Genomic DNA, 72089 nt, shown 5'->3' with positions numbered 1-72089 from the left:
AGCTATGCAGGAAGTATAAATAGGAAGACTATGATCCAGGTCAGTGTGGGCATAAACATGAGAACCTTCCCCAAAATAACGAAACCAAAAATGGCTGGGAGTGTGGTGCAAGTGGTAGAGTGTGAGGGCCTCACAAGTGTGAGGGCCTGAGTTCAAACCCTATTACTACCCCTCTCCCCCGCAAAAAAAAAAAGAAAACAAAAGAAAGGAAAAATGCGCTCTAATACTTGAAACGTTTTGAGTATCATGTCAGTGCTCAAAAGTCGAGGCTTTCAGAGCATCTGAGATTGCAGGTGTTCAGGTCAAGCTTACCCTCTGCCCGGTCCCCGGGATGCTGCAGGGATCAGTCATCGTGCTGGGATCTGGATACGAGGCTTGGACACCTTGGGCTCAGAAGTGGTTTACTAATATTATCTGACTAATTGAGACACAGGACAGACCTAGCAGAGGGTCTTTGTGCTGAAGTCAGTTGCAAACTTGGGTCTCTGTGTCCAGGGCCTGTGTTGCAATGGCCCTGTGGTGTGGGCCAGACTCTAAGGCACAGCCTGGGCACATTCATTATTCAACATCCAGGTATCCATTGAGTTCAGGACTGGAGTTTTCTCTTTATGGAACTCTCATTATTTGAATATTATGATTTGTTATTATTATTTTGGTCTTAGGAATTGAACTCAGGGATTTGAGCTTGCTAGGCAAAGGCCCTACCACTTGAGCCTCACTCCTAGTCTGTTTGCTGTTAATTTTTTTTTTCTGATAAGGTTTGTGCTTTTGCCCTGGCTGGACTCAGAATGTGATCCACGATAGCTGGGATTATCAAATATTAAAATTTTTGACTAGCTCACTTGGAATCACCCTTGGTTTTGATTGTTTGCTTGTTTTTGTTTTCTGGGGTATTTTCTTCTAGTTCTACTAGTATCTGGGAGATTTTATCAATTATAATTTTCTTGATTTTATATTTCTAGTAACTTATTTTAGTTGCTAAGATCCCTTTTTTGTTTTTTTGAGTGTTTGTGGCTTACAAATATTCTTTTAAAGATTGTATGGTATGGCAATTTGACATCTTTAAGATTTTAAAAACCTGTCTTGGTGGAGAGAGGCCGCCCTAGGGAAGGCCAATTGTTAAGAGTGAGCAACTGGCTCAGTCAGAAGTCTTTGATGTACAATATAACCAGCCTAGGGCAAGGCCTTTGTCTGTACACCTCCAGAGACAGCCCGCCTCTCTCTAATCTTCCTAGAGCCAGATACCAGGCAAATAGGATCACCCCTGCAGTTTGGAGCCCCTCAAAATCATTCCAGCTGGCTCATTCTACTCTGTTCACCCCAACCTTTTCTAGGGAAAACTCAGTGAAGATTGTGATCTTATCCTCCTTGGCTGCTGTCCTCTCCCTCCTGAACGCCTAGTGTCTGTGGAAGTCACTGAGGGGCAGCCATGCATCCTGTCTCTAGGACCTGTGAGTTTACCACACTTTACCTTTCCCTGGTCCTCTCCTCCATCTCTTGTTATAGCCACAGCTGACTGACCTCAGAAAAGAACACAAAGCAGTTAATTTTCATAAAAAGAACATCGTTTTCCAATTTCATGCACTTGAATAAAAATATTAATGAGATTTTCTTAAAGATTTCTTATGCCTACCTGGTCTCTTTTCTTTCAGATTCTTTTTTGGATTCTTCTCTTTAATCTCTGTCTTTCCTTTTGACTCTGCTGTCCATTCAGGTTTGAAGTGGATGCACTGAAATCTGACCAGGGTCTCAGTGGGGCTGGAAAGGCCATGGACTCCTTGAAACTCACCAGTGTCATTGCATTGGGGGTTCAAGACAGACTCACCCATCTTGGTATTTAGTTTGTTCCTTTTTCCAGGCACGATAGTCTACCCAGAGTGGCATCCTTGGGTCAGCAAGGTGGAGTGCAGGGGATGGTCGATTCAGCTGCTTGCGTTGTGGTGCTGGGTGGTGAGGAGTCTGGGAGACCCTCACTCTTCAGTCAGTAGACTTGTGCACAAACCTTATCTCCTCCCCTTTAACTGGACCAGGAGTCTGACTCCAGGGACTTCTCTAGTTTTTATTCCCTCTAGAGTAAGATCCACTTGGCAATGGGCAAGAAGGAAAAGTTTCTGGCTTCCCATGCAACAAGAAGGAATGAGAACAGGGTTCTTGCTTTTAGGAAACACTCCCCTTTCTGGCTCAGCCCATTGCCTTACTGAGACCTTTGACCATGAAACCTGTGAGGGCTCCTTAGTGTGATGGACTTGCTACTGGTTGCCCCAGGGTAAAACTGGGATTCAACTTTCTTAGGCCATTAATTCAGTCGCCATTTTTATCCACCCATTTTCCACTTCCCCTAAGTTTATGCTTTCACTTCCTCTTTCTTCCTCTCCCTTCCCATTTAATTCCTTTACAGCTGACATTTGTGGGGAGGGATATCTTTTTTTTCAGTGCTGGGGATAGAAACTATAAGATCTTGCCCATGATAGGCAGGTACTTTACCACTGAGCCACACCCCCAGTTCTTTTTGGGATTTCAGAAAGGAGTGGAGTAAGGTGAGCACATGTGTTCAGCTGCATGCTTTGTACTGCATTATATTGAAGAGTGTTGAGTTGATAATTGTTTCATGTTGTGCATTCAGGTTCCTCCTCTCCATGGCTCTTTCCCCATGGGAAGGTTGCGCCAAACAGCCACTCAACAGGCAGCCCTGGTGCAGTGCTTGGAAGGTGTCATCTTTGGCACTTGGATGGTCAGCTCCAGGTTGCACCCCACTCTTCCCTTGGCCAGTGATCTTGGGAAAAATTTTTAACCTTTTCTGTGTGTCTGTTTCTCATCTATAAAAGATGAGTGATGGTTACTTACTGATTCACAGGATTTTCTGAGAATTAAAATGGGAAACATGTCACACAGGACTGGACACTGAGATTTCAGGGTTATTACTCATGTCTGCCTTCAGGTGGGAGGATGGGCTGTCACCCAAAGTTCTTAGGCACCTGTTCAAACATTTCTTACTAACCATGTACAAAGAGACACCCAGGAAGGCTGAGCTGGTCTATATTTTCCTAATTGCTGTTTCTTTTCTCCTCTGTTTATTTTGTCTCTCTAGTGACATAAGGTAGGCCCTGTTTTATGTACCTTTTTCCTTGGTTGATGTCACACTATTAAATCAGGCACATAGCTGGACTTTAATATCACTACAGATGGATGAAGGTGTGATCAGTCAGGAAATGGTTTGAGAGAGAGACCCCCCTTTCTGGCAGCTCAGGAAGACAGAGCACAGTCAAGGTTAATTGCCATCAGTCAAAAGGCCATTCACATTTCCTTTATTTCAGAAAGATTTCAGATGCCTTCATACTGTGCTGGGCATTTCATGGGTGGCTTCTTTTCAGGTCTTGCTCAATGGAGTGAAACCAGACCTTGGGACTGACTGTGAGACAGCCACACTGGAGCTGGAGTGAGCCGAGCTGCCAGATTGAATCAGAAGTTCATTTGATGACTAAGAAGCTCTGCGATCATGCCTTTCTCCAGGCTGTTGCAATGATGCAACTGAAGTTGTTCTTTTGCTAGCTTTTCAAAAAATTTTTTTCTTGAAATCAAATTCATCTGATTAAAGTCAGAAAGTATTTCTGACAACTTAACATGAATCTTTCTCATACCTCCATCTTTCTCATCTGTTTATCTGTATCACTCACTCTCTTTCTATTTTTTTCTCTCTCCCCCCCCAACTATCTCCTTCCCATTCTCTCCCTTTCTTTCATTCACTCTCTCATCATTACAATCACATTCAACTGTGTGTCTCTGCTTTTGTCTCCTCTTTCTGGGGTTCAATTTCTGAGTCTGGTTTGACTGCTGACAATGATGTAGTGGTTGGGTTCTCTAGGAGCTCAGAGTGTGTACAGACACAAGACCAGAAAATGGTCCCACTGAGCAAAAATCCCAAGGTCCCAGACCTTAATCAGAGAGGTGGGAGGGAGGAGATAACACTGGGAGAGGGAATTTCCTCTTCCAAGACAGTTAGAAGCATTTTATGAATGGCATTAGAGCAGGACCATGTGGAATGAGAGTTTTGATTGGTGGAGAAAGGAGGAGGGGACATTCATGATGAGGGAGAAGGAAGGAGATGTGAAAGGCAGGACTGTCTGGCAAAGAGCAAGGTGGTCCATGCAGATGAGTCCCAGGGACAAAGGCTGGGGAGGGATGATGGGGGATGTGCTGAAATGGATCTGAGGCAGACCAGGATATCAACCCAGTGATGTCTGGAACTCAGCTCAGCTGTTATCATAAAATATCTGTGGCCAGGGGGACACTAGAAAGTGTGAGGACTTCATTGGAAAAACGGTATGCTGACTCTGCATGACTATGCCATGTAGAGATGTATTTATGGTTGGGAAAACCAAACAAGTCCACTTGGCTACATATTTATGGCTCCTGTGGACTTTATCTTAGGTGCCAAAAGAAGAAAGAGAAAAGCCATAAGTAGAACATCATCTGCTCATTCTCTGTTTCTCATTTTGTCCGGAGCCAATGCCTTGGTCCTAAAATACACATCTGATCTTAAAGTGGCACAAAAGTCTTGCAACTGTCCATTTATCCTGAACTCTTAGAGAAGTGTCCAGGACTCTCTCCTATTCAGGACATCTCTTCACTGTAGGAAAAGGCTAACTTCCCAAATATCTGCCCCCTTCATTTCAGTGGTCATCAGAAGAATGTCCGACCAAAGATGTCCAGGTCTAAAACTGTAACCTTACTGGGCAAAAAGGACACTTTGCTGGTATCATTACAATGAAGAGCTTGGATTATCCAGGTGGGCGTACTACGACTACAAAACATAGTATGCGAGAGGGAGGCAGATTGGTGGTCCCTGGGGAGGAACCGTGAGATGCATGCATGGGATATAATGATGAGGGAGCAAGAACCAAGGAGGCAGTAACATCCAGAGCCTGCAATGGCCAAGGAATGGACAGTGCACAGCCATGGGGGAAGCTGCCTGCTGTCCCCCAATCTCAGGACTTCTGCCCTCCAGGGATATTAGATAATAAATCTGTCTTTGTTAAGCTGCAATGTCTGCGGTGATTTGTTACAGCAGGGAAAGGAAATGAATTCAAGACCTTTTGAGGGACCTGTGTGGACAGGGCCAGACCTTGGTAGATTCTACTGGCACATCCCTTCAAGGGAAAGAAATTGAGTGCCCATCATAACAGGCCCTGTTCACAGCAACACTGACAAACTTCAAGGACTTGCGGCTGTTTTTGAATTGTTACTTTTTAAAGAGGAGCCTGATGTTGATATAGATTCTGAATGAAACCCAGTTCACCTGTCCTGGTCCATTCATGGAGGGAATAAATGAGGGAGTCGAAGGGTCACTTGTAGCCACTTCAATTTCACCTGCTGAGCTGCACAGCAATGCACAGAGTGTCCCCAGGTTACTGCGCCAGACAGGAGTGAAGGGAGATGGAGGAGGAAAGGAAGACAGACAGAAGGACGATGGGAACAGAATGCAGCAGAATTTTGCCTTCCTGTTGCCTCAACTTACCAGTCCACCCAGCTATGCCAGAACCCCACATCCCTGGGAGGCTTTGGTTAGGTGTCCTGAAGGTGCTGTACTGTCCATGATGTAAGATGAAATTCCATTTACATTCGGGGTCTTGTAGGGTCCTGCGGGTGAGGTGCCAGTTACAACATGGATGCTGCAGTTGGATTCTTGAGGTGGAAACTTACAAACTGCATTTGCATGGTGTGAATTGGGGTGAGTTACTCATTCTGAGTCTCTGTCCTCCATTTCTCCACAGAAATCATTGTAGAGTCTCTTTGAACGTCACCTTAACAGTTCTGTCCTCTGTAAAACTGGGCCAGTATTAAAATGAGCCTCATGGGGTGGGGCTTTAATTAATTACCAATTACAAAGTACTTAGAAAGGGTCCAATAAGTAGTTAACGATGGTCCATCGGTTTCTTTTCAATACTAGCAATATTCTTCTGTAAGCAGGTGACTAGGGCAGAGCTGTGGCAGCACGGTGAGGAGAGTCTGTGATGTTTCAGAGATGTCATCCCTGAGCAAGAAACAGAGAAAGGGGAGACAGAACCATGGGTTAGGTGGGGCTTTGGCTGTGATTTTAGGAGTATATCACACTCCTAGCCCCAGATCCTAAGTTTTAGATTGCAGCATCAGAAATAAATGTATATTGGTAGACAAATTCTCCCTCAGGGACACTTGTTGTATGTGGGCTGCAGGTCCATAGGTACCAAGAAATAAATCAGTAGTACAAAAAACCCTGACTTCCTATGCAAATATATTTGAGCTGGTATGATACATGCACCAGGCAGCTCATTAAATCTTCAGAGGAGGCCATTGTGAGTTCATGGCCATGTTCTACATCTCTGCAATGTCATTTCCATGCTTCTGAAGAGTCTAGTTTTGAATTTTGAAACTTTTGATTCTCCTGGGAGGATTCCTCCAGGACATTGTAAAATGTCTATAATATTATTTCTGCAGCTCTCAGCTTCCTTTTCTATGAGAGAGGAGAAATTTTCCTACTTGTATGTCTCTTATGTCTCTTTCCAGATCCAAAAGACAGCTGGTGGGATGATCACCTCCACTGATCCTTCTACTGGGCCTTTGTGATTCTACTAAGGTGCTAAGACTTCCAATTTGCTTCTTGTTCCTTCAACTCTTGTTCAACCTTTTTGTTCCATGTGAGACCATTTCAGAGCTTCCACTGCTCATGTCTCCTTCAACACAGAGCCTTCCTCCCAACTCTGGTCAGCTGCATGTTTGCAGGTCCCAGGCCATCCATACTTATGTCCCCTTCTCTAAATATAACCACAGCTCTGGTTATAGTTAACTGGGGCTCGGCCTGTAGGTTGAACTTGGAGCAGAAAAGTGTCAAGCAGCATTTCTATCAGTAAGAGACTTTGGGGGATCAAATAAGACAGTAGCTGTGGAACTGAGCCTGGGGCCCTCTAGCACATCCCACACTCTTGGTCCACAGAGCCATTAGCAAATGTTAATGAGCTTTCCCTGAGTAACGTGCCCCTGAAGCAAACTCCACCACTAAGAGGAAGCAGAGGTATCTGTAGCTCTAAAAATTTGTCTTCATCTGCTGCATCTTCTTTGCTCCACGAGGCATGCATTAGTAGGGATGTGAGAAATGGGATGGAGAAATTTGCTTTCTTAACAGGCCGTGTGAAAATTCCTCATGAAACTTAGTGCGTCAGCTCAACCATGAAAGAAATGCAACCTTAACTTATTTTCATGTGACTCAATGTCTATTTTAAGCTCCTGCTGTTAGAATGGCAGAAAAACTTAATCTTCATCAATTTAGAGGTTTCCCATATTTTCTTTACATTAAATTGTATCTTACCTTCCCAGATATTTTCATAGTGGGAATGTGTGTATGTGTGTGTGTGTGTGTGTGTGTGTGTGTGTGTGTGCACACACATGTCCTCTGTCACCATCTAGCCATCAACATATTCCCTGAGCCCCCAATAATAATTTGTTACATCCTTGGTCATCATGACACGAGAGAGCTTATGTCCTTTCCCATTATCTTCAGGTTGTGTCACTTCCTTTGGTAATTTTGGCACTGTCCAGGAGCTACCAACTTTCCTGCCACTTATGGGTGCACTGGTTTTTCTGACCATGACCTACAATGCTCTGAGAAGTTGTCTCAGGATAGCTCTGGGAATCTGGTCTTCTTCCTGGGCTATGCTTGGAAAGAACACCACTTTCCCATGTGCTCCTATACCCTGCAATCAACTGGAAGTTGTCAGGATGCTCCCCGTTTAGCAGAAAGGAGGGGCAGGAACAGCACCCCTCTCTCTCATCCCTGCTCACTCTCAAAGTCATCTCCACTTCCTCTGCTTGGGAAATCTTCTGTCTCTAAGGAATCTTGTCTGAATCTCTGTGATCTTCCCCAAATCTGGGTTCCAAGTTGTTCCTCTGATAGCATTGTCACAGGCACTAATCCATCAGCGTTGATGTCCAAGTGATAAGAATGGATGCCGGCTGGTGTGCAATGCTTGAACACACCTGCTGCCGTTGCCTCTGCCCATGGACTTGGTTTTAACCTTCTTAATGCTCTTTTTGTGACATCACAGAAGGCAAATTAAGACCATGCAACAAAACTGCACAAATGTTGGAAAGGCTGAGAAGTAACAGAAAACATAGGACAAAGTTGACTGGCTTCTTTTACTGTTCTTGTAGAGGGAGAACATCATATGTTAGGTACCTTGAAAGGCTTTTTTGGGAGAGGACTTTTGGGCTTCCCTAGGCTGGGTATTATTTCACCTCAAACCCTGAAGAGACCTATGATTTTCACAGCTGGGAAACATCGAGAAACCCTTTTGAAGATTGACTTTGGAATTAAAAATGAAAGACAGAACTGTAAGATAAGTCCAGTGTGTGTGTGTGTGTGTGTGTGTGGGTACCTGTGGGAGGAAAGAGTGTGAATGGAGAGATGAAGGTGAGGGAATGTGGTTGATGGGCTTCCCATACATGTACAAAATAGAACAATGAAACCTATTGCAGTTGCTTTAAGTGGGACAGGTAGGGAGTTGTGTTGGGGGGAGTAGATGCTGGGGGCGATGTAACCAATGCACAATGTAAGGCTATTTAGAATTGTCATAATAACCCCTCCCGTACAATGAATGTACTCTAATAAAATGAAAAAAATCAAAGCTCTTTGAAACAATAACAATATGTGCTAGATATTTTTCTAAGAACCTTGCATGTATGAACTCATTTAATCTTTACAACAATACTGTGTCATAGGTCCTAACACTTTTCTGATGCTACATATAAGTAAACTGTAGAACAGAATTTTGGATAACTTTTCATGGGCATGTAGATGAAAAGCAGTAGAGATTTCTCTTCAACTGGTCTGACTTCATTGCCTAAGTTCTGTATCAGTCAAGGTAGGCTACATTCTGCTGCATAAGAAAACATCCCCTTTGCCTCAATCTCAATAGTTTATATTTTGAACATACTTTATGTCTGCTGCAGATCACAGGGGACTTTGGCCTTGTCCTGTTTCTCCTGTCCAGGCTGACACCACCTTGACATCACAGTCACTGAAGAAGAGGAAAAAGAACTCCAGAGAGTCTGAAATCCACAGTGCAATGATCCCTCTCAGAAGCATCATCGTCTTCCCTGGTCTGTCAACCCCTGGTTTGAAAGTAGTTGTGTGTGGCCTCCACTCAACCTCCAGGGGGCAGCACATGCCTGGGAGGGGATAGCTAGAAATGCCTGTCAGGGAGATCCAGTGGCCGCCATGCTGTGCTCTGCCCAGCTGCAATAAGAAGGGCTGAAAAAGAACTGGGAAGGGTGAGAAGAAGCAATTTTGTAAAGCAGCAGTCACAGTGGAGGACCTGCCCCATGACCCACCTGATTTTCAATCAATTAAAAAAGATTGACCACGATGAGTTAAGTCAACTTCCCATGGGAGGCAGTAAGGGAGCTGGACTTGGCATCCTGGTGGTGTGGTCCTCTCGGCAACATCAGTCCATATGGATACAGAGCTGACTGACTGACATCCTGGGTGGCTCCTTCTTCGCTGGGACCACCTTTGAACTGTGAAGGATCCCTTCCTTCAGTACCCAGTGGGCACGTGTTCCCAGGAATCTGGGGGATGCTCCATCATCTCCTCCAACTGTTGTCACAGCAGCTTCCTGAGCAGGTCACCACAGGCCACAAAGCTTGCACAGCAGCAGATCTCTGTACAGATTGCCAGGAAGAGAGTCCTTTATGGGATCCTCAGGTTCACAGAAGCATGCCAAAGGCAATCCTTATAGGTTTGTCCCACTCCAATCTATCCCCTTGATAGATACGGTCTGGTCAGTTTTTATGTACCAAGAGAAGCTGTGCTGACTGTTAGAGATGAGTGAACACCTCAGGAGGAAAAAAAGCACAGTTTTGCACAGGGCAGAGTGAAGACCACTGTCAGAGTCTCCTCTCTAGTCTGGGGTGGAAGGTCTCCTTCCCAGTAGCACAGTGCCTTCCACAGACAGCCCTGCTTCACTGTGGCTGGGGATACTGGGAGAAAAACACAATTTCATAAACCCCAAGCATTCATCAGAGAATGGTTTCCAGGACTTGGTGAAGTTTGAAAAAAATCAAATGAAAACCAACCTGCTGCAGTCAGTCCCTGTGTACAGGCAGACAGACTGAAATTCATGGAAGGGACTTGGTACAAGGACGTCATAGGCTTCAGGGAACTCAAGGGACTGGTATGTGTCTTTCTGAGGCACAAAGCAGCAGGGAGACTCTTAGGCTTGTATTGAGAAGGGAGAGGATGGAACAATCTCTTCCAGAGACCAATGTGCTTACTTGATGCCGAAAGTGTGCCTGTTCAAGGTGAGTTATGAGCGCTTGTCAGTTCCATTTCACTTTTACAAGAGTCTTCCAACATTTATTGGTCGCTAAGTCTGCAATTGTATAAAGAAAAATATGAGAGTAAGTGAGCAGACAGGTGTTAAAAAAAAGATTAATGGAGTTAGTTAAAGAGAAACAACGCAGGAAATGCTAATACTTGTCTAAAGGAAGTGAACTTGTGGACTCTGGGGTTTTCTTCCACAGACTGATCAGAACACAAGACCCCATTATGTCTGCATTTGTTGTTTATAAAATTCAGAAATTCAGATCAGGGTTTGTATTGTTTTATTGCAGTGACTGTTTCATAGTCTAATTGTTCACAGGAGGGAGAAAAGTGACCAACATCTGGAACCTTTGGTGGTAGACTGGATCATTAAAATGCCTGATTCATCAGCACAAGAAAGAAGGAAGAGGAAAGAGAACTCATGTTGTACATCCTGTGCACATAGCACAGGATGGTAGCTGCCACGTAAACTCTCAGCCTGTAAAGGCTCCTAGCAGGTGTACCCAGAGAGACCAGCGCCCATGCCCAGGGATGGAAACTCAGTTTTTAGAGGCTGGGGAGGTAAACAACTATGGGAAGTTTTGAGTAGTGAGTCTGTGTCAAATCTACAGCTGTTTAAAACCATCCATAGTCTTCTATATCCACAAATTCAACCAATGACAGACATTTTTTCTGGGAAAAAAATCCTGTATCTGTACTTAACATGTACAGAATTTTCCTTGTTGTTATCCATAAACTGTACAGTGTTGCAACAGTTTACAAAGCATTCATGTTGTATTACATATTATAGGTGCTCTAGATACGAGGTGAAGCATACAGGAGCATGTATGTAGATTATATGCACATGTTACCGTGTTTTGTATTAGGGACTTAAGCATCCAAGGATTTTGGTGTCTGTGGGGAGTCCTGCAATCCATCTCTCAAACACTGAGGGAGACTATAGTTTTATAATGTGTAGTAGTCCTATGAATACTATCAGACCACATTTAGCTACTGTTAATGTGTCAGTTTTGCCATATCTGAGGCTATGCCCAAGCAGCATGGAGAAACAATGGCTTTCTGACCCTCATTGGGCTTAAACAGCCCTCTTAAGTGCTTAGAGGCTGAAGTCCAAGCTTCTTCAGGATCTGTGCCTCCTTCAGACATGGACCCTGTCCCCAGTAATGATGGAACCACAGCTTGGAGGATACAGTGCAGGAGATAACAGGAAAAAGAATGAACAGAAGACATAAGGGCCCCTCTGTACAACCTAGACTAAAAGCCCAGGGAAGGGAAGGACCCAAGGGTCTGGAGAGTTGGACTCAGGCTTTATGGAGGAAGTGGAAGCTAAAATGGCTGGTGGGAATCATTCTTCTGCATCCCAAATCTTCACCGCCAACCTCCTCCTGGACATTTATGCTCATCTAAAACACAATGGGCCTGGTGAGTTTGACCTTCACAAGCTTCCGTATCTTCTTGGATGGTCATATTATAGCTCACCATCTTGGTTACTGGCCATCACCTTCACAGCCGAGAGGAGCAGTGGGAATCATCTTGATGGCTCCCTCCCACCTTTTGCCATGAGAGCCAGTCATTCAACTCTCCAATTCTTTATCACTGGTCTCCAGGGCTGTGGAAAAGTCTCCCTGTTACCTTATTGAACTATTAAAAGATGATCAGAGCTATGTCTCAAAAGTAAAATCTGATGTCGTTCATAGTAATGTATTGTATGTTTCAAAATTGACGAGAGTGAATTTCAGTGTTCTCACCATGCAAAAATAAGCACAAGAGGTGATGGATATGTTAATTAACTTGATTTATTTATTCCATAATATGCATATGTGCATACATACAAACACTATGTTCAGGTACAAAGTGATGTGTTTATATAAACACTTGTACCTGATACTATATACACTTATTTGTCAATTAAAAAAAACCTGATGATGTGGCTTTTTCCTGCTGAAGAGCCATGAAAGGCTCCCTATTACCTCCTAGAAAAGCCCCAGTTTCTCATGGTGTGCCCCACATCTACATCATCTCCCTCCTCTCTCCCCCATCCCATCCCCCTTCCCATTTCATTTTCCAGGTCCCTGTCAGAGCCACCCAAGGTTTCCTTACCACTCTGTATGTTATCTACATGGTTGCACCAACCCAGTGCTGGAGCAAAGCTGCCTGGGTGTGAGGCTGAACTGCTCAGCAGGCCAGTGAGCCATCTCTGGTGCTTTATAAATATCAAATATATTATGGTTATTATTAGGTGTGCATTGTGCCTGCACGTTCAGAGGCTCCCTGAATGTTGGCTTGTCTGTAGAACCTTCACTGATGTCTGAGCCCTAATCCCGCTCCTTCTCCCAGCTCCTGACTCAGTGTGCTGTACCGCACAGAGGTTCATCCCAGTCTCTCTGGTGTTACAATACCATGGGACCCGTCTGTCTCTGCCAGACTTCATCTGGTAATGTGGAGGCAGGCACTTTGTCTCCTGTGTTTTGTGTCCCTAGTGCTTGGGAAAGGATCTGGTAAGTGTAGGCTCTAGTAAGTGGGTGGTCATGAATGCAATGTAATTTGGTTTGGAGGGATATTTTGGGGAGTTTCTTGGGAATCAGGCCATACTTTCCAGGTCTCAGACAGAGGCCGAGTGAACCGAACTCCAGATGCTGAAGTAAAGTCAGATCCTAAAGACACAAGGGGAGATGGATGAGGATGCCCACGTTCCCAGAGCACCTGGGTCTTCTCCCCCTTGTCTTACGTCACACTTGGCTAAAGAGGTGTGTCACCATCATCTTCCCGTGGAGAACAGCAGAGCTCTGATTTGCAAAGAACCTGCTTCAACAGAGTGGTACGGAATATATGAGTATTGCCAACCTGTGTTTCATTTCAGGAAGTCGTTCTCAACTTCCACCTTTGGAGATTTACTTCCTTTTACGCACAGCATCTATGCCCATGTGGAAGCTTTGCTTTGCATTACTATGGGTTAGACCTTCTCTGGGACCACTTCCCCATGTCTTTGTAACTTTCCAGGGTGTAAGTCAAGGGAAACACATCTTGTGTGGATATAAAGTTAAGAAAGCCTGCATAGCATAGTAAGAATATTCAGGGGACATGTCAGCGTGAGTACATAGGGAACATTTTCTAAAGTACCTCACATACAACGTTTTATTTCTACTCAGTGGAATTTGTGTGTAGGATTAAATGCATCATAGGTTAATATACAGGTTGAATGAAAAATGGGTAAATCCAGGGTTTAGGTGATTTTCATTGAATGTACTGCCTCAACTTAGATAATTCTTGGTAAGAATAAAGTCAGTTCTTACTCTTAAAGTTTATGTTATCTTCAACTATAGCAAAGATATAAAAATAAAATATAACCTTTAAGATTGTTTTATCAAGAATCCCTCAATGAAATAGAGAGGAATAAAACAGGAACAGAAAGAGCAGAGTTCTCCCTGTTTGGTGAGGACAAGGGAGAAATCCAGCTGATTTGGCCAAAGGCTAATTCAGATCTTGGTGGTCTTGGGGGGCCGTATGTGAGCAGAGAGAATGAATCGTAAGCTTTTTCTCTGGGCTGGTACAATCACAGATTAACACTGTCCTTCCCTGTCCCCTTCACAGCTGATGAGTTTTCTCTCCCCATGGGAGGTGCATTTGAGGATGGCTTTGCATCTCCTAGAACATGGACATTGATGCAAATTTTGGCATGGTCCTTCCTGTGGAATCTCCTTCCAACTACATCCAACACATTCTATATTCCTTCTCTTCAGGATAGAGAACCTGTTGTGCTGTGTGAGGATGGAGCTCTTGCTGGGAGAGGAGTGAGCTGCTTGTTGCTCCCTAGGTTTTAGGGCCAGCATCCTGTCTTCTACATCACAAGAGGGTGACATGGAATTAGCTTTAGTTGTAGTCAGTGGTGATGCAATGGACTGATACACTTTTCTCTAGTGCTTTTTATTCAGCCTCAGGGCCCTTTCCTCAGTCAGTCACTTTGTTATTTAGGGGAACATGAGTCAGGACAAGGAAGGCAACAAACTGGGGTGCTGTTGCTGGTTCAGCAGTCTGAGAACCCATACCCACCACTTCACATAGTTTCTTCCTTCCTTCCCCCTTTCTTCCTTCTTTTCTTCCTCCCTTTCTCCCTTCTTCTCTTCCTTACTTCCTCCCCTCCTTTCTTCTTACCTCTTTTATTCCCCCCTTCCTTCTTACTATTCTTCCTTCCTTCTCTCTTTCTCTTCCTTCATTCCTTCCTCCTTTTCTCCCTTCTTCCCTCCCTTCCTTCCTCTCTCCTTACCATTCTTTCCTCCCTCCCTCCCTTCCTATCCAGGGAACTCAATCTTAAAACACTCCATAGCATCCTTAACAAAGAAACTACTCTGAAATTCTTTAAGAACTTGTTCCAGATTTAAAATGTTTAAATATGCTTATATAGCCTATGATTTCATGGTGAAACAGTAAGAAATCAGCTGTTGGCTCAGGTGCAGCCTTCCTAGATTGGCTCTAATGCCCTGAAGCTCTCTCTTCCACAGAGAGAGGGCAGGGATGCCACACAAATACCCATGTCTGTGCTCCACAGAAAGGAGCTGATAACGGGGCAGCTCCAGTGAGTGAGCTCCAGTGCTTGAGAGGAGCCCTGAGTCTCAGTGGGAAAGTTGAATCCTCATTGCAGTGGGCATTGTTGGGTGGACTCCGCTCTGTGAATGATGACTGGGTGAAACTCTTGCATTCCCTTGTCCTTCTTTGCTTGTTGGTCATCTGTCTAATCAAATCAGCCACTGGTCGATCTACTATTTAATTTTCTAGCACAATAATCACATCAGAAATATACTATAAATAGGTCTATAGACATATGAAGAATTACTTGTTGATTGAGCAAGTTAGAAAAAATCATGACTGTTGCTTTCAGCCAACTCTCATTAGCCTAGTTCCTGTAATTTCCATTAACAATCTCCCTTTAGCTCTTACCAGTGAGGCAATTTTCCTGTGTTGCTCAGGATAAATTGTCTCTGGGCATCACAGCCCAGATAAGCTGTCCAAAGCCCAGTGGTTAATCACAGAGCCTTGTTGTTTTTATCCTGACAGACTCAGACTGTCCCCTCAAGATGGTCTCACAGGGACTCACCAGACTAATGACAATGGGAACAGGGAACAGGAAACGAAAAGGAACAAACCTAATTTCTGCAGAGAGATAGGAAGAATATCAGTGAAACCCCTTAAGGTCAACCAACTGGAAAGTTTGTAGGATTTCCAGTTGGGCTGAACTGGATGGGCAGGTTTGCATTGTGCAGAGAAATCCTAGCAAGACGACTCTTCTCTCATTTTTCCAGCCCCTAGCTAAAGTTCAAAACTTAGGAAGCAGCAAAGTCTGTCTGCTTCATTTTCTCTCTTGTCTTGTCATCTAGCTGCTTCTTGATCCTTGGAACTAAGGGTACCTTCAGGTGGGATTTCTGCCCCCATAGGAAGGCAGTTAAAAATAAGAAAAACTTTCTACAAATAGCAACTGCTCTCTGGTAACTTTTTTTCTACATGAACCAAAGTGTTGTATAGTTTTTCATTATTCAGTAGGAATTAGGAAGTAATTAGGAAGAATCTGAATTATAAACTTTTTCTTCTAGAGAGGCCATTAGATACATTAAAACCTAGGCAACAGAGGAACTGGGAAGAGGCTCTCAGATAGACGTCCTCACATGGTAGAAATCTATAGATCTTCAGGCAAAGTTGGAGCTAGAGCTGCTTCCAAGAAGCTAGGTTTACATTTTTTGATTTAACATTTAATTGCTTTTATTTTAGAAAGGATCAACTCTATCCTTAGAACCATGTGAAAAAATAGAAAATATTATAGCTAATTAAAATGTTCATTGTGGCTTTTTGCCACATGTAAAATTCCTTCATGTAAAAATTTACGTGAAGGAGTACGTCTTCTAAACCTATTTTCCAAAAGGCCTCACTATCCAATCAGGACTTCATTAATCTAAGGTTTATGAAATAGGTAATATTTCAAAATTGTGAAACATAAAATAGGCTCAGACATCCAACATTTGCATATAAATAGAAAACTCAGATCCACACTGCTAGGAAAAAATGATTTTCTACATTTTTCATACAATTTTCACTAAATTAGCCTTTAAAAATGTCCTTGTCATGTAGATTGATTTTTTTACTTGCGATTTAAACAACGAAAATGAATTTTTTTCCCAAAGAAATAGCTGCATGCCACAGTTGAACCCAATGAAAACCTTTGTTACTAAGTGTTAGACAAATTGAGGGAAATCCACAAAACGACTATTTCCTTTTCTCTTTATTTCACTCTTTGGACCCACTGAGTCCCTCCTTTCTTCTCTATCTGAATCCAGTCATGCAACTGAGGGCTTCCAGAGCAAGTGGGACCTCCACTTCCTCCATAATAACTCTTTGGGGGCATTTTGTAGAGAGCCCAGGGTTACATGTCCTCAGGGCTGGGAGAACTTTGAGGCTGAGACATATTTCCTGGTTTATGAGAGTGAGGGACAAATCAGGAAAAAATGCCTATCACATTCTCCCCAAGAGCCCAACACATAAAGTCCTGCTCAAATGCCACATTTACTCATAGCTCTTAATGCAACCCAGGTGGCTCAGCTTCTCCAGTGGTGTCTGCTTGAGAAGTTTTGAGGGCTACCTCACTTTACTTTTGTGGGGCTCCCTGGTACTCTGGAATCACAATGTCCTGCTCAGTTCATCATGGCTGCAGTTCCTCGGTGCTCAATCCTAGGTGCACAGTCTGCAGACAGAGACATCAGCCAAAGGACCTGAAGCTGACCTACCTGTTCAGGTGACCATTCAATGTCTTTGGGTGTTAGGGACAGGCTTGGAGAAGCTACAGTCCATTCAGATTGGGTCACTCCCCAACTGAGCAACAAGAAGCTCCCTCTTTGGGAACCCTAATTTTTCTCCAAGAGTTCTTCAGAAACCTGTCTTCTTACTTATTTACTGAGGCAAAGAGAGTGGACAGAAAGTCAGCTAGGGCTTCTACATCAAGAGTGGGAATCCCCCGTATAGCTATCTTAAACAACAATATTACTTTTTTTTTCTGCAAAAATGGAGAACAAGAGTGCAGAACAGGTCCTGACTGAGGTGGTGGTTGGTACCAGAGGAGGGAGTAGGAGGTGGGAAAAGGATAGAGAAGGTAAATATAGTGCAAATACTGTGTACTCATATATGTACATGGAAATCTGAGTGAGACCTGCTGACACTATTCCAGGAATGGGGAAAGAGGGAATAAAGGAGAAAGATGGAGGGTGAATTCAACTATGATATATCACAAGAACTTTTGTAAATGTCACTATGTTCCCCCAATACAACAGTAATAAAAAAAAAGACTCCTCTTATCTGTAAACAAGGAAGTTATTTTCTTAGTCATATCATGCAAACACAGGATATTTCTTATTTGAAGTGGTTCTCTATCTCACCCCACAGGGCACACCATAATCCCAGAGAGGGCTTTTAGGACTTGCCTACTCAGCCTCCAGTCCTCTCTGAGTGACCTGGGGTCTCTGGAAGTAAGGCGTGGGTTTCAGAACAGTCTAAAGCCTTCCCTGGTGATGCTGAGAGTTGAGGACCGCTGACATATATTTCTGTAGCTCAAAGTAGATTCTCTGGACCTGGCCAAGAAATGTCACCCAGTGTTCAGGCCTGGGTTCCAGCCAAATCATAGTCTGGCACCTGTAAATATTTAAGGAACAGTGCAAAATAGAAGAGAACAAGTTAGAGGTGGTTCACTCAAAAGAGCTGTACTCTGTTTTGCTGATGTTAAAATGTGTGAAGGGGTGCAGAGAGTGATCAAGCAGTGCTTTGCTCTTTCTACTGCAAATGGGGGGGGGCAGGCTGAGAAAGAAGCTCATGGGGGAGCTGCCTGTCCCGAGAGGCTGACACCTAAATAGATGAGAACAGAGAGCCTCCCTCCCCGCCCCCGCCCTGCCCAGGGCAGGCTTGAATCCTGCCTCTTTGCCCACAAGCTGTGTGATTTTGGACAGGTGGCATAACGTCTCTGAGCTTCTGTTTCTCTGTCTGTGTAATAAGCTTAATGATCGTATCTTTATTGCTCTAAATGGCAAAATAGTTGACTTGGGAAGTGGTCAGAGCTATGCTTATAGGGTAAGAATTGTGTCTGTGTTTCTTTGCAACTGTATTTGTGATAGTTGTTATGAAAGACTGATTTTGGTTTATAATAGAAAAGGTCTACAGCTCTCAAAACTAACCTTATTATGGGATCAATTTGTAGAAAAATAACCTTTCTGTTTTGAGAATCAAACCCCCTTCCATCCTCATCCCCACTTTTCACGTTGAGCTGAGGCTTTGTTTTTCGCAGTGTGAGAACCACGGGGAAGTGTGCAAGGCCCATCTCAAGCCAGGGGGTACTTTTTGCTTTGGGACATAGGTGACACTAGGATCTTTGCTAGAAGATGTCTAAGTGAAAACTGGGCCACTGTCACACAAGCTAATATTCCAAAAATGTCACCTTGCTGCCTGTGGGTGTGGGTATAGGCAGACACTTGACTGGGTGGAGGACACTGAATATTGTCTTAAGTTCAATACTTGGCAGCTTTTCCCAAAGTAATTTCTAGGCCATGTTTACTTCCACTGAATGTACAAAAATAGAATCCCACAAATCACAATCTCAAAGATATTTTAATAGTGCAGAAAGTGCTTACAGTACACAATTTTAGTGAGACAGGAAGGGTATAGAATTCTATTGATAATATCCATTTGTGTATATAAACTGCTAGCAGCAAATAAGCCAGCATTCTGAGTTGTGGTTATTTCTGTCAGGTGGGCACTAAGAATGTTTGCCTCTTCTTCCTCACTATTTTCTACATCCCACCTCTAAACAATGGATGCATGTGTAATTAGCAAAAACATGTGCTCAGTTTTTAAAAATGGAGCGAGAACTTCACAGGTATAATTCAGCTCAGGTTTGCATGGAGGCCCCCACTGGGACCACAAAAATCACCACTTCCAGAAGCAGGTGTTTTTCTTCCTTTCCTTCCCCCACTAAGCCCACTTTTGTGGTCACTTTTCTGAGGACATAACTTTTCCTGTCAGCTGGGCAATAAGAATTAGGAAAGAAAAAGTATATGACAGTCCACAAAATGCAACATCCTTTTCCCCCTGAAAAAGGTAGTTAACCCAGTGCTACCCTAGCCTTAGTACCCAGCCTCTCCAAACACCATAAACTCAGCTGCCACCTGTGGGGTTGGGTAAACTTAACTTCTTGGAAGAGTTGTCCAGGACTCACTGACACAGGGTCAGGGTATTGGTGGGAGCCTTCCAAACTCTGGTTTTATTGAACATTTGAGGGCTTGGCTCTGTCATATGCTAGGTTACCCTGGAAGTAGAGAGCTGTCCATTGTACTGAAAAGGAAAACTTTCAAGCAGGATGGAGTACCCAGCTTTGAGGATGCAGGAGTCCCTGTCTGTGACTGGTTCAAGCACACCTGATATTCAGTTAGAAGAGGCCCTCAACACAGTAAGAGAACAATAATTGCTCTACATTTTATGTTATGAGTAGTAGAGAAACTTTAGTCCATGAGGAAGATATCCTGGCCCCATTTCTAGAACGTCCAGTACTGCTGATGTCTATCTTTGTGACTAATAAGTAATCCACAGAATCCAAGTCAAGGATCTCATACAATGGGAAAAATGGCTATTGTGAAATCTCTAGAAGCATCAAGATGAAATATTTCATCTGGTTTTACTGCGTTTTTACACACTTGTCACGAGTGGGTTTGAATTTGTGTGGGAAAGGGATAAACTAAATTAGTTTCTGTGGAGCCAATGACTCTGGCATGAATTATGCATCACCTGTGTAAGCAACAAAACTCCAAAGTACAAATAAGTAAATGTTACTTCTGAGTTTTCTCTAAAGTGTCCTGACATAAATTCTTCTAAATGTTAAGGAAAGCACAATACTTTCCACATAGAGCCTTCTTCCTCTCCTCACTTTCTCTGTCCTCTGACCCATATATATCTACAAAGATCAGCATGGACATTAAAAATTATTAGTTATTGAGCTTGAAAAAGTCAAATTTTTGTTCCATGACTTCTAAATGTGAATACTTAAGAAGTAAATTCCAACTGCCATCATCATAGAAAAAGGTAGTGTGTTCACTATATTGGTAATGGGTTATTTACTACCTGCAAAATAACCGCATTAAGCCCATCTTCATACATAGCAGGGATTAGAAGTGAATTTGAAGCTAGCTCATGGCTTTGCTAAGAATACTGACATGAAAAAAAATTTCAATATTTGAGAAATGTTTATTACCTTAGGCTAATGGCCAAAATGTCACACAATGGAGTCTCCTTTTCTTTTCTTCTAAGAATCTTGATTGATTTGAACTCCATTCCATTGGGAAAGTCATTAGAGAGAACACGCCTGGAAGGTAAACTTTGCTGGGGGTGTTTAACAAGGCGAATCCATTTTGAAAACAAGCGGCTGCCTTGCAGTGTTGCATACCCAAGGAATAAGATGATGATGACCAAAGAGGTCATGTAGCAGGGAAAGTCTGAACGAGAATCGTGCCTACCTCGACATGTGTGAGAACAGAGGACAGAGCCAAGACCAGCCCTAAGCACACCTCCAGCTACTGCCATATTTTGCCTTTCCATCCAGTGAGCCCTGTGTGTGCCACACTGGCAGAGGTCTCAGCTGCACATCTTGCTGGGCTGTGCCCAGGCACAAAGATGAATATAAGAGAGTTTCCTCAGATAGCCTGGTCTGTCTCTGTAATACTGAAATTTTGGTAGTTGAATTCATGCTTAGTGAAAGTCACCCATATCAGTGTTTGTTTCTGGGTTTTCACAAATGTATGTAAGTGTGAGATCATTTCCACCATCAAGACAAAGACATGTCACATTGCTGTCCCCACATTTTCTCATTTTGTACTAAACAATACTCCACTGTCAGACCCTGGCAAGTACTGATGTATTTCTGTACAATTTCCAGGATGTCATATCAATGGTTTACATAATAGGGGGCCTTTAGAATCTAAATGTTTTCACATACCAAAAAGTATTTTGAACTATGTTCTTATAAGTATCTGGTACCTTTGGTGGCTGTGTGGTTTTCCATAGTTTGCACCAACTGGAATTCTCTGGAATTGCTGAGCTCTGGAGTAAGTGCACGTTGGACTGTACGAGAAATTCCTAAATTGTTTTCCAAAGCACCTTGCAGGTTTGCATGCACACACTAGCAACGTGCGAGAGTTCCACTGGCTTTGCATGTCCCCAGCACTTGGTGTCACGTTGAACGATGGCTTCTCAAAGAGGTGCATTAGAAATTCTTTGTGGTTTTGATTTGTTTTTCTCTGAGGATGGTGAGCATTTTTCATCGCACACTTAACGTCTTTTTGATTAGCACGTCCAGTATTTTGCCAATTTTTATGAAGGATTTGTTGTCCCATTCTAGAGTTTGCAAAGTTCTTAATAGAGCCTGTATTGAAACCCCTTATGGATACTCTTTTGTAAACATTTTCTCCCAGCCTATGACTTGTGTTTTCAATTTCTTAACAATGTCATTCCTATAGGCAAACAAGTTTAATTGAGATGAAGTTAATTTATCGTGATTTTCTTTATATGAATCATGCTTTTAGCATCTTATCTACAAAATATTTACAAATTGAACATCACACATATCTCAGGGCATGGGTTTTATATTTAGCCAAGTAGGCATAGAGATTCTAAAATGCCAAATATAAAAAATTATGACACAAACAAGATCATTATGCATTGGGTATTCATCTTTATTTCCTGTGACCAGGGCTTGACAATGTGGGTTACCATCCTGATGGTGAGTTATTGTCTTCATTTAGGGTCCATAGAGCAAGTGTTCCCAATGACACCTATGTTACAGTCATCTCCTGGTTCAAGCACAATGTCCCTAGTGAATGCTCAGGGTGTCCCTACTCTCCTTAGCCAGCGATCCCTAGCACAGCCTCTCTTCTCCCCTTTAATATTAGCAGCTACCTGAGGCTAAAGTTCCTCCTCAGAAGCAATCAGTAAGAAACTAAAATTAGCAGAGCTCTTTTACTCCATATATTATCTAATTCAAAGGAAAGGAAAAAAGCAATTTCAAAATGCACTTTGCTATGGAATTAATTTTGTTCTCCCTTAAATCTGTAGGATGAAGCCTCACCCACACTGTGGCCATGTTTAGAACAAAGACTTTTAGAGAGGTGAATAAGGTTAAATGAGGGTATAGGGTGGTCCTGATCCAGCAGGGCTGCTGTCATTATAGGAATAGACAGAGGAGTCTGAGCTTTTTGTCCCCCAGTGCACAGAGAAGGGAGCATTGGACAAGGACATAGCAAGAGGAAGCCAGGAAGAGAGACCTCGCTAGGTACCAGCCCAGACACCACCTTGATCTCAAAATTACAGCCTCCAGAACTTGACCTCCAAGAAAACTGTGAGAAATATATGCTGTTAGTTGAGCCACTCAGTCTGTAGGGTTTTATTACGGCAGCCCAAGCAGGTCAATATATTCCTGATTTTCTTAGAAGACATAACAGCTGTCTTCTTTGATGACAACAGGAAGATGTATTTCCCAGGGCCTGTCAGTCACAAATGTCTGCAGATTTACACTAGAAAATACTGACACAGTCAAAAAAGTGAATATGGTTGATGTACTCTCTATACAAGAGTGAATGTAGAATTTTAAAACCATTTGAAACCACCATAACAAGGGACTAAGCTACAAAGAAGAAAAATAAAGGAGATGAACCAAATTGAGCTATAATACATTTATACATGGAAGTGCCACAAGGAAACTCCCTGTTTGGCTGTCTTAAACAAACAAAAATGTCATTTTCCTTCCTCCTCCTCTTCTTCTTCTTCTTCTTCTTCTTCTTCTTCTTCTTCTTCTTCTTCTTCTTCTTCTTCTTCTTCTTCTTCTTCTTCTTCTTCTTCTCTTATACAAAATTAGAGAACAGGAGGGCAGAAGAGGTCCTATCCAGGGTGTTGGTACCAGGAGGAGGGGAGAGAAGGTGGGGAAAGGTTGGAGGAGGTGAATATGGTGCAAAAACTGTGTACACATTGTATGTACATGGAAAAACGGTATCTGTTGAAACTATTCCAGGAATGGGGATGGGTGAAGGAGAATGGCTAAGGGGGTGAATTCAAGTTTGATATATTGTAACCCCGCCCAGCACAATAAAAAGAAGAAAAGAAAATATTGACCCAGAGTTACGACTTCTCTCTCAGACAGCGCTAGTAGTGCTGAGGGGAACCATCTCATACCAATCTTTAAACTCAGGTCCAAATACTACCTGGGCACACAGTAAATAACTTTTCCCAATATTTTGTTTATTTAATGATTTAAATATCTTTTACTATTATTTTAATCATGTCACAATTACATAGCACTTTATTCTTCTATCACAACAGTTAATTTGTTAAATATATACATTCAAACTGTGTCCCATGCTTTGCAAGCTTGTTTTGGCATTTCTTCCAATTTAAGATTCGAGGATCTTGGATAAAAGCCATTGGTTTGACACATTTGGCTATGGACATGTTTAAAAATAAATAGTCTTTCTCTTGCTTGTCATTTGTCCCAATATTTAGAGACATCCATCAGTAACAAAAAAAAATAGCCAAAACAAAGATCATCTTTAAGGAAAAAGCCATTCTGGTATACTGCTCTCAGGTGAGCCAATTAACTGGAAGTAATGAGAGTGACTTCTGGCTGTCTTCCTGTCTTGCTGCTCTGCCTCTCAGACACCTCTGTTCTCATCACTCCCTGCCTCAGAGTTGCTTGCAGAGAAGGCATAGATTTGCCAACACTGGTTGACAAGATGTAGTTTTTTGAGCAGTATTTATTTCTCTTTCTTTTTAACCTTATTATAACTACTTGTCCTGAGAAGGCACCATCTGTTATGATATAATGTGTGTAGTTTTGCAACTCAGCACCCACTACATTTTTCTGTGTTCTTGATACATGGAGCCCTGGTAAGAATACAGACCCCGGCCCTGCCTCAGCAAACTGGAGTTGAGTGTGCTGCAGTGAGGATGCCCAGGTGGGTTTATGGAGATCTCTTGATGTCCCAGTTGAACTGTAGCCAGTGAAAATTTAAGTTTTTTTTTACCTTAGAAAGACATGATGGAGGGCAGGGTGTGGCAGTACACACCTATAATCCCAACTATGCAGGAGGTATAGTAGAAGAATTGGGGTCTGAGGCTGGCTAAAGCAAAAAAGGGACACCCTATCTGAAAAATATCCAAAGCAAAAAGGGCTCAAGTGGTAAAACACCTGAGTGTGAGGCCCTGAGTTCAAATTCTAGCACTACCCAAAACAAAACCAAACAAACAAAAACACCAGAGGCACAATGGATATTGGCAGGTGCATTAGAGGATAACAACAGAATTTTAAAAACTTGCCAAAAGTCAAAGTTTAGAATTAGGGTTTAAAATCCAGTAGCTCCCAGGACCCAGCAGGGAAAGAGGAGTAGCTGTGAGAATAACTGGTGGTGTGGAGTGTAGAGAGCTGAATTTTGTTTCTGTTTAATATAACTGAGCCTCACTTGCTGGAGGCCACTCTCAAATCAAATCAAACAAGAAACAAAAGTGTGGATGGTGCTGAACTGGAGTCTTCAATGTTCATGTAATCATAGGCTCACAGCTCACATTTTCCTTTCAAATATTGTGTTCACAATTTTCTGATTTTATTGTGGTTTTAAGTTTTTCTTAAGAATTTAAAATCTGAAGCCTCCCCCCCCCAGTATAGTTTAGGTAACATTCTATCTCTTTCATTGCTGTACTAGGGGTTGAATTTGGAGCCTGGCACTTGCCCATTTTCTCTACCACTTGAGCCATGACTCCCAACTCTAGGTAACATTTTTTATTCAGGTCAACTGTTGCACACTCAAAGCATGCAATCAGGGAAGCTGGGTTATGGAAGGAGTTGAGGTGGCACTAAGAAGAACTGGGGTGTCCACATCCCAGGTGATGACATCCATGCCACACCACCCCAGCCTGTTGTTGGTGTGGGGACACAAGCCCAGTAAGAGACAAAAAATCCAATTGTCATCATAGTGATGCTATTTATTGTTGATGGTGGAATTGTGTGACCCCCCCCCAAAAAAAAACATGTGGCTGAGACACCTGAAGACCAGGTTTATTGCAGCATTTTTTACATCAACCAAGATTTGCATTGTGATGTTTCATCTTGATTGTCAGCTTGATTGGATGGAGAAGTACCTAGGATTTAGTGAAGCAAACCCCAGGGTATGCCTGTGAGGGTGTGTCCAGAGAGGATTGACTAGGGGAGGTAAGACAGACCCTGAATGTGGGTGACAATGATGGGACTAAAGGGAGATCTCTCTCTCTTTCTTCCTCTCTCCTCCCTCCCTCCCTCTTCTTCTCCCTTTCTCTCTCTCTCCCACTCCCTCCCCTGTCCATCCTTTCTCTCTTTCCTTCCCCCTCTCCCTCTCTCCCCCCTCCTTCTCTTTCCCCTCCCTTCCCTCTCTGTCCTCTCTGTCCTTCTCTTCTTCCTTCCCTCTCTCCCTCTCTTCTCCCTCCCTCTCTCTTCCCCTCCCTTTCTCTCTTTCTCCCCCTCCCTCCCCTCTCTGTCTTCTCTCTCTCTCTCTTTCTCTCTCTCTGTCTCCATGATTTCTTGGCTCCACCACGAGCTTCCTGCCATGATGGACTGAAACCTGCGAAACTATGTACAAAATAATCTTTTCTTCTTTAATTGTTTTGCTGAAGTATTGTGTCAAAACACAGTGACAAAAGTGTGACTAGCACTTGGTTTCAACTGAGACGTCCATTGGCGGCTGAACAACAGGTAAAGAAAATGTAGCCCATGGACACAGAGGAGTATTAGTCCGTCATAAGACAGAGTGAAGTTCCTGTCGTTTGCAGCAACATGGCTGGATCTGAAGGAGGTTGTTAGGAGATATGAGCCAGACACAGAGGGATGAACAACACATGTTCTCACTTATTGTGGCGGTAAAGAAGTTGATCTCACAGAGCGAAAAGAGGAATAGTGGTTACAAGGTTTTGGAATAGAAGAGTGGGCGAGGGAGGGTGGATAACAGGGAAGAAACACAGTTAGGATGGAGGAAAAGGCTCTGGTATTCTACAGCACAGTGGGTGACCAGTTCAGTGAATTACTATATATTTTATAAAGCACTAGGAGAAAGGAGTTTGAAGCCTCCCAACAAAAACAAAGGATGACTTAAATTTTTTTATTAGACTATATTTGCTGCACAAGGGGGATTTATTGTGACAATTCCAAATAGGCTTATATTGTACATTGGTTAGCTCACTTCCCCCTGGGCCCCCTCCCTGCCCCAGCTCAAGCAATTACAAGAGGTTTCATTGTTCTATTTCAGATATGAAGTCCATCAACCACATTCCTTCACCTTAATCTCCTTCGTTCACCCTCCCCCTCACACAAGTACCCTCCCTCAAACACTGTACCTATTTTATAGTCCTGTCTTTCATTATTAATTTCTAAATCCATGTTCAAAGGGGCTTCTTGATGGATTCCCACTGTGAGCCCACTCAACTCCTAAGAGTGAATATTTAAAGTGATGGAAGTGCTAGTGATCCTGATGTAATCATTGCACCTTGTATGTGTATACATACAAACTGTCACTCTGTCCCCAGGAATAGATTATAAAATATAAAATAGAAGAAGTGATGAAATATGGGGGCAGAGGAAGGGTGTGGGAGGATGGAGGAGAGGCTGGAGTAATGCAGCTGCCAGCCAAGGGGCATCAAGGATGGCTGGTGGCTCTGGGAGCTGGAGAGACCTGGAGCAGGGACCATTCCTGCTGACACCTGGACTTTAGAGTTCCAGCTTTCTGAGCTGTAAGACAGCACATTTCTTTTATTCTAAGCCACTGAGTTTGGGGTGGTTTGTAGCATAATCCCAGCAAATAAGATTGTCACCAGCATTCTTCCAATGTCACCACGTGATTCTGGGCAGCAAGCTTCAGTCCCTCCTCAGCTGGGAGAGCCCTCCCCACAGGGCATCCTTATAACTCCAATGTAGCTTAATGCTAATTTATCTTAAAATCACCCCAATTTCTGTTTGCACAGAAGGTAATTCCTTTCCCCCGATTCCCTGAATTCAGCCTTTGCCTTGTTCTTCCATTGACTACCAGAAACTGAGTTTGGAAATTATTTCTTGCAACTTACTAAATTTCTAAAGTGTTTTTATTTTTCTGCCGTTTCTCCCTAGGGGAGAACAAGAGCTGTGATTATGTTTTTGATCTGGACATACTTATTTAAAAATGACAGATACAAATAGATGACATTTCCTATATCAGGTCAGCAGACTCTGGTCCCCATGTTAAACACAGTGTCTGGCAGCTTCTGTAGCTAAAGTTTTCCTGGACACCTCCCTGAACCCTTGGTTGTTTCCCTTTCCAGCCACAGAACAGAGTAGGTACCATACAATAGTCTGCTTTGGAAAGCCTAAAATATTAACTCTTTGGCCCTTATAGGAAAAATTTGCAGAGCTTGGCCATAAGTTGGGGACCTCAGCATTCCTGGCTTGCTGACGTGGGTGTCCCCAAAGTGCTATCACTCATGTAACACAGGGGAGAAGCCTATAAGCTGAAATTCACGCATAGTGAGTCAACTGCTTTTGACTCATTCCATTTTAAATGTTCTCATTTCTTTGCCCTACATGGATGCTAAATGTAAAATCCAAGTGCTGCATAGACTGAGCACTATTTTATTGAGAGAGAGAGGGAGAAAGAGAGAGAGAGAAAGAGAGAGAGAGAGAGGGAGAGAGACCTTCTCCTGCTCCTCCCTCTCCCTTAACTCATTTATGTTCACATCATCTAAATTAATATTTTTCAATTCCACTGATCTCATCCCATCAGCTTGCTAAGCAAACAATGCTTTTCCTCTCCAAGGGCTTCTCAGAACTGTACTTGGTGGCATCAGCTCCCAGCAGCGCAGAGAAAGAGGCACATTTACTCACTAATGTGCTGGTAACTGCTTTAAAATGATTACAACGGCCTCAATCTCAAACGCCACATGGCTGCATTATTTTCCCATATTTGTAATTGCTGGGAATGATTATTTTAGAGGACTTGCACTTTTATTAGGCCAGAAAAACAGTTGGCATGACCTACATTTTATGTGTCACCTTTCATATTTTTCTGTCCTGAATGCAAAATATTAGAGTAATTTCAGATTCTGCAGACTAGTGAAATTGAAAGAGCAAAATGGCAGGAGAGTTGCTTTTTTCTCTTTTGACTAAAGAGATTCAAGAAATTGGGGAAATTATAGGATACAAAACAAACTTGCAAGAAGAGCATGTGTTATTAAATAGCAAAGTAGGTGAGCTAGATGAAGACTACTCAAGGAGTTAACCCAATCAAGGTCTCTTTCAATTTGGCTGCGAACAAGATCAGATATCCAAAGAGAAGAGTCTTAGGGCAACAAGACCTCCGTTGGACACACTCATTCTGACTTTCTTCTTGTACAAGGGAGACGGGGGCTGGGCTGGTGTGAGATAGATCAGCCCCAGCCAGGGACCTTGGTGTCCTCCAGCAGCTCCAGAATAATGACTGGTATAGTCCTCACTTTGGCACACATGTGTAAACACACCCCCACGCACACAGACACACACAGATACATATCACATAAATGTGCACAATACCTGAATTGTCACACAGGCTCACACACAAGAATATAGCACATATGCATATGCATATTACATACACTTTTACACACTCACACACATACCACGCAAACACACTGACACACACTCATACAGAGAATCTCACACAGACGTGAACTTCCCCGTAAAGCACACCAATAGGCATCCCCAACTACATACATACTCCTAAAATGAAAATCCACTCTTCTAGGTATGTGATGACGTCATTCCCCTTCCCACTCCAAGACTTTGAGGATTGCTCCTATATTTAAAATCTCAAAGTTGCTATGGAACTAACTCAGCTATTCTTCACACCACTGTGGACTCTGACCCCTTACTTTCCTTTCAGGTTAAAGAAACTTATGTCCCCATGGGTTCCAGCAAGGCTCTGTCATCAAAGAAAAACAGAAGTGTCTATAAACACTGTTGATGCTTATGACCTCTCTTGGTATTTCCAGTGACAATTAGTAGTGATGAGGACGACGATGATGGTAGTGGTGGTGGATGGCGTGATGATGGAGACGATGGTCATGATAAAGGTGAAGATGATGAAAGATGATGGTGGTGATCATGAAGAAAATGATGAGGATGAAACAGTAATAAGCAAGAGGAACTGCCAGTTAGATCCCAGGCATAGGGCTAAGTTGTTCACGCACCTTGTTTTCCTCATTTCATTCCTCTTTCATTGATAGTAAATTAAGGAGAACAGACGTCAAATATTTGGCACAAGCCCAACAGCCAATAAGTAACAGAATCTGATTCACAAGCATACACAGTCACTTAAGACAGAGATGAGGGCAGGCAAGACTAGAAACTGACTAAGGCAACAGTGAGATGAGGTCCAAGACGGGACAAGACATAGTGACAAAATTTGCAGTTTGGTGCAAGGTGAAAAGTAGCTCTCTTTCAAGATGGTAACCGCAGGGCCTTGAGCCCTTTCTACATGAGGATCCCATTGTACCTAGATAGGCGGTATTTCACGAAGCCGGCGGCACCCACAGCACTCCTTCACAGACTGTAGCATGTTAGAGTAAAGGAGGGAATGCTGAGCTAGTCCTAGAGCTTGCATTGACTGAGATTGGAAGGGACATCAGAGGCACATGTTTGGCAGGGAGACTATAAATTAGAAATAGAAAATAAAGCAGAAAATCTCCTTCTGATTCCCCCAGAGCACAGGTAATTAAAAATGAGTAATTTTCAGTGCCTCTCAGCCTCACAGTCCTCACAGGCATTAGAAGTGGAGACAAGACAGTTTATTTTCAAGTGAAACACTGGTGCTAAGAATACCAGTAAAGAAAAGGGCTTTGGGTCTCTTTTGGCAGGTGTGATTTAAAAAAAATAAAACTTTAAAAGATTTGAATAAGTAAAACACTGTAAGTTGAAAGAAAGAGTTAACATTTTACAGACTTGAATAATGAGTGAACTGGAAAGGGACATTTTTCAACACAAACTTATTATCAATAGTAGGCGTTTAGGTAAAAGTTATATACAATGTCCTTTGCATTTAAAATGAGTTTTTAACATGAAGTCATTATTTTATGGGACGCTAGTGACTCCTACATTTTTGCGTCATCCTTATTCTTTAATTCTTTTATTGTTTTTATTCCTATATTTCAGTAGATTTCTATAATTATTTCTTACGAATAATTATACTGCCTGCAAAAGAATAATCTGTCTTCCTTTTAGCCAATGTTTATATCTTTTATTGTGTTTTGCAGGAAAGTATAATGGAGAAAGTATTTCCTTCCCTGTAGCATCACAAATCAGAAAATATGAAGGAGTAAATGAGCGGGAATAACTAAATGTCTGTGTGATCTGTGTGAAGAAAACCACAGAACTATCCTGAAGGGTCCCAGCGAAGTCCTGCCCGGCGAGACACATCTCCCCATGGTTTAAGTCAACTTCACGGGAAAGCCCTCTCTCTTGCATTACTCTATACACCCAGAGATGCTCTGGGAGATTCTCATTTATTGAATTTTGACAAAGAATTTCAAAGCTCATTTGGAATGGATAAGAAGTGAGAACATCCACTTTCCTCTGGGAAAAGCCCACCCCTGAGGTGCTTATCGGACCACATGTATACGGTGCTGAGATGACACTGTGGTCACAGAAGAATACCCAGAAATTCCAACTGCTATTACGGCTGGCAAGTTTCACACTTCTGAAAAATGACCATGCTTTCCAATGATTGGAGTTTTTAATTTGCTTAGTTTTTAATTTAGTGCTTGTATGGGTAATGATGTTTATGATAGAAAAAAAGCATGAAAAACTTCAATTTTAAATAAGAAACATAATTTGAGGAGTTGGTCTAATTTAGCCAATTAAATAAGTTAAAGTAATAGCTACAGAATTTTACACACACACACACACATGGACAGTCCTAGTAAAAATCTGGGAAAGTACATTGCTCTTCAACTGAACAGTCACAGAACCAAAACTAGCTCCTTAATCTCATCCAATTCACCAAGTACAGCGAAGACTGAGTAAATGTTTAAACGTTAGTGGACTTGTTAGTATAGAAAAGTTCACTGAACCAGTTTCTTAAACACAAGAGAACAACACTCCCGAGAGTAAAACCGTGGGAACAAACCAACTGGAAGTCCCAGCACCATGGCATCCCACGCCAGCATCTGAGATGTAAGAACTGGGTGGAAGAGGGCACAGCTTGGTGGGCAGTGCAGAGGGGCACAGAAGAATGACAGCCTAAGGGCCAGCTCTCATTTGTAGACTGGAGCTGAAGACCCACTCCATCTCTATAATGTCGCTTGCTGGCTGAGTATCCATAGACACCTTACGAAGCTTCCCTGAGACCTCCTTCCTCACTGGCATGATGGAGGGAGTTCTTCCTGCTGTGTCTACCATCCTCGTCTTTTCAGTCTGGCTTGCATTAGTGGATGTGAAAAATGCATGCAAACTGTAAAGAGCTGTAGGTTCCAGGACAAGAACCATCATTTTTTAGGAGGGATGTCTTCACCTCCAAAGGCAGGCATAGGCTGAGATTAATGAATTGTATCAGGCACTAATTTTCCATTCCTTTATCTTCAATGTGCTTTAATGAGCTGATTTAATTTAACTGAAAATTTATTCAACTTCATTGACTCCAAGTAAATATAAAAATGAATATTATAATACTAGTGAAGGAAGGGACTTGTTTAATTAAGTTTGGTCCATTCCCTTGGAGCAGTCTTGGCTTTCTCTAGGTAGGTGGACTCTTTATTCCTTAATAAGTGTTTCTTCTGCCCTGGGGAAGTGACCTGGGAACCAGCCAAGTCCAGGGCTTTCTGTGCTTGGCTTGGGGTGAGGGAGGATGGAAGAGGAGGGTGAGAAAATATCTTTCCATAAATAAGCTTGTAGTCTGTTTGCAGACACAAAATTTACTGCAGAATATTAAACAAGACATTCTGTTTTCTGGAATTTCTTGCAACTTTTGCCTAAACCAAACTCAACCAACCAGGACAATAATTGTAAAAGCAAGCAATCAATGCCAGGTTCAGATTAGATTCAGATTTGAATGCTGACACTCAGGCAGAACCCATGCTCTTGGGAGAATAAGTCTTTTTAGTAATAAGAAATTGAACCTCTTCAAATTTGATTTTAAGTTGTGATCTAGATAGTAGGTAAAAAGGATCAAGTTTTTCCAGGCTCACTCAGAATTGGCAAAGCTCCCATATGCTTTGAAAGGGTGGGGAACTTTCAGAAGGAAATGAGAGGGCTGTACTGGGTTGAACCCAGGCTCTCCAGCTTGCTAGGCAGGAGCTCCACCACTTGAGCTGTGTCCCCAGCCCTTAGAAGGTAGCTTTTGTCCAAGAGCTAAGCCTGCTCAGTGCGAAGTGGATCCTCAGCTCCTTCCCATCTGACTGTGTGTACAATAGAAAGTGCCTTAGGTTTTGACGCTGAAAAGTAAATATTACCCCTAATAAGGGAGCCAAGATTGTCCTTTGTGACTGAGAGTGACTGAGACATCAAACTGACAGCTGACTGTCAAGGGACTGGGTACCACATGCCCTGGAGTTGAACACCTTCTCAAGGGGAGCAATGACAGAGGTGACTCCATTTTGGATGGGAGAGGCACTTTACAAACAGACAGGTGAAAGGGGCATGGGAAACACCAGGTAGCTCACAAAAATAACAAGCCTCTAACCAAAATAACAAAATGCAGCTGCAAGATGAGGGCCCCAAGGCCAGGTTGAGTTGACCAGACCTTGTTAGAATGCTCAGTTTGATAAGGAGAAGGACAGACAGATGGCTGAGTTAAGTGAGAAGTTGACTTAGTGCCACCATATCACAAATATAGCCTCAAGGTAGAATAATTGGACCTAAAGCCAGTTAACGCCATATATCACCTCCTAGACTTCAACCAACCTCCTAGCTCTTTCACTAAGTCCCACCATCAGGGTGCTTTTCTATCCTTTCAATAAACTTTGTGCTTGCTTTACTCTTAACTCCTGGTCTGTGGTGTGAACTTGCCTTAACTCCTAACTGCTTGTCTGGCACCTTCAGTAATCAACTGCACCGGGACACGAACTCTGTGAACAACACTCCAGTATCTGGTATCAGCAGGGCTGGTGACTAGTTAGGACATTGCTTCTCTGTGGGTGCCAGAGCTGGTCAGGGAAGGGCTGGGGGCTAGAAGGGGCCTCCTACCACAGTCCTCTTTGAACCCTGAAAGTTAGAATCAAACTTGTGGAAAAGACGGAAAGAGAGAGACAATTCAGCCTGAATTGTGAGGTTGCCCAGAACTCATGAGATGAGACTATACCTCCTGCTGTCTGACTGAGTTGGACTGGAAAGAGGAATTAAACCTACGCATATTCAGGGATATAAATAAATAAATAAATATTTATATATAAATTTAACTCCAGATATTTATATATAATTTATAAATTTTATCATATATTTAATTATTATACGTTATATATAATGTATTTATGTATATATATATATGTATGTGTACATATATATATATAAATTCATTGAAACCTGATACCTGAGTCTCATCTTCATACAAAGAGTCAGCAATGAAAGTCTCTTTATAGGGTATTTTCTGTGTCTAGCATGATTAAACAGGAGAAGTAGGTCCAGTGGGATCTCTCTCTCTGTTTCTATGTTTTTATCCATACCATATCTACATCATAACCATATCCCTACCCATATCTTTATATGTCTCTCTAGTTCCTTAAGACAATGGAACTCGCTTGGACCATTGTGGGTCTGACCAGGCAAGGGCATGTGGGAAGCGCTCAGGCAAGTCTGACGCTGCAGTGGACGAGCAGAGTTGCTCTTCTTAGCTGTCCCCAGCTCTGTCCTTGAGCTATTTTAATTATGAGCATCAGCCCATGATATTGGCTAGGGAAGTTTCCTTTACTTGCAGTCCACATCTGGTTGCAGATGTGAATTACATCTGTGGAAAACCTTCACAGCAGCACTATAGGAAGAGATGAGGGTCTCTGTACCAGAGATGGCATCCTGGGCAAAGTGAGCATCCCATTTGCAGGAGTGCACAGCCTCAGCCATGATTTGTGAGTTCCTACCTGAGGCAGGGAGATCACACAGAGCCCAGGGTGTACAATTCTCCAACGTAAGAGTTTGCCTCCTTTGAAATGATGTCTTCCAAAGCAAAGAGCACAGCTGTCTTGGTCCTCACTATCACAGCAACAGCACAAATTGTGGCTTGTTTCTTAACAAGAGGAGTCCTTGTGGCTGGGGTCAAGGGAGAAGCAGAAGCAGACAGCTTCCAATCAACAGAATTATCTGTGAACAGGAGGTCGCAATTCCTTTGTCGTGAAAATCATCTTTTCTGTGGCTGCACATAAAGTCCTCTTCACCCTGTGACACATTACAGTGGAACTCACAAAGAACTTTTATCTTGCAGGAATGATGGCACCAGTTGATTTAATGGGGTGGAGACAAGGTGCTTAATTCAGCCTTAATTCCATCCATTTACAGTCACTTCTTCAGCTGTCTAGCAACTGTAAAAGGAAAAGATGGCTTTCTGAAGCTCTTAGCCATTAGCTCTTAGCCAACCTGAGAAGAGATTTTATGAAATATTTTGTACTGTGTTTTTCTTCTTAAACCATTTGCAGACATTCTGGAATGCACAGAGGCCACCAGTGTCATTTGTAGTCAATGGAGAGAAGGGGGAGGGGTAACTTCTAGGATGAGCTCAACAAATATTTGGATGAAAAGGAGCCAAGGAAATGGCTATGAGGTTTGAGTTAGAGCAGTGGGCAGTGGGGGTGCCAAGCAACTGGCTAGGCTGCCTCTGGTGCATTGCATGCTGGGTGCTTCAAGGCCTCCAGGGAGCAGGAGCTGGCCCTGGCAGAAAGGAGGGACCTCAGATATGGGCAGCATGTGGACAAGCAGTGGGAGCGGAGCTTGCCCATCTCCATGATTCGTGTACAAAGATTGAAATTTGTCAGGGAGTTATTACCAAAGGAAAATATACACACGGTCAGCTCAGTCGGAGTGAGGGAATTCTCCTGAATTAGAATCTTTGGTTTTGAAAACTGTTGTGATATTGCAAAGCAAATATCCCTAGGTTTGCATACACAAAGCAAAAGCAAAAAACATTGCAATGAATAGAAAATAATGATATTTCAATATGACATTTCAGATGAACCAGTAATTAACAAAAAGGCAATTTAAAATGAGGATTTTCTTTGAACTGAAGACAGAACTATAGAATATCTTTGGATCATAAACACAGCAGGAAAGCACCTACTTTCTAGTTCTTGTAAGACCTCCCTAAGGTACAGAAGTTCTCAAAGAAAACATTGAAATGCCTGCATGGAAATTGCCATTTCAAAATTAAATTCAGATTGCATAAAACTGATTTTGTACAAAAAGTTAAATATTTTTTAGAAAAATTATTCTACAAGAATCATCAGCTTATAATGTATGAACGCACATATTTCATAGTAATTTACCAGAAAATTCTGTAGCCTATAAAATATTCTAAATAGCTCCAGTAAGAATAGCATCAGCAGAAAGATCCTTCCCAAAATTAACAATTATCAAAAATCATTTGCCTTTGCCAAGAGCAATACATCATTTTCGTTTATACCTATTGAAATGAATTGCTAAAATATAGATTTTTATTATCCAATAATGAATTTGCAGAGAAGCCAGACACATAATGCAAGACCAATGAAGATATCACATTATAACATTGTATTATCAATGGCAGTATATAAAATTCTGACCCAAAACATTTTTATAGGTAATATCAAGTTTTTAAAGGAAAAACCTTTAGCTTTGTAGTATCTTTGACTTTGCTTTTCATCCTGTGTTTTACAGCAAGGGGTAGCTTCCCATTGCGATCTGTCCATCTAATATGTGCGAGGTAGAGAACACACAGTGAAGTCATAGCTGTCTTCAGAGCAGTTTAGAAGAGCTGTGTTATAAAAACAAGCAGAGTATGGCAAGTAGATCCTGAAATGCACACGTGTGGCAGAGTGTAAATCTGACAGGATGTCATGATGAAACAGGTGGAAAATCCACAAGGCGGTTCTCTTACTGCTCATTCACATACATTTTCTTTTGGGAGGAAACAGGGAGGGTTTCTGCCTCTTGCCTGTGAAACTTTACAACTCTCTTTCGGTTAAACTGGGATCCATGCTGCTCTGTCTGCATGGATTCTTAAAGACCATAGAAAGGTGGGATCCTTACTCCTGGAAACTTTTCCTCTCCTTCTCGGGTTGCATTTTACTCCCAGTCCCTTGCAGTTAGCTGCTTTCCAGTCAATGACAGAAGACCCACCCTGTCCTTCTATGGACCTCACATAACTGATCCTGTGTGTTTTCTCCTCTTTCACCAGCTCAGTGTCCAGCAGCAGGTCAGCCTTGGCAGGGGCAGGTCAGAGAGGGAGGAGCCACACATGGGAGGAGCCTGGGCTCCAACTCATGCCTGGGAGGGGAGTTTTGGAATTTATCAGGGCGAGACACCAGTGTTTAACCTGTTTGAACCACTACACATTTTGGCAGCTGTTTGTTACAGCACCTAGTTTTCCCTTAAGCATTTTAAAGACCAGAGAGTGTGGGAACCAGGCTTTGGTTTGTAACAGCGGAGAGACAGACAGAGTTCAGGTGCTGACTTTCAGCATTTGGCCAGCACAGCAATTGCTTCTTGACCTTTTCTCCTATTAGTTCCAGCAAACAATCCATGAAAGAGGTGGATTCCAGCAACTGTACTTCACTGATGAGCAAACAGGCAGAGGCTGTCGAAATGCATTTGGCTGTGTTCTGTCTTGAACTGCACTTGGGTTTCAGCCGGGGGTTTCAGGCACTGGACTGGGAACAGAGGAGGTACTTATGCAGTGCTGTGCTCATCAGAAACTCACCTGGCTTCTACATTGCACAAGAATTTCTAAGCACTTTGAAAGTAATTTTTGGTTTGATATTTCATAAAGTGGAAGTAAACGCTCTCTTCCTTGACTTCCCAGGGCTTCACTGGGACCAGCTGAAATGATTCTTTTTTTCAGCTAAAATTGCAAGGTGTAAATATACGAAGGAATGTGCAAATCAGGATGAAATGCAGGTTTGGGGAACCATCATGTTATCTGAGAGGAATACCTAGTATATTGTCAATGTGAACAGAGACTCCCTAGCCTGTCTCTGTGCTCAGAGTAGGGTGCAACCCCCACCCCACTCTCCTCCTCTCCAAAGAGCCAAAGTCGGGCTCCTTGAAAAATCCTGGCTCCTTTTCCATGACATTCCTCTGGACTTGCTTCATCTATTTCCAGTTTTGCTTTGCACAGAGGAGAGCAACACAATTTATCATCTCTTGGGCCAAAGCATCCATTTGGGGGAAATCTATTTTTGTACATACAGAGCAGTATCTTCAGCCTGGCTGGTTCTTGAGGAAAATCAAATCATAACAGCGAGACTCCCTAAAGCATCTCCCTCCCTCTCCACATACCCACCAGAAACGTGCTTTCCTTTTCCATATATAAAAGTGCCAGCCCTGAGAGTAACTAACATTCCTGTTAGGTCAGGTTCCATGGGTAGTGATATGCACACCGAGGGTAGAAATAGCTTCAGGCTTTTTTTCATGTATACGATTGAAATAATACAAGATGTTAACTTTTTTGTCTTATTTGCCATTTTCCTTTTCCACTTTCAAGGAGAAACCTAGTTCTCGTTCATTGCCTGGAGAGAGCAGGGAGAGAGAGAAAAACTGGTGCCTTGAGGATTCCCTAGCTGCTGTTGAAGTGTCTTGGGCTTAGGAGGTCCTAACGATACAGGTAGTTCATACAAAGTGCAAGGCACTGTGCCCTTTGTTTATTAAGTAATCAAATTCTTATAGCAGCATTATAAAGAAAGCACTATTACTGTGTGGAAGTAAATGAAGTCCACCCACTTGAGAACAAACACAGTTTATTTACCCAGAGTTTACTAAAACAAGGAAGTTTGCCACCATCTTTGGGTTTGACAGCCTCAGAAGGGGGCAGAGCAGTGGGGGGTAATGAGACATAGCACATTTTCTTGGGATTGGCTATCTCTGGTTGGTCCTAAGTAGCAAGATGGTAAAAACAGGGAGGTTGATAGTGGCTGACAAGTCCTGATTGTTCTGGGCCCATTGCTGCACAAGGTTCAGTTGGTTTTCTGGGCAGGTGGCTGCAGAGGTGGTGGGTTCAGGTTCCCAGGTCATTACATTCAGACCATTGTCCTTCTGTACATCCAGTTTTCCCCCTGCCATCTTCATACCACAGAAGATGAAAGAAACATGGAGAAAGAGAAAGAAACACGTTCCTGTTTGTACAGCCAGCAGCTACTAAGGTGGGGTGAGAGCACAGGCATTCAGGAGTCTATGTCTTAGTCCTTGGTGACTGCCCTGCCCAGTCTCTGGTCACCCTTGCTTATCCTACTGATAACCCCCAGACTCAGTTCACCTGGTGCTGTCATCATCATCTCTAGATTGCTAATTAATAATATCGCATGCACAAATAATAGCATGGATGGGCTACACTTTTTACAATAAACAAGGAGCTAATTGCAAGCTTCCCAATGGTCATTTGTCTTGAAGAAGCTGGTGTGTCCCAGTGGTTTGTCATTGCTCAATCTAGTCTGGTGACATGGGTTTGCATCTCTCCACTCTAATTGCATTCCAGCACTGTCTGTGCATTTATTAAGCATGCAGCCTCCATTCGTACTAAGCCCAGATTTCCATAGCTAAAAATTCCATGATGTCCATACATAAGCATGAGAAATCTCACAAAACACTCTTCAGCTCGGCCATATTTTGATACTGGAAACTTCAGTGAGAGATCCCAGTCTTATTTTAGCAGCCTGTTTTTAAGTTTGTTGACATCAAAGTAGTTTTAAAAGCAATTCTTCACATTCTTTGACTGTCTTTATTTTTTTTTTTCAACCAAATCTTCCCACTATATCAATAAACATCTCAACTGCTGACAAGGCCACTTAATTATCAGCCAAGCTCGATGGAAGGGCTCCGTTCTCACATAGAGCCTGAGTTCTTTGTGTGGCCAGCTGAGGGTCTCTAAAAAAGGTGGCTGCATGCTAATTGCTATTCAGAGCCAAGTTTAGAGTACACAATGATTCCGAAGCTTTGCCTGTCATTGTGAATGGATTATTTTGGATTTGAACTGCTGTTCCCTCAGTCTACCAATCCTCCAAAGAGATTGGACTGAGACTCAAGCGATAAGCAAATGAGTGACTTTCTGTATGTGCGTGATCATCTCCACCCATGCTCCTCAGATACACTGCCATCCTATGTGCTACTTACTCATCCCTCCAACAGTAATAGGGGCAGCCCTGTTGACCACCATGTAAACAGCACATTGCAATTTGCAGTTGCATTGTCTACCAAAGGCTCATGTGTTAGAGCCCTGGTCCCCAAATAGTTGCTATTGGGAAGTGGTGGGAACTTTAAGAGGTGGGGCCTAGCAAGAGGAAGTTAGGTCACTTGGAGTCGTGCCCTTGAAAGGGATTGTGAGACCCCAGTCCTTTTCTTGTTTACTCTTTCACTCTGGGCCCTGAAGTGAGCTGTTTTGCTCTGCCACGCTCTCCCACCACGATGTGCTGCCTAGTCACAGGTCCAAAAGCAATGAGGTCCATCAGCCATGAACTGGAAACGCCAAATTGATTGTCCCAGGTATCTGCTATAGTGAAGGAAAGCTGATGAATGCAAGGACCACACAGTCCAGACCCAAGAGAGGGCATGGAGTTGAGCCCTCCAGGTCTCTGACAGCTGATGATTTAGAAGTTGGAGAGCAGGCAAGATGAGAAACAAAGAGAGAGAGAGTAAACTAAGGTTGTTCCTGGCTTTCATGCAAAGGAAAATAAGAAGTACTTAATAAAGGAATCAGAGGGAACAAAGAAACACACAGTAATTGTGAGGTTACAGGGGATAGATTTCTTTGTATCTCATTTTCTTTTTACTGTTTTCTAATGGCTTGGCAGTTAATATGTATTATTCTCCAGTTAAAAAGGAAAATAAGGACAACATGCTATAATCATAGCCACTTGGGAGACAGGGATTGGGAGGATCATGTTCTGAGGCCAGCCCCAGGTGAAAAATGCAAGACCCTCTCTGAAAATAACTAAGGCAAACAAGGGCTGGGGTTTGGATCAAGTAGAAGAGTGCCTGCCTAGCAAGTAAACCCCCACTCTAGCCAGGAAAAGAAAAAGAGCATAGAAATAAATAAAATCCCACTTGCATCACACTTTTCTTCCCTCATGGAAAGTTTTTCTTTTTCATGGCCATTGCCTCATGGTCACAAGAGAGCTGAAGAGGCACCAAGCATCACATTTCACATTCTAATAACCGAGGAAAGAAATGAGTAGGAAATCACTGGGTTTCCTGTGATTTGGTGCTCTCTTCCAGAAATCACCCATCAGACTGTGTGGCTTGTCCCCTTAGATGCTGGGGACACCCAGTTTCAGAAAAAGCCAGGACACTGAGAGTCTGACAAGGGGAGGCTGTTTGTAGAGTGGCTGTCAGAATTCCTATGTGAATGTTGGGCGTGGGCTCAGGAGGGAAGGAGGGCTGACCAAGATTTAGACAGTGCACAAGTGTTGACCATCACTATAATTCTCCCCATGTCTCGAGTCCCTAGAAACCAGATCCCCACTGTTGGGGAGACTCTGTCCTTCTCGTCTGCCCATACCCACCGGAGTATCTATTTCTTCAGTAGCTGATGCCTCACAGGAAGGGTGGCATCTAAGCCCCACTGACTGTGTGGCATTCTAGTTGACTTCACTGTTTGTGTCACGCTGACTTCTTTTTCATGAGTCAACAAACAGCCTTCAAACGCCTTGGGTTTCAGGCAAGAATTTCTTATAAATTAAACTTGAGGACAACTTTCTTGGAGACGTTAACATTGACATTCACCAAGAGGACTGTGGTTACTCCAAAGACTGTGGAAAGGAGAGAAAGTTACCACTGATTGGCTCCAGGGCTGCCTGGACTGACCACATGAAGCGCAGGCTTACGCCCAGACTCTGATACCCCCTTTGACAGCCTCTGTACAAGCACTGCCCTTCTAGTTTTCCCCTACAGAAACATGTTCAACAGTCACGGGGGGAGGGAAGGGGATGATGTAGTGAATTCTGACAGATCTCACCATGACCCAAGGACACCTCATTCTTCATGGGGCGAACAGACAGAGATCTGCGCACAGTCCCTGGGTCCTGCACCCAGTGGAAAGGTCACTGGATCTGAAATTCCTGCTGGACTTGGTTGTCCAGCATGACAACCAAAAGGAGTGGTCAACATCCCTGACTAAGCCCAGCACAGTAGCTTTCCTTCCAAGGTTGGTCCAGGTAGCAGGAAGAACAGAAATCCTTAAACACTAGAACAACAGTGCACACAGGCCTTCTCCAGGAGAGGTGCTCGAAGCTGAGGCCAACTCTGCACATCCTGTCTCATTCTCCAGGGCAAAGTCTGATGCAGGGAATTTGGGCAGAGACTCAAGCATATGCAATTAGTACAGCCATTGTGGAAAACAGTACAGAGGTTCCTTAGAAAATTAAAACTAGAACTACCGTGGTACCCTGCAGTCCCACTGCTGGGTGTAAACGTCTAAATGAAATGAAATCAGTATGTCTAAGAGTTATTTGCACTAATGAATGAGATGGGTTTATGAACGAATTTGGTTGTTTCTTTCTCTGTGTCTCTCTAGTCATGAGTGTGTGTGTGTGTGTGTGTGTGTAATTGAATGTGATGCCACTTCAGTGGATGGACTGGGGAAGATGTATAACTAAAACAAAAAATTGGGGTTGGACTTGTGAGTGGGGAGCAGAGAACCCCAATTCCAACTTACTAAAATCATAAGACAATGGATCCGAAGACAGAGTGGGGGTCTGCCTTGCCCAGATGGCCCCATACCTGTGATTCTGTCTCCACCAAACCTTTGTACAGCTGAAGACTTTGCAAAATGGAGAGAATTATACAAAATCATTTGGCAATATAGATTAATGGTGGCTGAAATAATTCCTGTTGCTTTTATTTAAAGAGGCTGCTTTAAGACAGAGGATGGGGCTTGGTTTTATTTCTCCTACAAGTTAGCATTTCATCTGATTCTGGTGGGGTGGGGAAAGAAGCCAAGAAGCCTGAAATGGGATCTGTACATGGCTGGTAGTGCCTTCCATTCCTGTCAGCACTGCACACAGTAATGAGGGAGCTTGGTTTGGTGTTTGTAATGTTGAATGGCATTTATTTCCTTAGTCCTACACCTTCCATTCTACCTCACCTGGGCGTTTCTTTCATCCCAGGAACTCTACCACATGTTGTGTTATGCTTCATGGAAGGAGTGCTACGTGAAGAGAAAGGGGTCTCGTCTTTGATTGTTAAAACTAAATTCTCTCAAAATGTCTTGTGGTCACACACTTTACACAACCCCTTGGTTTGGGTAAATCCCATGAGGGTGGACACAAGTGAAAATGATGACAGATGTTCCCTGGTGCTCAAAGGGAGCTAGAACTCCCCCATGGTTTCCCTGGCATCACTTCTAGGAAACTAGCATTTGTAAATCCTTTACCAGTGTGCTGGGGACCTGTGCCCATTTGCTCAAAGGCCAAGGGAGCCTCTTGCCATCTTTGCCTCCAGAAAAGCCTTCCTTGAAGACCTTGGAGGCATGTTTTGGAAATCTGTTTGAAGGTGTCACCCAAGTCCCTGTCTCTGTGTGTCTTGTTCAGTGCTGGCTCCCAGTGTAAAGCTTCTCACAAAGATACGAGAAGCTTTATTTTCCCTCTGGCTAAGGACACTGGGCAGGAATGCAATGGATCACCCATGACTGGAAAATTAAAAGGCTGAGGTTCTTTTCTGTTTCTTCAGCATTTCTCTTGTGATGACCGTTTAGGTCTGGCTTAATGCTTAGTCAATGACCAACCTGTGTCAACTCTATTCTCCTGGAAACACAGACCTTGCTTTTACTTATTTTCTCATCAAGGATCAATCCATATCTGTTGAATAAATGTCTGACCATCAGGCACTTCACTCAGTCCCCTCCATCTCAGCCAGCAGAATTCGGAAGCCCAAGTAGCCTACCACTACAATCCTACCTGCTCACTGGATCCTCAACGTGACACAGATATGTGTTCTATTATACTGGCTGGCTTTGTCTGTGCCTTTTAAGTTGAGATGCACAAATTCAAAACAACTTTTTAACAGCTGTGTGGCTTGGTTCTGCCCTTGTCCTGCTGCTCAAGGTATGCTCCCGGGTAAGAAAGATCCATGTGAAAAAGCTGTTCTCATGAACTGACTTTTGGTTTCCAGTTGCCTCATGAAGGAGTTTGATCAGGAAGTGGACCAAAATTTTATTTTTATGCTTTCTTCTTTCTTTCTTTTTTTTTTTTTTTGAGGTTCTGGGATTTTTGAGGGCCTTGTGCTTGCTACGCAGGCGCTCTGTCTCTTGAGCCACGCCTCCAGTATTTTTCTTTTTTTCACATAGGGTCTTGACCTTTTGCCTGAGCTGGCCTTGGATCTCGTTCCTCCTACCTATGCTTCCCAAGTATTTGGGATTACATGCCTGGGCATTATTCTGCTTTTACAAACCCCAAATTTTAAAATACCTTATACCTAAATGACTAAAAGAAGTGAGAACACCCACAATTAAAAGCTGGATGTGGTGGAGTCTGTAATCTCAGCATTTGGGGGACCAAGGCAGGAGGACCTTGTGTTCCTGCACAGCCTGTGCTACCTGGTGAGACCCTGTCTCAATTGTCCATCAGTGCAGGAGTCCCTTCTCCTCCCATTGTTGTGACATGCTCACACAGTGAAGTGTCTTTGTCTTGCATGGAGTGTAGGACCCCCTGTGGCCATGATGCATATGAGGTTTGCAAGAAATATACCCATTCCATAGTTCCTAAGACTTTCAGTTTGCTCATTAATGCAGCAGAAGTTAATCCTTCCTGACCGTATCACACACACGCATGAATCTGAGAAAAACAGCTTTTTAACCAGCTGTGTTTCCCAATGAAATATCTCATAGATTTACCAACCTGTTGATTCATTAAAAAATTAATATGCAAAACACTACTGAACAAAATCATGACAGCTGACCATGAAATCACTGAGCAAAGACACCAATGACAACTAAAACTGGCTACGAATCATTTAGACATGAACTAGCTTACGGCCCTCTCATCTTGTGTGCAAATTGCTGGTAGAAACACTCTCTTTTCTTGCCCTTAAGAAAAAATGAATGCAAATAAAGTTATGTACATCTAGGATTATTCTAGGTCTGAGTTTTCCACTGAGCAGCAACGCAAGGTCCAATTTAGTTCAACAGAAAAGAATTCACAAAATAAGACTCCGAATCCAATGAGATTTCTTGGTCTTTCCTTCAAAGAAAATGTCACCAATAAGTGTGTACATTTGAACTGTGATTAAAGAAACTGGTCGTGCAAATTTGTTATTAAATGAGTGTCTTCTACTTGTATTTGCTTTGTGATTAATATAGACTATCTAAAAAGGCAATTTTATCAGCACCTTCAGCTTTTTGGAGTCCCATGTAAAGTGGTTTTTGGAGTCCCATGTAAAGTGGGCACTGGGACTTTTAATTAACTTAACATTGCAAATAGCTAACTTACTTAGGCACAAAAGAGTAGCGTTTGATTGTTTAATGGCACCAGAAAATTCCAAGCAGAACTTTCCTCCTTCACTGCAGAGAAAGAAGGATTTCTTTCCTCTTAAAAATGTTCTTTAGACTTTTTGTTTGTTTGTTTATTTTCACAAAGAAAAGAATCTGCTCGGCTGAAAGCAGGCATAAGAAATTCAATTGAGTGTTATTTGGAGCAATGAAGCAAGAGAAGGGTGGGGAAAGTGCCCTGCTCTGCCAAGTTGTCAGGACAAATGAGCAGAAAAGGCAGAAATGTCCTCCAAAGGTCATGTAGCTCTGGTGTCATTTTGTACTCTTTTCTGGGTTTGAATTATCCAAAAATCTCTACCTACTGGTGAAACTTTACAAAGGGCTTCAATTGTACTCCTGACATTATCTCCGAGTGAGTTTGGGTACACAGTTCCAGAGATGTGCAGAGTAGTGAAGTTCTCCATGACATAGGGCTAATATCATGTAGCCCTATGTCATTATCATATCACATAGCATTATATATTATATATATTATATTTTATATATCATACCTCATTACCATATATCATAATATCATATAGCAGGCCATGTTTACATAAGTTAATATTTTAGGTAAGTCTATATTAATGCACAAAAGTGGTGCTTAATATCCTATGTGTTGGGAAATCTAGTTGAGCTCATTCTCACAACTAGGGGTTGTGGAGTCTTGAAAGTTTATAAAACTTAGCACTGTGCAAATCAGCACCTCCATCCAGCAAACCCCACATCCAAAATCAACCCAAATTATCACAGGATCTCTCTCAGATTGTCCACCATTCTGGTTCCATTTCTGCCTGTCTTAGAGAACCTTATACTTCATGTTCTCAGGAGTCCAGGGCTTGACATGCTGTAGGTAAGACACAATCCTTCTATGATGTTTTCTTGACCTTCTTTACCCAAGACCTCCAACCTCTTGCAGATTGCAAACTGCATCTCTTCTATGCTGAGACCCATAAGTGACTCTCTTACCTTATGGCTACTCTTTCTGGAAGATATTACTGGTTAGATTTGGTCACCTCCGGCAGTCTGTTGAGAAATATACAGTCAATAGCCATGTTTTATTTGACACACATATGGTCAAATAAATGGGGATTTTACATTAAATGATGAATGTCTTCCCTTCAAAAATGTGAAGACTATCAGGTCTACATCACAAGCTGGCAACAGCTGGGTTAAAGTTAAACACACAACTTATTTTTGTCACCAGAATGACACTATGGTCATTGGAGGTTGTCACCCTAGTAACAGTAATGTGTTGAGTTGTTGCAAAGTTATACAATCATCAGTGTTAGTGACAGGTTTTTTATGAGTCTGTGGTCTCTTGCCCATTCAGTGAAATATGGTTGAGGATATTTAGGGTAGGTCAGCATGCTCTTTTTAAAAATCTTCTTTTAAAGTAATAGATTCACAGGAAATTGCAAAGATGGGAGAGAGGTCCCATGCATCCTTTCTTCAGTTTCCCCATCTCTATGTTATGTCTTCTTTAACCAGAGGGAAAACCAAAGCTGGGAAGCAGCATGGGTTCAATGTGTGTGCATAGTTCAGTCATTTTTCCCCATATATGAATTTATGTGACCAGCAGCGTAGTCAGGATAGAGCACTCACTCGTCAACCTGTATGGTCATACTGTCTTCTGTTCCATACTAATTCTGGCAGCCATGAATCTGTTCTTATTTCTATACATTTGTCATTTTAAGACTGATGTACCAATGAATCATCCAGTGATAGGAGCCCCATGAATTGGCTTCTTTCACTCAACATGAGGCCTTCGAGATGCATCCAGGTGTTGTACAGGATTCTGTCCCCTTTTGCTGCTGGGTAGAGTTCCATGAGATGGGGTAGCCTGGGGCATTGGGCCGCACACCTGATGAAGGACAGCTGGCTTTTTCTAGTTTGGAGTCCATAGTCAATCCTACCATGGACTTGAGGGTCTCACAAATTGGATGCCAGCCCAGTTAGAAACAGCAGCCAGCAGTCAGCAGACCTCCTGTCCACACGGACATCACAGAGATGGCAGATTGCAGCCCAGCGTAACTTCAAACGTGAGAAAAAGATATAACTTAAAACCATATTGATCCACACAAAAACCTAAACACAATTGAGTATAGCACCTTTATTTGAAATTGCCTGAACTGGAAACAGCCCAGTGTCCCAAGTCCCCTTGGAAATAATGAAGGCGACAAAGATTTGAATAGCTGGGGGCTGAAATCCCCTTTCTGGAGTGACATGCTGAAGCCAGGCCAGCACGCAGGGGGTTTTTGCAGTCCTGGGAGGCACCTGACACTGAAATGTAACTTTCTAAATAAAAGCCATTCTCCCCCGTAGTCCCTTTCTCAGCTGGTTATTGCTCCTAGGGGCACACAGGGTGATCCCTGCCAGCTTTCTAAATTGCACTGGAATTCTTCACCCCGTATCCTGGCTCCCACTAATGGGGTCACCGATCTTTTGCTGTAAATGAAAACATGTGGCCGGGGCACAAGCCCTGGGTTTGTGAGACTACTTGTCATTGTCATCAGAGAGAGGCCTGGTGTGGCACAGAACAGCGTCGCCAACAACTAACATTCACAGAAGACTGCTACAACTCAGGCCACCCCTGAGTCTCTTTTGTGCTTTGCAAGAACAGAAAACCTGCCATACACTCAGAATGCAATGCAGCAATCAGAACTCACTTCAGCTCTGAACTTGGCTTTGGTTCAGGGGCTACTCCCTCGAATTCTTCCACCACTGTAGGGTTATACGTATTGCTCCTGCTTCACAGACCAGAACGGAGAGGCACAGAGTGGTTAAGAATTCACTGCGGGTCACAGAGCAGCCTTCATTTATGCAACATCTGCCTCCCCATGCACCACAATGCTGTCCCCAGAACAGGCTGCAAGGACAGGAGAACCCAGACACTTCACATGTAACATGGCCCCATCTTGGCCAGCTCTTGGTACCTCTGTAGAGCAATGCACCATCAGCATTACTCTTTTTATCTGAAGCTCTATCAGTGATTGAGGCAATATGTTTTCTCTCTCTTGTCTTTAGTTTTTTTCTGCCTCAATTTGCTCAGAACGGTGTTGCTTGGGAGTGGTGGTGGTGTCACATCAAAGACACCCCTGAGAAAGAAGCCTTATTCTAATGTCAGCCAGACCTTGGGGAACCCAAGTACCAGGCTGAGGAATCCGGTCCTCTCTTGAGTCTCCCACAGTGTCTTACATGGGCCAAGAGTTCAATCTGTGTTTGTATCGGTGATGATGGCAAAGAAATTCAGGTGAAAATCCTCAAAGTTTACCAGCTGGGTGAACCTAGGAGGGAGCCTGAGAGCTCAGAAATCAGCCTGGTTTCTCTCATTGTTGAGAGGCTGCTACCCAAAGTTTAAATCGTGAATGTTGCAGAGGGAAGAAGAGAGAGAATTGCCTAATTAGATAATTAAGCAGACAGTCTTCTCCTTCTGCTGGGAACAATGGCATCGGAAAGAGAAACAAAGCTGGTGCCAGTCAGGTTTGTTCGCCCAAAGTAGGACTTGTTTTTTTAGTTTCAATCCAAAATAGATTTCCATTTGCCAGCACTTACTGTCAAGAAGGATCCGTTTTCAGCATGAATTTGCCTCTCCCCCAACCCAACATGTGGCTCTAAAGAGACAAGAATGTTCTACTTAAAATAGCACTCTCTTCCTCCATTTTTTCTCGTCTTATTTCTGTCCTGCCTCGTCTTCTGTTTCCAGACGTACTCTCTCCATATGCTTTCCGTGTGAGTAAATTTGTTCTGCAGTGGGGAACTGGTTGGGGGGCTGCTTCTACCGCACTGAAGACCCTCAGAATCCTCAGAAGGTGCTAGTGAGTAAAAAGGAAGAAAACGTTTGGAATGTTTGGAAAGCTGCAAAAAGCAAGAAACCCCAGCATGGCGCAGTGACCCAGGGGAGTTGTTGGGTCTCTGAGCAGTACAAACCCACCCAGAATGTCCAGTGCCAAGATCAGAAGAGTGGACAGGGGGGCTGGGAGTCAAATTGGGGCCACATGCTTCTAGTGTGCTCCAAGACAGGAAGTGTCTCATGTGTTGAAAGTTTTACAAATTTCCAGGTTTGTGCAAAGGCCACCCAGAGTCCTGAGTGCAATCTGCTTGGAAGGTGGTAACTCCAGGTCCAATCTCTTTCTTCCTCTGGGTTCTGTGTGACTGGCTTGAGGTTTGTCATCTTCGCCCCTCACTTAGCATATCCTGTGTGCGCTGTGAAGATTTTGTGCGGGATTCCCAGTGCCAAGTTTGTAGCTCCGACACTGATGCACTCACACATATTTCCAGTGGGCTCTTGACCTTGTCATGTGTCATGTGGGGGACGCTGTGACATTCAGAGGGTCTGTGCGCTCTTGGATCTGGGTTCTTGCTTGGAATATTTTTTGGCTTGTCCTGAATAATGGGTTCTAAAAAATCATTTAATGATGGGATTTTAATTAGTCTGTATGATGGCAAAATTATAAGTCATATATTTATAAGAAAATACTTAAGAATCACAGAGGCAAGATGACGTATCAATTCATTAAGATCCTGATGGTCTTCACTGACCCTCCATCTAGTTTTCTCCCTCCATATCTCTGCTTGTCTTCGTGGGTTCCCTTGCTATGCCTGTCTCTTGGGATCACCTGTGACCACTAGGATGATGTGGTTGGCAGGCCCAGAGTGAAATGTGTACTCCTCCTCACTTCTTGATAGCTCCATGGAAGCCTTGGGGTCGAGTCCCATTGGCTGTGATTGAGGTGTTTTTCTGAACCCATCACTGATGTGGGAAAGAGGTGCTCAGAGTCAGGCAGCTTCCTGTACCACAACTCAGACGTGGTGGGTTGGAAGCCTTGAGTCCACGCTAACAGACAGCATGTAGACATGTGCACATGCACACAGACAGCACACACACACACACACACACACACTCACTCACACACTCTCACAAAGAGCCATATGTCACACACGCAGAGAAAACCAAAACTCACTAAAAACAGAAATTCCTTAAATGTTAAAAAGTCTCTTGCTCTTAGCAAAATCATAGGCCTCCTTGTGATAAGCATATTCCAAGAACTAAAGAAGAGGGCAAGTAATATTAGGGTACATTTCAATGGTTTTAAAAGCAGGTAATGAAATACATAAAATAATTTTAGCTGATTGGACTTGATGTAGTTTCATTGGACAAGAAGCCTGGAAGAAGTCAATCCCAGAGATGGCCTGAGAGCCCAGCAGGTCTTCAGAAACCTGGACTAATTCCATCCTTTTGCCCAGTTATTTTCAACATGTACTCTTGTCAGCCATAGGCTTCTTTCCTCATGGTTGCAAGATGGCTGCTGCATCCTGTACATCATACCTTTATACAGTATCCAAATATAGGGAGCAGGGAATGGCAAGAGTGCCACTTATGTACCTCTGAGAAAATATTTCTCAGTATCAATAAGAACTGGGTTTTGTGGACACCAGCGCTCACAGAGAAAGTTAGGAAAGTGAACCTCTGACATTTTTCAGTCCTTATAATGGAAGGGGGCTTTGCCCATGGGGGAAAGGTTGGAGTGGATTATAAGGACAAGGAAAGAGAACAACTCTAGGTCCAGGAGACTTGCATAAGATGCTGACTTGGGGGATAGTTAGTAATGCATACTCTAGAAACTCAGAAGAAGAATTAAGAAAAGCAATTAGCCTTGAAGGAAGGAGCAACTCATTGGGTTCCTGTGTCCCTAAAGGAAGACTGGGATGAATGTGCAGTCCATCAACAACAGAGGAGGGATGAGAGATGAGTGTGGAGAAGGTAGAGCATAATCATTGCAGACTTGAAGACCCAAAATCTGTGGGCTTCACTTTTTGGGCCAGAAAGTATGGGGACCACCATATAGAATCTGGCCCGATGAAGAGCTAGATCCCTGATTGCTTTCTTCATCTTGTAATTTTGGGGTGACATCACATCATTTCCAATATTTGGAGTGGAGACCAGGTGAGCACCTGTCTAGAGAAATCAGTGGATCTGGCAACATGGAGTTCACAGGCAGCAATTGCCTGAAGTTGGGTGGCAGTTGCCAGCCATCTCAATGGGTCTGTCTGCCTCAGTTTTCCTGGGAACCTGCCTGTCCAGCGTCACTCACTATGGCACCTACTGGGCCTATGGAGGCTCTGGAGTGTGGCTCTAATGAGGCAAAGAGGCAGGTGCTAACACCAGGAGGTAACAAGGCTCTGGGGTGATGGTGGATCACACTTGCAGGTGTCAACCTGGGGAAAGAAGAACCTGGAGTCACACACCTGTCAGCATTTTCTCCAACTTTGTTCCCTGCATGGGGTGCTGTTCAGTAGAGACTCCATGGGTGTAGCTGTGCTTGTCTCAGCAAAGCTGTGGGTTGTGTTACTTTCACTGTGGGTCAATGGAGCTCTGCTCAAGCGTAATGTCCTTGGTAAGCATCAGGAAGGCATCTCCTTGTGACTCGCAGAATGACAGTGGCTCTCACCAGAGCTCCCAGCCAGCAACTTTCAGATGTCCAACTACTGCTGGCCCTGGCATTGATGGCACCCGTGGGCTCAGAGATCCGCACTTTCCTGGATGTAGGCCAGCCATGTTTGCACCTGAATGGAAATAGCCTGCATGGACTATAAGTTTCCTCCCGAAATGTGGATATAAATTGCTTTCCTGTCTTCCCAGATGTCTCTGTGTAATAGTGGATTAGGAAGTGATTTCCACCTCTTAAAAATTATTACTCTGTATATTAGTTATAAAAATTAATGGGTTTTACATAATTACATTGATAATATTAATTCCCCTATTTCCTTCTTGTGCCCTCTTTCCCCTCCCAGTGATCCTCTTCCTGTTCTTTTCCAATCCCCTTTCTACTTTCATGTCTATAAATACGGATTCTGCAGATGACAGAATAATGAGATCTTTCTTTTTCTGAGTCTTATCTCCAGTTCCACCCATTTTCCTGCAAACAGCATGATTTTGATCTTCTTTCTGATTGAATAACATTTCCATGTTGCATCAAAATGACAGCTGACTTAAAGACTGACGATTTCCCTTGAATACAGCATGTGAGCAGTTGCAAGGTCAATGGTGCACATGGTAAGCCCCATTCTTAAATTAATTTCCAAGTCATTTCTTGGTCCTCATCCATCACCCCCATTGTTTCCATGAATATTAAAAGCAGGGACCTTTCTTCGTTATGTGTCACAGTCACAGTGGCCACTGATGTAGTCCATGTATCCTAGATAATCCATACACTAAGGGCTCAATAAAAATAAGGTATTGTTATCACTAGTGGTAAATCTGCTTTATTTGTGTATTAAAACATCTCCTGTGTTGCCAGGCTATGGGGGTAATAGGAGATAGAAGGTGATTTATTTAGGTTAAGGCAGATTGATCATCCACAGGGGTACAGGACACATTCTCCTGTACTCACACACATAGCCAGGGCTTGTGTTTGGTAGTTTTAATTGGTAAGTGACCTGAGAGTTCATTATTTCTCTTTTTTTCTGCATATGACGGGAGCTGACACAGCCCTGAGGTGGAGCCACCTTGGAGAAAAGAGCAGATGCTGCAGCATGCTGCCACTAGGTGGCGGTGTGTGCCTTCACCATGGAGCTGGCCCATCCAGGCATCCTTGGGTGGTGCTATTGTTATTGGGATATCAATAATATCATGGATTGTTTGTTGGTAGTGTCAGAAATAGTAGGAGTATTTTTACTGAGCTTTGCCATACCATTCAATCTTTGCAACTACTTTGTGAAACAGTGCTGTAATCACCATTTGCAATCAAGGAAGAGGGGTATGGAGGGTTAGCATTGAGCTGTCCCAGAACACAGCAATCTTAACTCTGGGAACGCACCCTGAAACTTCCCAGCTTTCAATCCTGCCTTTCACTCCATCCTACTGAGTTTCAAGAGTGTTCCTAACTTCAAAAGCTTTACTTGACACAATTCTTTATTTTATCTGAACTTAGTACCACTAAACTATACCTTTAAGATTATATGGAGATAGTCTTCTTTTTTTTCAGAGAACCATGTCGTCTCCATAGTGTGGTGCCCTATGGGTTGAATTGTACCCTCAACAGGTGGATGTTGGTGTCTAAACCCCAGCATGTGTGAATGTAGCCTCATCAGGAAATTGTAGGCTCTGTGCAGATGTGATGATCTGGATGCTTATATGTCCTCCATTTCACATGATGAAGCCTAACTCCCCCATATGATGGTATTGAGGGGCCTTTGGAAAGTGATTAGGTCGTAAGGTGGAGCCTCATGGAGGCAAGAAGGGTAAGACACAGGCACAGAGCCTCTCTCGCCACACTGTGAGGAAAGAAAGAGATAATCTGCAAACCAGGAAGAGTGTCTCACCTGGGACTGGATCAGCTGGCATCTTGGCCTTGACCTTCCAGCTTAGAGAACCATGAGAAATAACAGTGACTATCTTTGCCACCGACTCTATGATATTTATTATGGTGGCCTGAACCAAGATAGCAGGTGCCAAGTTAAAATGAGGCTGTCAGGGTGGAATCCGATATGACTGTTGTCCTTATGAAAAGGGGGGTGTGGACAGAGGAGGACATGAAGATGGGAAGGACACTCTGAGGACTGGGGTGATGGTGCTGAAGTGCAGGGATCCAGAACCAGGAGAAAATCTGGGACACACCCTTTCCTCCCGCCTTCAGAGGGGGCATGGCCGCCATCAGTGTGGTCTTGGATTCTGACCTTGAGAAATGAGAGAGAACAACTTCCTGCAGTTCTCAGCCAGTTTGAGGGGGAATGTAAAGGCAGCCCCAGGAAACAGGACTTTCCTCTTTAATGTTTATGTATTTATGTATTTTTCTGTATGGCTTCAATGAGAGAAAAATTTTTTCTCTTCCCTCCTGGTTCTGATATCATACTCTCTCCCACCCATGGACATGTGGTCTGTCTACACTGGAGCCATGGCCCTACATGGTCCCCCAGATCCAGGCAGAGATCTGGAGAGGAGGCTTCCAGAGGAGGAAGCCTACCCAGTTGAGAGCCTTAACTGTCAAGGGCAAAGTCAGAGGAAGCCCTGTTCCCATCTGTTATCCTTCCTCTCCATGGATGAGTCCTCAGCCAGAAGACAGAGGTTTGGGGTTTACCTGTTCTGAAAACATAAAATCCTGTCTTGGGGAGTTAGGTTTTCCCAGGTAGAAAGAGGTCTAGTGTCCAAATCTATTCTAGAGGACAGAGAATGGTTCTCTTCTCAGTCTGTGCCCAAGGGCAAGACATTTCCACGTCAGATATCTGGTGATGCCCCTGGTTCTCTAGAACCTTTCAAGATCTGATTGCACCAGTGTCCTGAGGCTATAGTAGGAAATTCCCCAGCCGGAACCATGTTGGTCAGTGGGTCTGCTCTAACAAAACACCACAGGTAGAGTGGCTTGAGCAACAAGCCACTTGTGGTTTTCTTGTGGTTCTGGAGGCTGGGAGTCCAGAGTGCCAGGGTGGTAGGGTTTGGGCTTGAGCTCTAGTCCTGGTTTATAGATGGCAGCCTTCACATGGTGTTGTCACACGGGAAAGAGTGGAAGGGGCAGATGTTACTCTCTTCTCTTCTTGTAAGACCAAAGTCCTGTCAGACTACAGGACCACCTGTAGCCTTAATTCTTCAATAACCTCCAAAAGACCCTATCTCCATGTACAATGAAGTTGGGGTTTGGGTTTGACACTTTTAGGATGGACACAATTTGGCCCATAAGCAATGGCTTAAAATACTAGAAAGTCATTCTGTAATAGTTCTGGAGGCTAGAAATCCAGAGTCAAGCCAGGCCTTCTCCCTTCAAAGGCCCCAGGCACAATCCTGCTTGCTTCCTGTACATCTTGGGGTCCCTGGCTTCCTCCACTCCTTGTTGCTTCATTCACTCTCTACCTCCACCATCACCTGCCCCTCTTCTCTTATAAGGATGTCAATCATAGTGGATTTAGGGTTTCCCCAACTCCAGTACCAACTCATGTTGACTCATTACAACATCAAAGATCTTATTTACAACTAAGGTCACATTTGGAGGTTCCCAGTGAATGTGAATTTCTGGAAAACACCATTTCCCCTGTTTTCTGACTACATTGATCAGAGTCATAGCAGACTTCCACAAGGAAGGGTGACTTTAGGATTTCCAGCACAATGTCCATAAAACTAGTACGAAAGGAGTTTTTATAAAACACCTTCAAAGTAATTTAATTTAAAGTAATTTAAATTTCCTGTCAATTATCCATGCATTTATCTAGATTCCTCTTATGTCTATGTCTGATTTTAGTGGCATAGACTTTAAAGACAATGAGTTTCATATGAACACTATTTCCAGGGGAAAATTGTCTGATACTTTTCTTTTCTCTGTGTCAAAGACACAGGAATATTCCCTTGACATGGTTTTCCTTAATTCCTTCCTTCTCTCCTTTTCTGCCCTCTCTTCCTTTCCCTCCTTTCTTTCTTTTTCACCTCCTTATAACATCTTTTCTTCATCTTTCATGCTTTCCTTCTCTGTTCTGTTTAAGCCGCCCAGACGTAGGCAGCTCCCCAAGGCCAGATGGAATTTCTGTCTACAGAGCGTCCTCCATCTTGTTCTCCTTCCCCTCGGACTTGTACAAACAAAGAATTCCTTTCAAGTTGCTATTTTGCCTACTTGGAAGTCAAGCATGAAACATATTTTTTCTACTTGTCAAAGTTTTATTTCAAATATCTAGGTAGCAGGAAAAATAAATGTCACTTAGTATGAATAACTAATCACTTCTTAAAAGACATTCTCTTCTACTTTTTTGAATTGATTCTGAATTCTGAAAGCTTTATGCATGAAATCCTTTTTTCCTCTTTCTTTTCTACGTTCTTATAAAGTGTAAAGTTGCTTTTTCTTTTTCCTGACAATGTCCTTGACCAATCACACGAGCTACTCTAATTTTAACTATTTACAGGAACTCTTGTTCAAGAACACAACTTGTTCTCCCATGTTCCCTATTCTGTTAATGAGATTACTCTTTTGGCTTCTATTAAGAATATTTTGATTTACATGGTTTCATCTAAGACCCTAGCTGTTTTTCTTCAAAACAAACTAGAAATGGTTACATTGGGCATTTATTCTATGCTACCCATTAACTAGGAAGGAATTGGAGACTCAGAAACAAATAGGACCCAACTCTCTGAGGCTCTCACATTATGGTGGAGAAATGCATGAATAGACACAAAGATGAAATGGTGCACACAGGGCAGGAGAAACTATGCTCAGGGTGTTATGAAAACCCAAGGAGGATCTGTCATCCCCAGGGATGGGATGGTGACCCCTAGTGGAAGTGAGGGGTCTAAATGAGGGAAGGCTGCCTGAGAATGGGGTGTGTGAGAATCCCTAGAAGAGGGGCAGAAGAAGTCACAAAGAGCATCCTATGTGAGGAGAACTGTTCCAGTGTCCAGAGACACTGACCGTGGTAAGGTCTGGTATGACTTCCAGGTCAGCTTTTTGCTTAGAGATTGTGTTCTAGAGATGCCAGGTGGAGCATTGGTTGCTGCTGAGCTGAGGTCACCCGTGACTTCTCTGTGCTACTTCCCTCACGTCCTGTAAAGCTGGCACCACTCCAAAATTGAGAAGTATTTTAAAAATGTAAATAATGCCGGCACATATTCACAGACAACCATGACTGAAATCTTGAGAGTGAGTGAGCCACCAGGGGAAATGAGATTAACTGGAGAGAAAAAAAAAAGAATGAGAAAAAAAAAAAAAAAGAAAATCTATCACGTGGGACAGGCTTGGCAGGTGGCTGAGGAAGTCCTGGACTATAAGTCATATGGATCCTGCAGCAAATAATTTAACTTTGAAATATCACAGTAAAGGTGGGACCTTGCAATTTGTGTATTTTTTTTTCCCCAGATCACCTCTAAAAGTGGTCTAAGCATAGAGGCTGACCCTGTGCAGAACCAAGATGGCATATGCTTCTTAAGTCTTGGGGAAGAACAAAAATGTGGATGGCTGTGGAACAGACTGGTGTTGTTGGTGAAATTCTAGGAATTTAACCACAACAATGACAACAGTAGCAATACAAAAACCTGCTTCAATAGGAGGCTTTTTTTTTTCTTTTTCTTTTATTATTCATATGTGCATACAAGGCTTGGTTCATTTCTCCCCCCTGCCCCCACCCCCTCCCTTACCACCCACTCCGCCCCCTCCCTCTCCCCCCCCTCAATACCCAGCAGAAACTATTTTGCCCTTATTTCTAATTTTGTTGTAGAGAGAGTATAAGCAATAATAGGAAGGAACAAGGGTTTTTGCTGGTTGAGATAAGGATAGCTATACAGGGAGTTGACTCACATTGATTTCCTGTGCATGGGTGTTACCTTCTAGGTTAATTCTTCTTGATCTCACCTTTTCTCTAGTTCCTGGTCCCTTTTCCTATTGGCCTCAGTTGCTTTTAAGGTATCTGCTTTAGTTTCTCTGCCTTAAGGGCAACAAATGCTAACTAATTTTTTAGGTGTCTTACCTATCCTCACCCCTTCCTTGTGTGCTCTCGCTTTTATCATGTGCTCAAAGTCCAATCCCCTTGTTGTGTTTGCCCTTGATCTAATGTCCACATATGAGGGAGAACATACGATTTTTGGTCTTTTGGGCCAGGCTAACCTCACTCAGAATGATGTTCTCCAATTCCATCCATTTACCAGCGAATGATAACATTTCGTTCTTCTTCATGGCTGCATAAAATTCCATTGTGTATAGATACCACATTTTCTTAATCCATTTGTCTGTGGTGGGGCATCTTGGCTGTTTCCATAACTTGGCTATTGTGAATAGTGCCGCAATAAACATGGGTGTGCAGGTGCCTCTGGAGTAACCTGTGTCACAATCTTTTGGGTATATCCCCAAGAGTGGTATTACTGGATCAAATGGTAGATCGATGTCTAGCTTTTTAAGTAGCCAATAGGAGGCTTTTGTTCCATTGACAAGCCACCCCAAAATTTAGTAGCTCAAAATGACCATTTTATTTTACTCAGGATTTCTACAGGTCAAGAATTCAGGCAGAGCACATGGGGATGGTTTGTGTCTGTTCTACAATGGGTGCAGAGGCAATGGAAGGGACTGGAATCCAGCGCATGAAATTCCTCTTCAGTCAGATTCTTGGCGTTGATGTCTGACTGGAGCAGCAGCTAGGGGCTCCCCCTGCAGCTTGGGCCTCCTCACAGTATGGCTGTACAGGTCTCATACCAGGTGCCTCAGGGCTCCAAGGTCATTGTTCCAACGAACAAGGTAGAAGATGCATCCTTAAAAAAACAACCACAATGTACTGTAATTCCCTCCACATCTTATTGGTTGGAAGAAAGTCACAAAGTTTCACCTGGATGCATGGGAAGGATGTGGGTGCTATCTTTTGATGGAGGGCTCCCCGATGATTTGGGGAGCTGTTTTAAAATCTTCACAACTTCCATGGACCCAGTTTTGAGGAGCAAAAATATTTTAGCAATTTTTAAAATAAGTACCAAGTGTTTATAAACTGATATTTGATTTCTGCTATTAATCATATGACTTTTATAAAAATATTATTAAAGTAAAATAATGATGAGATGAATTCAGTCCATTGAATTAAAGATTTATAATAAGCTGAAGGTAGTGTAGAATATGCTGTAGGGACTGACTAACTCATCCTTGTCGGTCTGAGAATTCTCTGGTTTTAGCAAGGAGAATATCCTACTTCTTCCTAATCCTTGGCAGGCTGGGATGATTGGTCACCACAGGCAGTAATAAGATGGTTTTTTCCCTAAAATCATGATTCTGTTTGTTTTGATTCTGTTACTTAGTATCTATTAAGACTCAAAAATGCTAAGTTAAATTAATAAGATATAACTTTGACTGCTTAAGAACATTCATTGATGCTACAAATAATTGTTTGAAGGCTGTGTAAAGTATAATAAATTATAGCGTGCAGAAAAGGCTATAAGTGCTTCTTTTCATACACTCAAATCCCTATCTGAACATAAAAAAAACTAAATGAAATTGAATGAGCACAAGTAACAAATAAGTAAATAAATAAATGAAGTTGCAATAAAGACATAATGGGGAATGATCAGAAATAGGAGAATTGCAAATGGCTCGTGTAACATAGCCTAGTGTTGAGCAGGGAATGATCCAGCAAGTCAAATCAACAAGCCGGACCGCAGAAGAGCATCATAGTCCTTGTTGACCTAGGGGTGGAAGAAGCCCTAAGTGCAGTGACTTTAGGGTTAACTAAGACAGTCAAGAATAAATACAGTAAGCTAGCAGTGTGAGAAATATGACCTGAGTTCATCTCAAGGGCTGTAAGATCCCTGCCACTATCAACCGTGAGAACCTAGGTCAGAGCCAGATGGAAGGGTAAGCAGATCACGTGAATCCAGTGGCAAGAAGCACACTTGAAGGGACCCTTCAAATGACTTAATTTGAGATCCAGTGGAGTGAAGCATTCTTGAAGGCCGGCTGGACCCGGGCTGGATTAACCAATGTGAGGCTCAAGTTCAGGACAGAATGTCACAGGAGAGCTCTGTATAGGGGGCTGGACTTGTTCCTTCATGGTGACTCTAGAATCAGAATGAGGTCCTCTTTGTGGCAAGGACAATGGTCCAGGGAAAGGAGCTCCAGAATTTATGCTAGCCCAAATTTTTGGTCAATAAAGAATATTGACTCACGGAGGAAAAAATATCAGTTATTAAGGGACAATGGGTCTCACTTTGCTTAGACATAACCTAAATTTTATGAAGGTGAAGTTATCTCCTTACTGAGTCTCGAATCCAGAAAGGTTAATAATTGAACAAGTTATAATAAAATGAGTCAAGTCTGTTTCTTAGTATTTTTGTGGTAAGTATAATTATCCAATTGTAATTATTGGATGATATTTTGTATATAAATTATTTATAATGCTTAAATATTTATAATATGATGCTTTATAGGAATATACAACTTTATATAATATTTCGTATAATTGTAATGTACAATACTTAAAATAATTCCATTGGCTTAGTCTTGTGCTTCCAACTAAACCAGAGCACTTAGAAATTATAGAACTGTGATTTTTAAGTTGAAAAGTTCAAGAGAATTTTCCTAAGTATCAACAAGATTCGAATGCTTACGAGAACTTGAGAGCTCATGGTAAGTTTCATTTGTGAGATTTATTAGGGCTCCTGAAATATTTGAGAGCTCTTCATGTTAATTAGGCATCCACATTACTTTAAAAAGGAGCCAGATATGTTAAATTTCTGAACATATTTTGAAATATTTAAAGTAATATAATTCACTAACTTATTAAAACTTCCTCTTAAAATTGCATTGAAATAATAGATTTATGAACAGAATATTAAATTTTTCAGTTGAACTTGAAGTCTTTGGTGAGAACAGTTTTTGCAATGTTTATTTTAATAAGTTGAACATTAAAGGGAACAAAAGCAAAACAAGGAGCTGCCTTGTCTTTTGTCTGCTTGGAAGATGCCCCGAAGGCATCAAAGCTCAGAGAAACAAATGATGAAGTGGGGGGGACAGAGCTGGAGGTGACCTCCATCAGCGGGAACCAGCAAGAGCAAAGGGATAGATGAGCTGGAGGAAGCCTGGGAGTGCTCTAGAACCAGGTTGTGTGTCAAGAGAATGACACAAAAGATCCAGGTTCAGTGTTTGGATAACATTTAAATAATAACTTTAATGATTCTTGAGAGCTTGTTTGGAGGTTCTAGCAGGGGAGCGCAGCTACTCGTATACCCTTGACCGAAGAACGGTCCTCCTCTATCGGGGATGGTCGTCCTCTTCGACCGAGCGCGCAGCTTCGGGAGGGACGCACATGGAGCGGTGAGGGAGGAAGGGGACACCCGCCTAGCCAGCCAGATCAGCCGAATCAACCCTGGCGATCAATGGGGTGACAGATGTCGCAGCCAGATCGCCCTCACATCCAATTCTTAATCATGGAAACTCACACATCCATAGTGCATCATACCCTGTTTCTTTCAAAGGTTCAATGGAGGATGATCAAGAGGTGCGTTGGGAAGGGGACTCTGCTGGAGAGGGGAGATGGAGTGGGATTAGGATGAGGGAAAACATCACAAAGAAGGCCCTGGGATGGTATTACAATGATGGCCTCATGAAGTAAGGAAGTGTGAATAAGGTGAGGTTTTTTTTATTTTTTGGAAAAAAAAAAAGGATAACGAGCTGAGCATCATGACTCAAAATAGTAATCTCAGCTACTTGGGAGGCAGAGGTCAGGAGGATTGCAGTTCAAGGCCAGCCTGGGCAACAAGTTAGTAAGATGCCACCTTAGCCAATAAAAAACTGGGTGTAAGGGTACATACCTATCATCCCAGCTATTCAGAAGGAGTAAATAGTAGGATTCGTGTCCAGGCTGGCCTGCACGTGAATGTGAGGGTCTATTTGAAAAATAACTACTGCAAAAAGGGATAAAGGTGTGGCTCAAGTGGTAGAGCATCTGCCTAGCAAGTGCAAGACCATGAGTCAAAACCCCCAATGCCTCCAAAAAGACAAAAATAAAGGATAAAGAAATAGACAAAGTGGCAAACACCTCCCAGGATGTGTGACTTGAATCTGCTCTGTTCATCCACCACCTTGTGGATGAACAAATGGCAAAAGATTTGGGATGCAAGCCCTCAGCATCACCCAAGTCAAAAGGAGACCAACTGGATTCCTAAGCAGCAGTGGTTGTACATGTGACACTCCCCTGTGCCTGTTCCATCATGGGCATCTGAGAACTGCTGAACAAAAATGATAACCATGTGAAGACAGATGGTGTTTTCATTTTGTATTCAGGTCTAGAGATGAGACTGGTTCTTCTGTTTTACAAATGCTACTGCTTTTTTGGTTACTGACTTTTCAGAATAGAGGTCTGAAGAGTGGCTTTCTCCTCATTAACTGAAGCAGTTATCTGATCCCTGGTTCAGATTCATGTTGGGCTGCTTACAACAACCATGAAGGAACGTTAAGAGTTTGATCAGGCCATGGTCTTCTGGGAGCCCCTTCATTTCAATGTTCTGATAGCTTTGACTTTTCTCCAGGGTGAGCTGCAGTGCAGCAAACAGAAAATGCTTCTTCTTTTTCAGACAGCCATTACTGTCTGTCTAAGGGGAACTCTGCCTGGGAGATGGACCAGGCTGTTGGAAATCTTTAGGTGGGGACAGAGGAGCCCCCTGGCTGGGTGACAAGGGACCAACATGCTCAGGCTTTGAGTTTAGGCTGTGGCAGAAGCAATCTATTCATCAAACCCCTTAGGCTCCTCTTGGCTGTGTGGTGGATGCATGTTCCCAGCTTCCTTGTGAGTAGGTTGTGACTTTGTGACTGGGTTCTGGCCAAGGGGTATAAGAGAAATGAAGGAGCCGGTCCATAAAACCCACTGCTGAGTGTCCTCAGCTCCCTCCTTCCATTCCAAGTCTACATAATGTGGCACCATGTGTACCGTGCAGTTTGCACACTGAGGTGCCATAACCTAACAGAAGCTGCATCCCTGAAGTACCACAAGAAGCAGTGCCTTCGCCACTCTCTTTGGACTTAGCAGTGGAAAAGAAGTAAATCATTGCTGCCCCAAACCACTGACATTTGGGTGTTTGCTTCATAGTCAGCAACCCCTGACTGATGGGGAGATAGATGAGTAAGAGGGTCGTGAGGGTGTCCCTGTGAGATTCCTGCTGGTTCCAATACAAGACATCCTCACTTCCTGGGGAGAAGTGAGTTCCCTGAGATCCCACCATGTAGAATCCAAGTTGGAATAAAACAATAACAGACAAAACAGCATAAAGACAACCACACTGGGTTAGGATGACCTCATCACGGGACTCCTCCTTTTCACAGGAAAGAGATTCTGGGCTTTCTCTACCTTATCTCCATCTGGTATAATATCTAAAAGCAGGAATGTGTCTGGAGTCTCCAAAATGGATGGGAGAAAAGTCTTGACGAAAAAAAGAAGCAAGCACAAAATGATGGCAGACAGTAACAGGAAAATATAGATGAGAAAGGACCACAAACAAGAACAATCAGAACAAGCTGTGAATGTGGTTTTACACCAACCCTTTGTTATGCTTTGGACAAGTGTCTGTCATGACCCAGGTGTTAAGCGGTTGGTCTCCAGTTCACGGTGCTAGTGGGAGGTGGGGGAACATTTAAGATATGGGTCTTTAGGGAGGATGTAGGTCACAAGATTGACCCTATGAATGGAATTAGTGCTGTAATTTAAAAAAAAGGCCCTAGAAAGCTTGTGTAACCCTTCTATCCACCATATGAAGACACAGGGAGAAGATACCACTTATGAGTCAGGAAGCAGCCCTCACAACACACCCAAACTGCTGGGACCTTTCATCCTCCAGAACCAGGAGAGAGAAATTTCTGTTGTTAACAAGCCTCCCAGCCTGTCAATATTTTGTTATAGCAATCTAAAAAGAAAAGGTTAGTCTAGAAAATGATTATAATCCAAGATTTGCACAACGCGCTTAAATATGTAAATTTAAATCTCCCTTACTCTATAACTCTTTGAACTATGTGTTCTTGACATTCATGTTTCCAGGCAAGGGAATAACCCTAAATAGTTAAATGTCCTCAAAGAGCACAATCTGAAAGCGAGAGAAGCAGACCCTGAACCCACAACGGGGTGGGGCTGGGCTGCCTAGTGTAGGGGGAATTGATGCCTGGATTCAGAAATTCCTTCACAGTTGCGATTCTGCTTCTACTGAACCCTTCACTTTGCATCTGGCTCCATCCACAGGACGCACACCCTGAGCTGGGCAGAGCCCTAAACACACTTCTTCTAAACAGAGAATTGGGTGTCTGTCTTTGTATAGTGACTTGACAGCTGGTGATTTATTTCCAAAACCTAGAAGAGATCACAGTAATGGCAGGAGGGCTGTAAGAGGGGAGGGAAGATCCCAGATGAGGACAACCAGATAAAGGCTAAGACTCCTGTGGGCAACAGGAGGCAGGGCATGGGAAATTGTTGATCAGTGAAACCATTTCCCTTATAGCTCTTCCTGGGTAGCAATCCATCTTTCAAGTTCCTTAATAACAGCCATAAAACAGCTAACCCTCACCTCCCCCCCCCAGCCCAACAGAGTAGGTTCTGTTATGATGTAAGCACAGAATGGTAAACACATAGCAGGTAGGTGGTGACCTGGGATTCATGACCTGGCTTTTAACCAGAATGCTACATTGCCTCTTCTTAGTGTGTGTGATCATTAATTATTTCATTCTCATCACAATATGATTAAGCTCATTACCTTTCTTTTTATTTTGGGGTTTTTGAGACAGGGTCTTGCTAAGCTGCCCAAGCTGGCTATGAATTCTCCATCTTCCTGCCTCAGCCTCACAAGTGTTGGGATGACAGGTGTGCACCGCCCCCGGCTTGCCATTTTGAAGATGAGCTAACTGGAATTTCAGAGGCAAAGCGTTTAATTTGAACTCAACCTAATTACTTGGGATAAGAGTCAAATACTGCCTGATGTTTACTGAGCTTTTACCACGTGATAGGAACCTCTAAAATGCCTTCTGAGCATTACTGTACAGGAGCCTCTCCCTTACCTTGTGATGCCTATTCTGCTAATTACTCATGTTTTACACACGAGATCATCCCCTCACCATCATTTGTTAGGCTTCTTTTCTCCAGCAAATGGCCAAAGTAGAAGGTCAATCCCTTGGATGTGAGGGGATCTAGGTCCCCTGCTCTTCATTCCTTCATTTGCTCTCTTGCATGCTCTTTCTCTCTCTCGCTCTTCCTCTCTCCCCCCTTGCTCTCTCTTCCTCTCTCCCCCCTTGCTCTCTCTTCCTCTCTCATGTACTCACACACATATGCCCATATGCCACATCCTCTACCACTAGGCAGGGGCTCTCAGTGCTACTCATTAAATCACACAAGCCCAGAAACACAGGAGTGTAGGGTCCATTCCCACTTGTGGATGCCAGCACCACCATACTGTAGCCTGCTTCTGGATCCCCTCCCTGTCATTCTTGACATACAGGGGAAAACAAAGGATGCTCCTCGAAAGTCACAGAGGGAGGGAGGATGTGGAAACAGTGAAAGTTACAGCAGAGACTCTCTACTGAGAATGGAGATAAGATCAGGGTCTTATCTCAAGGACCAGAGCCTGACACAAGGCAGGTTGGACTGTCAAGATGTCCTCCACCCTCCCTGCATCCCCGGGCCCTCGGACTCCCTCTTCTACTGCCTCTTACAGGGATGCCCTGTGGAGAGCCTGCACCTGCCTGGCCAGCTTGCTGTAAGTCGTGCACCCAACCTGGGAGTGCACAGCCAGTAATCTGGAAGCAGAGAACTTCTGATGAAAGCATTTAAACTATAATTTCTATAACCCAACCTTCAAAGACAGGTCTTCGTAAGAGGAGCAACTTCTTCACAGAACAGGTACATGCAGAGTGGCTTGCTTGTTACGTGCACTTGCTGCTTTTCCATCGAGATGATCACAGCTATTAGGAAGTACAATTTTAGAAACAAGGTAGGGAGAGTCATTTTGCCGACTTTTCAGTGAGGAACCCAGGGTGAGGGTGGCCTTCCACATCCACTTTTCCACCAGAATGTAGCACAGAAGTCACATTTCTCATTACTGGTGGTATAAGGCTGCTTTCACAACAGTGGTTCTTTATAGGTCCTAATGACAAAGGACCCTCACTGTCACTGTCACAAGGTATCCTTTCTGTGCCCTTCAGCAGGCTTATATCCAGCATCCATCCTGCCCCAGAGAGATCCAGGCAGAGACCACATAGACCTGTGGTTGCACCATGGCCTGATCACCTCCTGTAGCGAGCTGGCCACGCCTGCCAGGACTGGCTGTACCCATCTCCCTCAGGCAGTCCTCTCCTCACTCACCTGCCTCTGCATCAGTCTGGGACTTTAAAAAAAACGTTTTTAATAGATTTTTTAAATTGGTGTTTATTAAGTTGTACATAGTGAGTGGTTCCATTGTGACATGCCAATATGTCATATAATGTACTTTGATCAAATCCATCTCCTCTATTACTCTTTTTCTTTCCTTTCTCCCTCTCATCTTCCCTCCCTCTTCTACCCTGCGGTATTCCCCTTTAATGTCATCACTTTTTCTCCTAGTTTCCACAAATCAGAAAAAGTACATGATCCTTTGTGGGACTGGCTTATTTGACTTAATATGTGCAACTCCAGTTACATCCATTTTCCTGAAAATGACATAAATTCATTCTTCTTTATATCCGAGTGTTTGTGTTTATGGACCACATATCCCAATCCATTCATTCATGGAACCTTGTCTAGTCGGGCTATTGTGAATAGTGCTGTGTTGAACAGGGGTGTGCAGGTATCTCTCTGGTAAGCTGATTTTTGATCCTTTGGGGGTATACACCCAGGAATGGTGTCAGTTTGGAGCATTTTTACTATGGTCTTGTTTCAGACTGGCCTGCAGGGGATGTCACACCAAACTGATGACCTGGTCTGGCTTTAGCAAGGCGATGTCCTTCCAGGTCCTCCTTCTAGTTGTAGCAGTGAGGGATGAAGACCTTTTTCCAGTGTGGAATCATTCCATAGCTGTGCTCAAGCCTGTGTTCAAGCTTGGTGTGGTAGTACAGGTCAACACATATGTCACATCACCTGTACATGTGTATAAGGTATAACATATAACAGATATAATGTTTTATACACCTATACAGCAGGCCTGGCTTCTTGATGGATTTATAGTTTGATCAAGCATGGTCAAAAAATACTAAGTAAAGCACAATCCAACGAAATTTCAAAAATAAAGATTCTGAATTACTGCACTTGCATTACGCCATTCAGTTGGCACGGAGGAGCTCTCAGTTAGTCCTGTGTTATTTTCAGTTGTGCTTAAATCATTATGTGTTGTGGAGAGTGATTCCCTGCCCTGAACTGTGTGAAAATTGGGCACCCAAAAAGCAAATGGTGCCCCTAAATCAAGGTAAAAGTAAATGTGCTTAATCGAAGTGATAAAGGGAAAATGGGAGGTTTGTAGAAGGCAGCATGGCTTTAGGTGGAGTTGGGTGCTGTTGTGTGGAAAATGAGTCAAGCATCTGAAGCACTGAGCTCTAGAAATCCTTAGCACACAAGACTTTTCTTCCACAGCCTTCTCCTCGGGGTAATTGGCCTGTGGATCCCAAGGGTCTGCTGTACACACACACACCACACACCACACACACATACCACACACACACCACACATACCACACACACCCCACTGCCTGCCACACCCCACCCACCCCCACACCACACACACCACACTCCACACACACACCACACACACCACACACCATGCACACTCCACACACACAGCACACACACCACACACAACCATCCTGTGATGTCTGCAGGACATTGGTCCTAGGACCCATCTTAGATATCAAATCTGCAAGTGTCCAAGTTCCTTATATAAATGGCATCACATCTGCATATGACACTCACATCATCCATGTATCTAAATCGTCTGTAGGTTATGTCTACACATAATACAGTACACTATATTGTAGGGAGTTCCAACAGGAAAAAGACTGCACATATTCAGTACAGACATATTTTTTGGAATATTTTCTCTCTATGGTTGGCTGAATCTGTGAATGCAGAGTCTGCAGCTACAAAGTGTCAGTGGGATCATACGACGTGACAATATGTTATATGTGACATGTGTGTATCATTTATCACCTTTTTATTGTCCTGTTTCACTGGGTGGATCAAATAGCCTGGTACATGGAATGAGATGGCTTAACAACAGAAAAGAAGTTGTGAACAGGACTATAATTAAGACTTTAAGCAAAGGGTACAGCAGGGAGTGAAGTAAATATTTCTTTTTGAAATAAGAAAAGTTTTCTCAAATAAAAGTTGGGAGGAAATAACAGATTTAAAAGGGCTTGACTAATTCAATTCCCTTGACAGCAAACAGCAGGGCTAGTTTTTATTTAACTTGCAGAAGAAATGTGGCATCAGGTGGGTTTTACTGAATTCATCTTGGGACCAAAATAAAGCCTGTCTTTTAGTCCCACATGATGTAATGAAACCCAGGCACCACTGGTTTGCTATAAATTAAAGATTTGGGTGAAAAAACAAGATACAGAAAATGCACTAATTTGACAAGTATTCAGGGAAACCGTTTTAGCCTAACCTAAGTAGGACAAATGGAGGTGGTTATTGGAGATGTGGAGGCAGCTCTGGTCAGGAAAAAGCCAGCTAAAGTGTTGATCTGCTGGAATACTGCTGACAAGGACAGGCACAGGTGAGGCTCATGAAACCCCACAACTAAGGAGAGCTGACTTTTCCCTTTGGGACACCCCAGCAGAACCGAAGCCTGGTGGCATGGTGTGGCATAGCCACGTCTGAGGACTGTGAGACAATGTAAAGGAACATAGGGGGAGCAGCAGACAATCCCTACACTTCCCTCTCTATGGGATCCCAAGCCCCAAAGCGGGGGAGCAGAGGGCATTGACAAATCAGCCAAACACTTCCACCCAAATGAGCAGGTTCTGCTACCCCAGGAATGCCATGTGAGTGGGTTGTAGCCCACTGGGGATGACTCTTCCAATTTTATGAGCATGCAGAAACTTGGAATTTTATATAAAATCCCTTAGTTTTAGATTCTGGCAGCCAATATGAAACACTCACTACCCTAGAGCAGTCCAGTCCACCCCCCATCTACAAATAATTGACTCCACATTTTCAAGTAGATCTTAACTCAAAAGTCTTCTCCTACACACCCACTTTACACAATTTCCTTATTCCCAGTCAACTATTTCCATCTGAAAATGTGAGTTTAATATGGCCATCTTTTCAGATTTTTCAACAGAAGCCAGAAGTCTAGATTTTGATGTTAGATTTCACAATTAAGGAAAACAACAGTTCCCAAATTCAATACTTCCTTGAGGCATATTTAGCCTTTTGAAATAGTTTGATTGTTGTTTATGGTGTCTATAAAAACTGGTCCCACTGACCTGAGAAACACCCATGGTATTCATAGCCTCATCATTGGAAGGGACAGGGGAAGGAAATGCATTGTTGGTAAGAGCTGTGGTGATTGTGATGGGTCAGTGTGAAGAAAAGGAACCACAAGTAACTAATATATGCCAGAACCAAAAGACAGGTATTATGGTTGTGATGAACAAGGAGGCTTAGGATAGGGTACCATTGTCACCCTTGCCATTCTGAGCCCACAGCAGACTCATTTTGTCCCCAAATATCACCCCAACCTTACCATGCACCTCTATGTACTATAGACAACAGGTTAACCAGAGGCCTTCCATGAGTTCCATCTTGTCCGAGAGGCCTTCCCTGCCCTTTTGAATGCAGTGCTCACTTACCCATGGAGGATCCTCTGTAGGAAAGGGTTACAGAGAAGGCCCCGAGGCCATCCTCAGAAAGGCTCGCAAATGCCAACCAAGGCTGGCATTTGGTGATTTGGACTTCTCTAGAGAGTGCCCACTGTTTCCTGTTAAGAATGTCTTACTATGCCTGGTCCATTTATAAAAACACCATGGTTCAGGCTGAATACCTGCTTTCAAAGGCTACCTTTAGCAACCCACAGTATAGTCCCCTGGTTCTTGAGTATCTGACTTGCATCCCCGGCACGTGGCATTTCACTCCTGCTGTTACAAGTCATCACTGGGTGAATTAAGCACATCATGCATGACCCCCAGGAGAAGACTCTGGAAGCTTCCTTCTGGTTTTCTCTGGACTTTGCCTCAGGCACCTTTTATTTGCTGATTTCTCTGCATGTCCATTTACTGTAATAAATCACAGTCATGAGTAAATTATAGGCTGAATCCTCTGCCTTCTCCCAGCAATGCTTCAAACATGAGCTGGTTTGGAAGAACCCCATGCAAACTCCTGACCTCCATATCTATGTCTATATCTATGTCTATATCTATATCTATGCCTATGTCTGTGTCTACATCTATATCTATCTCTATCTATATCTATCTATCATCTATCTATCTCTATCTCTATATCTATCTCTACCTATATCTATCTATCTATCTACAATAGGCAGGGATGCCTCAGGAAAGCCCCGGAGGCCAACTTTTAAAGACTCTGAGAGAAACAAAAGCCCATCGGTAGTTCACCATGCATGCTCTTTCTTAGGATCTGGCAGGAGCGTTCCTTGGCCTCTCAAACTCAGGTGTACAACCTCTTTTTCAGGAGCATCACCATCATTCCTGAATAAAGCTGGTGGACACAGCTTGCTGCTCACACACACATTTCTTTTACAAACGTAACATACATGTATGTGAGTGCAACTGGAGCAAATGGGAGCATATCCAGAGGCAGAAATTCTTTCTATAACTTCAGTCTTGTCTTCAGGAGTGAACACCCAGCTCTGAAAGAGAGGCTGTGTGTCCAATGCCTCTGACAGTCTGAAGAGCCAGGATGTACAAGGGACAGGAGAAATGTGCACAGTGCCCAATAATCCACCTGAAAATACTTACAGAACATTCTTGGGAGCACTTTCCCAGGAGGAGGGTCATTAGTGTCTACTAGGGTCCTGCAGTCGCACCCTCTTCTATCCCTCTCCCAACTAGAAAGAAAGAAGGAAAAACAAACAGCAGCTTTGTAAGAAGCAATATACCCCATTGCCTTCCTCGCTTGCCTTGCAGGAGCTCAAAGCCTAACTCTCTAAATTTGCGTGCCGTAGTCCCCATGGCAGGGTAAGCTGTTGCATGCCAGAAAATAGAATAGCATATTTTCAGAGTGCGGGAATTTGGTATCTCCAGGACTGGGTCAAAGTTCCAGACCCACTGCTTCCGAGGTAGCCACCTTGAGTGCCTGAGTCTCAGTTTTCTCATCTGTTTTAAGTTGATGTGCTAAGAGTACCTATCACCTGGACTTGTGAGAGAAGTGGAGTGATGTGTGTCTTAGCACTGTGCCTACTCATTATCAAAGCTTAATGCTTGGAAAACATCAGCCGTGGTTACGGGTCAGGCTACAGGAAAAAGTCTCTAAGATGGGGTTTTAGATGGAGGATGTTTATTATAAACGATGCTTTGGAGACCATCACTGTGGTGGGCTGGGAAAGGAAAGGATGTGTAACGTGGTCAGTGAGGATCACAGTCAGGCCTAAAAATGGTGCTGGCTGACCCCATGAACAAACTCTTGGATGGGATGGTTTGGTTGAGCTGTTCCTAGGGAGGCTGAGCTGGGGAGGACATACACCCCTCAGGGCTCAGTCATTGGATGTGGGCTGTCCCGTCATGGGATGTGCCTTGGGTGAGGCAGCTGAGCCATCCTCATCCTTAAATGGGCAGAGCACTAAAGTCTCAGCTGACTACATCCCAGAAGCTAGAGCAAAAACCGTTCTTTGGAAGGTGGTCTGGCTGGAACATGGACAGTCTCAGCACCCTAAGGATGGTGGTGATGATGAGGGTGGTGGTGATGGTGGCAGTAAGGAGTTCATGCAGATCAAAGATGGCCCCCAATAGGCTGGGCTGACGGAATCAGAGGAAACCACTCTCCTCTCCTCTTTAAAGCCACCTGTCACTCTCCCGTTCTGCACAGTTTCTCATCACCTGCCGGCTGCTGGAGACATGGCTCAGATCTATTTTAAGACGTGTTTTCAACTGAGTTCAAATTGGGGGTACGTGGAGGGCTCTTAGAGCCTGGTTTCAGTGTCTGTACAATTTCTTTAAGTGGTACCTGCTGCCAGCTGTGTAATAGGCTCAGGTAATCACAGCTTGTGTTGCAATCAACTTTCAGTTTTAAACACCCAGGGGAAAACCCTCCAAAGGACCTGGTTGAAGTTTATCAACTGGTTTATCTTATCAGTGGATTTTCTCTTCCACCTCCATTGCTTGTGAGAGAACGCAGTGTTCATAAGGAGGAAAGTTGGTCATGCAGCAGTAGAAACACGGCTTGCCCACCCAGGGAGAGGACAGATTTAAAGAAGAAGCCTGGTTGAGTGCGGCCAGACAAGACTGCAAGACCACAGACTGGTGCCTCCTCCCCCAACGCACAGCCATTCAAACCATACAATTTGACCTTCTTTGGCAATAGGGTCTTTGCAGATGCACTTGGCTAAGATGTGGTTTTACTGGGTTGAGTGGGCTCCAATTGAGTGACTGTCTTTCTAAAGATGAGCCCCACACAGAGGGACAC

The sequence above is a fragment of the Castor canadensis genome, chromosome 18 (assembly GCF_047511655.1).
Source record: "Castor canadensis chromosome 18, mCasCan1.hap1v2, whole genome shotgun sequence".
Taxonomy (NCBI): domain Eukaryota; kingdom Metazoa; phylum Chordata; class Mammalia; order Rodentia; family Castoridae; genus Castor; species Castor canadensis.
The sequence above is the reverse complement of the archived record's forward strand: the minus strand, read 5'-3'. Positions refer to the sequence as shown.